Source organism: Crinia signifera, chromosome 2, assembly GCF_055691185.1.
Source record: "Crinia signifera chromosome 2, ASM5569118v1, whole genome shotgun sequence".
NCBI lineage: Eukaryota > Metazoa > Chordata > Amphibia > Anura > Myobatrachidae > Crinia > Crinia signifera.
The window spans coordinates 19,519,235-19,591,323 of record NC_139218.1 but is presented as its reverse complement, the minus strand read 5'-3'; the positions used below and the strand labels follow the sequence as shown (position 1 = coordinate 19,591,323).

Sequence of the window (72,089 nt, the reverse complement as noted above, 5' to 3'; positions counted from 1 at the left end):
GAGGGTTGTTATTTTGTTAATGTGCAGAGTAAATACTGGCTGCTTTATTTTTACACTGCAGTTTAGATTTCCTTTTTAACACCCCTCACCCAAATCTAACTCTCTGTGCAGCACGGATAGGTCCACTAAAGAAGGAGTTTGCTTTTGCAAACCAACCAGCGTGGCGAGCGGCGGCGGTACGCGTCCTCCGACCTTTTCATACCCCCACTATCCACGTCGGCGTGGAGCTGACTTTATATAGTGTGGCGAGCGCAGCGAGTGCAGCTAGCCCCGCGGAATACATGTAAAGTAGTCCGCGTCCCCTCACGGGGCTCGCTGCGCTCGCCACGCTTCGGGCTCGGTGGCTCGCCACACTATATAAAATCAACTCCACGCCGACGTGGATAGTGGGGGTATGAAAAGGTCGGAGGACGCGTACCGCCGCCGCTCGCCACTCTTCGGGTTGGCGTTGATAGTGCTGGTGGCGTTAACAATGGTTATTGGGGGCTCGCAATTTTTTATCTCACGGATCTCATGGATCTCAGGCATCTTATGGATGCATAAGATCCATGAGATTAAAAAATCGGGTCCATCGCGTTGATTGTATGCCTGAAGTACCTTAAACTTAAGGCATACAATCAATAAGACGGGCGCCGTGCTAGGAAAGCAGTACCAATTGTACTTTCCGAAATCATACACTTATTAGTTATTACTCCCATGAACCCCACACAGAGACCTGTTCTCTCTGCTGCGAATTCACACCACGTGCGAGTATCAGATGACCCTGCATGTGGGTGAGCCGTCCGTACAAAGACAGCCAACGAAGGCTGCTTGCCGCATGATTGACACCCTGCATTAGGTCGACACAAGCATTAGGCCGACATGGGGAGATCGACAGTCAAAAGGTCGACATGGAGTTTTTCACTTCTTTCTTGTCCCGAATTCCGACACCGTTGAAATGGACACTGAAACGTAGCACCACCTCCCCTTGCTTCAGGCACGGTGCCTCGCTATTTTATTCTCCACCATGCCCTAGTGAAAGACAACCTATTGACTGTTGACCTTCCCCATGTCGACTTAATGCTTGTGTTGACCTAATTACCCTGTTGACCTAAACCAGGTCAACCTTCAGTCATATCGACCTTCCTGCATGTCGACATTCAGTCATGTCGACCTTCATGCATATAGACCTAATGCTTCTAGACCTAGTGACCGCATCCCCTCGCTGGGCTCCGAAAACTTGCAGCCCAGCGAGCAGGCCCAGTGTATTCATACTGCTGCCCAGTAAATCCATTCATATATATAGATACATATCTCCACTGTGGAAAGTGACACAAGTTCCTCCCAGCAGATGGAATAAAACGTAATGTGTTCCTGGTGCAGACACTCACAGAGAGACCTATGGTATAGAAAGTGACAGTCACCAAAGACAACAGCAAGAGTCATTTATTACTGCAGTCAGTGACTTGTCTGAGCCATATAGAGAAGTGCTTCAAGGTTGAGCGTCATAAATACAGTTGCAATGACGATGATCGCATGAGTTTATTATCATTTGCAATTCATTACAGGAAAATGTATAAGGAAATATTCCAAGTTAACTGGAAGGTATGTGGTCCCTGGGTCGACAGAAGGTCAACGCATGCTTATGGTCGACGTATACATGACCGACACTCAAAAAAGTCAACACAAGTTTTTCATATGTTTATTTTTGTTTATACTAACTCGGTTCATACCTTACTATATTTATTATACGGTGCCCATGTCGGCATATGTCAACAAAGACACCAATAACAGTGTAAAACTTGTGTTGACCTTATGAGTGTTGACCATGAACATCATACCTCCCAACAGTCCCGTCCCGGTTTTCGGGGACGTTCCCGCATCCCGCCCGGCAGTGTCCCACGGGAGGGGGGGGGGGCTGGCAGTGGCGGGCAGTGTCCCGCGGCGAAGGGGAACTATTGGGAGTCCCCCTGTCGGCTGCTGACAGCATGCGCACAGCATCTATTCCTGCAGCCAGGGGGGACTGGGGGCATGGCTAGAGCCTCTGGGCCACGCCCCCACAGCGTCAAAACGGGGACGTGACCTTGTGGGAAGATGCGAGTTTAGGCCACGCCCCCTGTGTCCCTCTTCAAAGAGCCCAAAAGTTGGGAGGTATGTGAACATGTTGACCTTAAATGTGTGTCGACATTCTGTCACTGTCGACCATTTGTAGGTGTCTCGCTAGTCACTGTCGACCAATAGTGGTCTACCTAGCGACTGTCGACCTAGACATTGTCAAACCATTATCCCAGAGCCATCTGAACCATCTGAGGTACAGTAGGGTTGCCTTGAATAAGAGCCCACCGTGAACCAACCTATGTACTATCAGTATTCAAAGCCACAAATGGAGGCTTCCCAAGTTTTTGGAATTGTGGAGTAATCCTGCAGCTTGGGTGGAGGCACCATCTCTAGCCCACTATACAACCCAGAGATAAGGAAGAGCTACATTTTATTGGCATGTAATGTCAACATGATTGAAACATCAACATTCATCATGCCGACACAGATGAAAAGTCAACTTGACTAGAAATGTCCGTTGTGGTAACTACCTGGCAGGGTGGGCACAACAGCTCCAGCGGTGTCTTTTGGGTCCAGCGGTGAGGTCCTAAAGACTTCCGGCTCACCGTGTGGTGCTACTGGCAGCGAGTAAATCTCTTGTCCCTAACCCATTTTTTCTAAACCTAACCCTGGGCAGGTGTGAGGTCACATAGCCGGAATATAAGAGTTCACATGGTGGGGCATGAAAGTATAAAGGTATGTTCAATAGGGGTTATTCTGATCAACTCGGAAAGACACAATCATTCTCTAATGGACAAAACCATATGCGCTGCAGGTGGGGCTGATGTAACATGTGCAGAGAGAGTTAGATTTGGGTGGGGTGTACTTCAAACTGATATCTATATTGCAGTGTAAAATTAAAGCAGCCAGTATTTACCCTGCACAGAAACAATAAAACACCCAAATCTAACTCTCTCTGCAGTGCATATGGTTTTGTCCATTAGAGAGTGATTGTGCCTTTCCGAGTGAATCAGAATAACCCCCAATGTGTCATTGTTATATAAAGGAAGACAGTGAATAGGTGGTGAACTGTTTACTAAGCTGTGAGTTCCGCACCTTGAACCTTTTATGATTTTGCACTTGCAAGCAGTTATTTGGAGTGCCAGACCATGGAATCTGCAAAAATGGCCGCCACCTTGGAGAAGACAGATGCTAGAGGTCCTACTAGCGCATACAGCACTACCTGGAAGTGCTCAGAGCCAGGGTGTTCTGTGAGCATACTGTAGAACCCCTGGCAACACGCATGTAACCCCATGGCATTAAGAATTTAACCTCTGGTAATGAGAATGTAATCCCCTGGCAATGAGCATTTAACTCCTGGCGACAAGAATGTAACCGCATGGCAATGAGCATATAACCTCTGGCAATGAACAAGAAACCCCTGGCAATGAGCATGTAAACTCATGGCAATGAGCATGTAACCGCCTGGCAATGAGAATGTAACCCCGGGCAATGAGAATGTAACCCCGGGCAATGAGCAAGAAACCCCTGACAGGCATGTAACCCCCGGCAATGAGCAAGAAACACCTGGCAACGAGCATGTAACCCCTGGCAATGTGAATGTAACCCCTGACAATGAGCATGTAACCCGTGGCAACAAGCATATAGGACAAATAAAATATATTTAACATATGGGAGGGTGACCAAAACTTTTTTTTTGTCAGGGAGGCACATCATTTCTAGTAATGCCCTTGAACCAGGTATTAGACAAAACTATAGAAACACCTAGAAAAAAATATATTTTCCTTCTTAATACAGTGATGGACCACTGTCGGCATTGAAGCAAATCTAGAAATATGGTAATGGTTGGTCCCAGATCCAAATATCTAAGGAGGTTGGACCTTTGCGCAGCTAAGCCACACGGCAAAAAGGGGGTAGGGCCTCATGGAAAGGAGGCGTGCCATCACAAAAAGGGGCGTGGTATAACACAGTAGACCACACACCGTAATGCCCATTACACATTTTAGCAAACTCCGTAATACCCATTGCAAATAAAGCCACACGCTGTAATGCCAATTACACACGAGGCCACACACCATAATGCCCATTACACATTGTGCCACACATCATGATGCCTATAACATACTATATAACAAACCGTAATGCCCATTACATATTTGTCACATAAGTGCCGATTAACTACATGCTCATTGCTAGGGGATTCTTTCTTGATGCCAGGGGCTTCATGCTCAATGCCAAGGGGGCTTCATGCTCATTGCCAAGGGGGAATACATGCTTGTCGCTAAGAGGGAGTTGTTAAATGCTCATTGCAAAGGGGAGTGGGGATCGCTCGTTGCTAAGGGGGAATGCATGCTTGTTGCCAAGAGGGAGTGAGTTGTTTGTAGCCAAGGGGGAGTTAAATGCTTATTGCAAAAGGGGAGTGAATTTGCTCATTGCAGCGGGCGGGGGGGGGGGGGGGATTGCTCGTTGCCAAGAAGAAGGGGGATTGCTCGTTGCAATAGGGGAGTAAAATTGCTCGTTGCCAAGGGGGGAGGAGCTGCTGCTTTGCTTAGAAGTTAGACAGTGACTATATAGCCGGGCAGGCGGCCGGCGGCCGAATGGGTGGTCCGGTGCACCCCTGGACCACCCCTTAGATTCGCCGATGGTCGTGAATGGCCAACAATGAAAAACATCATGCAAAACTTGTTCCTGTTCCCGGAGTGATGTTGCCGTGGATAACATGACCGAACCCTGTTCTCCAAAACTGACCAAAGGGGCTACATTTTGGATGGCAATACCCTATAGAAGCCTATGGGCTTCTTAACGCCAGCCAACTCAACCCGCCGCAGACGCCGACCCCACTGCCTGGCCGGCATACCTCTGTCAAACTCCTCCTCCCCCTAGCAACACAGCCAGATGTCCTTCTGGCAGCAGGGGGGGAGGCGGAGGCTCCCAGGACATCTGCTTACCGGCCAGGGAGAGCCCAGGGACGTGATGGAGACCCCACACGCCACATCACAGGTATCGCAGGGGGGCCTTCGTCACCACATTGTTACTACATATGTGACCAACATTGGTGCGATGGGGGGGCGATGTATTGTTATATCCCACCCTAAGCAGCTCCCTGGCCACACTGCAGCCCAGCATACAGCAACATGTGCTGTTGCCAGGTAACGACCCCCCCTGCTGGCCACAATCATCCTCAATTCCCTCCTACTGTATCTCTAGCACTCAGATTACCCTTTCGTCCATGCTGGTGTCTAGTCTACCCGATAATGTTGAGGTTGACCGTGTCTGGGTCGACAAGCATTAGGTCGACATGAAAGATGTCGACATGAGATTTGCATGATTTTTTTTTAATACTTTTATACATGTCGACCCTCTTCATGGGTCGACCATTATTGGTCGATCTAATGAGTGTCAACCTAAATCTTGTCAAGCCTATGACCCATATCCATTTCCTTGTGATATCCCAATAGTAATACACTGGCTGCTGTGGTCACAAATGCGCCCCCCAGCTGTCCACCAACAATCTGCCCTCGCTGAATGTCCTTGGGGCCAGATTCTCTAAGCTTCAAAAGTGATAAAACAGAGAGAGATAAACAGCCAGCCAATCAGCTCCTACCTGCCATGTCACAGACTGTGTTTGAAAAATGTCAGGCAGGTGCTGATTGGCTGGCGGTTTATCACTCTCCATTTTATCACTTTTGAAGCTTAGAGAATCTGGCCCTTGATCTTAGACATGATTTACTAGCGCCTGCACAGACATAGAAACCTCCAACTGCCTCATGTGGGAACCACAAATTAACATGGCACGGGTTTGACGGTTTGGTGCTGTTTCCATAGTTTTGGCTAACCCCTGTATGTCACATACACACATATAAAATGTTGTTACCACGCTATAATATATTTACAAGCTGATTTCATAGGTATTCTCCTTTGTTACAGTACTATATATCTTATGTGAGCTGAATATCTGGCATATATGACATACACTACAAAGGTCCACAGCAACGAACAGTAGAAGCTTCCACACAGTACACACAAAAGGGAGACAGGAAACCATGCCAATTATGGATGATGAATGAAACACGCTGTGGGCCTGATTCTACATCACTCCGAAGGGGCTAATTTGGCCCCGTTCCGACACCAAAGGAAATAAGTCAGCTCAGACTGACTTTTATTTCAAAAGGCAGCGTTGACACCAAAAGATCAACATGTAAAATGTCGGTACTGACAAAAGCAAATTGTTGACATGGCAATGGTCGACAGTCAAAAAGGCTGACATGAGTTTTTCACAATTTTGAAAACAAATAACATTTCCATACTTTACAATACACGTGGGTTCCGAATGAGAACGGTAAAGTGACCGGGAGCATGGTGAGTAAACCAAGTCATACGAGGGTATGCGGTAAACTATTTGTGCATGTAGACATTTTGTTGTCAACTTTACTGTCGACCAATATATTGGGCCTAATTCAGACCTGATCGCACGGCCGCAAAATCCCTGGCCGTGTGATTATCGATAGATTGCGCAGGCATACCGCCTGTAGTACACATGCGCAAGGCAGTCCTGCAATAAAATCCTGCCACTTTGATCGCTGGCCGAAGGCAAAGTGATTGACAGGAAGCCTGCGTTTGTGGGTGGTAACTGGCAGTTTAATGGGAGTGTCAGGGGAAGTGCAGGGGTGAGCTGGAGTTTGAGGGGAGGTCGTGTGTTGACAACTCCAGCAGCGATCTGGCTGATTCTATCACAGCCCCCAAGTCCGGAGGGGTTGGGATCATTTGGTCTACAGCATTATAATCAACAGTCACTAGGTCGACATCATTAGGTCGACATGGGAAAAGGTCAGGCATGTCCAAACTATGGCCCTCCAGCTGTATGGCCCTCCAGTCCCATCATGCCTTGCCACAGTTTTACTATTAGGGAATGCTAAAAATATGGCAAGGCATCCTGGGATATGTAGTTTCACAACAGCTGGAGGGCCACAGTTTGGACAAGCCAGGTCTAGGTCGAAAGGTCATTAGTTCGACAGGTCGTTAGTGCGACATGTCATTAGTTCGACATTGTCTAGGTCGACAGTCAAAAGGTCAACATCCAGTTTTTCAGTTTTTTGACCTGAATGTCAAAAACAGTCGACATGGACACAGTTTAAAGTGCAGCGCATCCCCTCGCATCTCTCGCTGCACTCGCTATGCGTCGGGCACGGTGCCTCGCTATGCCCGGCACACTATTTTATTCTCTCACCACACCCTAGTGCAGGGTTGGCAAAACTGGCCCTCCAGATGTTGATGAACTAAACATCCCAGCATGCCTTGCATCAGTTTCAGCATGGCCACATAGCAAAACTAATGCAAAGCATCCTGGGATGTGTAGTTCATTAACATCTGGAGGGCCGGTGTTGCCCAGCCATGCCCTAGTGGATAATGTAAGTGGAGGGTGGATCCGCGCAGACTATGGTTCATATCAAGTAATTATGTTAGACTAATTTTGAAAGACCAATATTTGAAACTAATGACGAAAAATCTCCTAGTCATCAATTGGTGGTGCGCCCAAACATTCAGAGCATAGCAGAGCAAACACTGGCATTTGCGGACATTTTAATCTTTTTCTCTTTCAAGTGAGAATTTTTCTTTTCAAAGAAGAGTTAGATAGTCATCCTTCTTTTAGGTAAAGTCTTAATAAAAGTTACGTTTTAATGAATCAATACTACATTACATAATTATATACAAAGAGTGCGCCCAAAAAGCACATTTTGCTTTTTTGTGACCTGCGTCTTTGCAAGTCAATCCCCTTCTATTCATGCCCTAGTGGATGGTAGGGCATGAAATACTGCCTGTCAAACTAACGACCTGTCGAACTAATGACCTTTCGACCTAGAACCATGTCGACCTTTTCCCATGTCGACCTAGACCCAGGTCGACCTTTTCCCATGTCGACCTAATGACTGTCGACCTAATGACTGTCGACCATAATGCAGTAGACCAAATGACCGCATCCCGTCTGCACACACTGGAAAAATCATTTGCTGGTGAGAGGGTTGCGTATGGATTTGCAGCTAATTGCAGGGCTGCAATATTTTCCCAAGCCCTATCAGCCCGGCTTCCACTGCCCACGGGCGCTGGGGACAGCCCCGGGATTCAGCCCTGCACAGGTGAAGCCTGGGGGGACCTCGTTATTGGGGGCTAACCAGCCATGATGAGCATGATGCGGCTGGGGGATGTCCCCCGGCTGTGGCATGACACCGCAGGCTGTTGGAGCCCGGTACTGCTTCCAAAATACGTGGGACCCCCAGTTTTTTTGTCCCCCATATTTTTGGAACCAGGACCGGTCCAAGAGTCCAAGGCTGGTTTCAGAAATACGGGAGAACCCTACGTTTTTTGTCTCCCGTATTTTTGGAACCAGGTTCGGCTCAATGAGCCCGGGGCTGGTTATGCTCAGGAGGGGGGACCTGCGCCGTTTTTTCCCCTTTTTTTCTCAAATTCGCACATGTTCATGACAAAAAATCGCACCATATTGAATTTTTTGCCGCAATTTCGCATCTCATTAAATAGTCTAATTCCCCCCCCCCCCCCAAAAAAAAATGTGGTTTTGAAAAGGCGATAATGTGCGATTTCTGGACCTTACTAAAAATTGCATCTCATTAAATCTCACCGGCGACGTCAGCTCCGGTAGCGATCTGGCTGATTCTATCGCAGCCCCCAAGTAAGTCCTGGACTACGCACAGACTGCACCCACTGGGGAATTGCGGATTGCGGATGGATTTTCAGCTAATCGCAGGGCTGCAATATTTTCCCAAGCCCTTCTAAGCAATTCACAGGCTTGCACAGGGCGGGATTTCACTCTGGCGGGGCGGCGTTCGCTGATCACATCGATCCACAACCGAAGATGAGATGATGTATGACATACCTGTATTGGGTTAGAAGATCTGTGACTTCCAAGCTGTGGAACTACAGGCTCCAGCATTCACTCCCAGTCAAAGATACAGTAAGTATAAGATACTATGGACAGTATATCCTGTCTCTATCCAGGTGCTTTAATACAGTGAACATATATTAAATAGGAGCGAACGGCGACTAGCCGGGAGAGACCGTAAACTATAAGTCTGGGCTACCAAGGCCATGAAGTGCTCCCATTGTCTCACTGTTATCAGGATATGGGCAGGGAGGTAGCAGAAACAGTATAGGGGGGGATGGAAAGAGAGAAACAGGTAGTAGGCGCCTCCCCATGGGAGTAGACCCATATTTAAGGACAGGACAGGTATGGGGGGAGGATCAGAGAGAGCAAGAGGGCACACCGGAAGGATTGTTGTGACTCACCAGCAGCTTTAAATTTAAAAAGAAGCAATGGACCGTCCTAAGAGATCCAGAGAAGTGCCAGCGAGATTTAACGGACCGGAGCAGCAGCAGAAGAAAGCAAGGAGGGCTCCACCAGCAGGAGATCTGAGATCGGCACCAGGAGGGCAGCATCCAGCCGTGGAACGGGCCGGCCGAGAGGAGGAAAGAGGCAGAAGACAGGACTCCAGCAGCGGGCAGCAGCGCCGAAGAGATGCAGCAGCAGCCGGGACATACACACAGAGTCGGGTAGGAGCATCCCCAGGGCCGCACTCGCAGCCAGAGCGCAGCCCGTCCCCTCCTCACCAGACTCCCAGCAGCAGCGGGCACAGAGCGTTGTCAGGCACCCCCCTCCCCAGCGACACTGTCACAGCCAGTCTACGCAATCAGCAGCCAGGAATTCGGGAGGGGGCGGGGGAGGGTGCAATCACATCACTGGGTACTCAGAGCCTGCCCCTCCCACCGCCTTTCATCCCCTCCCCGACAGTTTACAGTATCAGCAATCAGCAGCACAGTCAGCTGCTCTCCTTAGTGGCCAGCCAGCAGCATTACATGGCTCCCAATTAACACAGGGCAGCTTATCACAGATAGACCAGCAGGGGTTGCAACAACCACCTGCGCACCAAGGATATTTCCCAACCGCAGCGCCCAGCGGGCGATTGCAGCCAAGCAACCCCGTCATACCAACCCAACAAGGGTACGCACAACAAATCCCAAACCCAGGTCATCAGGGCAGGCTAGCCACATTAGGTCAGCCCGCACACAACCTTCCCTACCCCCCTGGGAACCCCGCCGCAGGGTGGCCCACGCAGGGAGCCCCATCGCAGGCAGCCCCGTCGCAGGCAGCGCCTTTCGCTCCAAACCAATTCAGGGCATTTGGTTATTACACCCAGCCAAGCCACGCATCACAGCGTGCAAACCCCCCCAGGGCTGCATTACCCGCAGCCCCAGCCCAGCCATATGCCATATGGGCCAAACAATAATGCATGGCCCTTCCCCGCTGCACCAGCGCAAACAGGCGCAGAGGCACCGGTAGCACGGCCGCAAACGCCTGGCCACAGACCACCCCCTCACAGTTCAACCCCATACCCTCACGGCACCAAAACTCATCCATAGCACCCGCGCAATACGCAGGGTATCAACCCCAAGAGCAACAGGGGTTTGAGCACAGTTTTAGGCAGGCAGCCACTAACCCAGGGGCTTATCCCTCAATGCCAACCCAGTGGCACTACCCCCAACTCGGACATTCTTGGCAAACAGCACCACCACCTTCATAGCATCAAGGGACACAGCAGTCCAAAGGGCACTCAGGACAGGAAGAATTTACAACCATATTGGAGAATACGGAGAATGGGCAAGACAGCGCAGGAGCGGCCGAGAGCAGCGGTGAGTCAAATGCAGGGTCATCAGACTCTGATTCCGATACAGGAGACATTGATAGTGAGGCAGAGGCAGCCAACCCAGGACAGGCCAAACTCTTTAAAATGCTTAGAAAGATGAGGAAGAGGGAAAAGGACAGCAGGAAGAAGAGTAAAAAAAGGCCAAAGAATCAGAGAAGAAGGAATCTCTTACATGTGCCTCCACAATTATTGATAGTGGGGTGCGTAGCGCAGTGTCAAAGGACATAAAAACTGGCAAGTACCTGGACATCTTCGCCATGACAAAGGAAACGAAGAAAGCATATGAGCTGGCAGCTAACAAGGGGCCAGCAGCCGAAGCCGCGTACAAGACGTACAACAGGTGGCTAAGTGGGATGTACAAATTTGCAGCATGTTATCTAAAAACCAGGCCTGGGGAGAACATGAATGTGCTGATATATATGAACATGATACATGACATGGTGGAGAACAGCAAGGCAAACACATGGAGGGCTTATGATGAAGCCTTCCGCAAGAAGCACAGTGGCCGGAAGGTGCTTACATTGGGAGAGAAGGATGTAGAGATCTGGCTGCATGTCACACAACCCAAGGAAGAGGAACCGCCCAGTGCACAGGGAAATTGGACAGGGAGGCCTAGTTTTCAGGGGAAAACAAGTGGCAAATGCTTCGCGTACAACCGCACCCAGTGCACAAGAGGCCAGCAATGCAGGTTCATGCACGCATGCACTTAATGTGGGAAGGCTCACCCAGCGAAGGAATGCAGTGGAAGGGCAGGTGGTTTCCGTGAGCCAAAGTCAGAAGGAGATCAACGGTTTAAGTAAGGCCATTACTCCAGTGAAATTGGAAGGCATGCTAAAATGGCTGGGGTGGTACGACAATAAGGAGGACGCAGAGTTTTTAAAAATGGGTTTCAGAGATGGGTTTAAACTGCCCATTGAAGGGGAAGTCCTAGGTGCAGTAAAGGCAAAAAATGTAAAGTCCGCCAGCGAATTCCCGCACATAGTGAGAGAGAAGGTCCGCAAGGAGTTGGAAGCAGGGCGCATAGCAGGATCCTTCCCAGAACCCCCTTTTCAGCAGTTAACAGTGTCCCCCATAGGAGTGGTACCAAAAAAGGCACCTGGAAAATTCAGACTCATCCAACACATGTCTTACCCAGCAGGAAGATCAGTGAATGACGCCTTGGAAAAGCAGCAGTGCAGTGTGGATTACCAGTCGTTTGAAGACGCGCTCAGAATAGTGCGCAACTGCGGGGCGGGGGCCCAATTGGGGAAGATAGATATTAAATCCGCGTTTAGGCTCCTCCCCCTTCACCCCCATAGTCACCGATTCATGGGTCTAAAATTCGAAGGTAATTATTATGTTGACCTATGCTTACCCATGGGCTGCGCCATTTCATGCGCTTTCTTCGAAAAATTCAGCACGTTTCTGCACTGGTGCGTTGAGACGGGAACAGGGTGTAAGACAATTGCGCACTATCTGGACGATTTTCTAATGGTCCGCCAGGCGAACACCAACACAAGCGAGCAACTGATAAAATCCACGCAGGAACTTTTCCACACTTTTGGGGTTCCCATAGCGACGGAAAAGACAGAGGGACCTACGAACAAACTGTCATATCTGGGAATAGAAATAGATACCAACGACAGGCTGTGTAGATTACCAGAGGACAAGGTCGCTGGCATCAGGAGGCAGATTGGGGAGCATGCCAGACCAAAGAAGATAACCCTAAAACATCTCCAATCATTGCTGGGGTCACTGAATTTCGCATGCAGGGTTATCCCAATGGGCAGAATCTTCTGCCGTAAACTGGAAAGGGCCACAGCAGGGGTAAGAAAGCCGCACCATCTGATTAAGCTGACTACAGAAATCAGAGAAGACATGTTGATGTGGGAAACATTTCTAAGGGAATTCAATGGTATTCGCATCTGGCCAGCACCACCTGTGTCGAACAAGAGGCTGCAGCTGTACACCGACGCAGCAGGGTCTTGTGGTTTTGGAGCATATCTAGAGGGAGAATGGTGCGCATCACAGTGGCCGCAGAGCTGGGTCGGAGCAGGGCTGACCAGGAACATGCTGCTGCTAGAGCTGTTCCCGATCACAGTAGCGGTGGAGTTGTGGGGTAACAGGTTAGCCAACAAAGAAATAACCTTCTGGTGCGACAACCTGGGGGTGGTTCAGGCGGTCAACAAGCAGAGTGCCTCCTCCCCGCCAGCGATCAATCTGATCAGGCATTTGGTATTGGGTTGCCTGCGGCACAATATTAACTATCGCGCCAGGCATGTTCCGGGAGTGGATAATATTATTGCTGATGCCCTCTCAAGGGGAAAGTGGGAAGCCTTTAGGGAAGCGGCACCACATGCACAGCGGCAAGAGTTAACATGTCCACCTCATTTATGGCAGATTGTAAAAGGGATGTGAACAAGCTGGTGAATGACTCGTTATCAAGTTCAGTCCAGGAGCAGAGAAGAGGTGCAGAGGTTTAAATGCAGGTTTTAGATTTATAGGGCGAGGGAAGGTCATGGTGAGGTGGCGGGCTACGGTTCTAGGAACCTAGCGTTGGCGGAAGTACTGCGGGCCAGCCAAAGTTTGGCGCCAGGAAACGGAGGCACCCCAGAAGAGGGGGTGCAAGATCCAAGGTCTGGCGTCGAGGGGGGCAATTGGGGGGCCCCGGGCGGTTACAGGTTTCAGTTGCGAGATGGGGCCCCCCTCCCCGGGCGGCTTGAGTCAGTTATGTTGGAGGGCTGGTGAACCGCAGTGCTATCTTTGCCACCTAAGAGAGTAGGATTATATTTGTAATCTTATTCATAAATGTGACCTTTAATTCGCCATAAATAAATGACTCAGTTTGATTATTCCAGGTGAAGGGAGAAGGAAGGGGGGTTCTTAAGGGTGGGTTGCTTAGTCTGTTACGGTAAAAAGAATGGCGGGAGCATCAGACGCTCAGAGGTTTATAAGGGTGAAGAAATGAAGGTGCTGAATGTGAGAACAGGAGGCTGTGCTGGTATCTGACTTTATAATTAATGACAGAGTAATATCTGCTTTACAGACTTACCTATTGTCTATACGGCACATGCTGCGTGTGACAGACATCTCCTCCCCCTGGCAGAGCCTACAAATAATCCAATACTTTCTAGACAGTCCCTTACTTCCCTCCCTTGGTATTGCTGGGGAGAGAATTGTCTGCTGCATTTAGCTGTTTGTTTCATTTCCAGCACATCATCATTTCCACTGATTGCAAACAAAGACGTAGGAATACAGATGCCCAGCAGCAGCAGCAGCAGCAGAGGTACAAGGTACTGTAGGCAATAGTCTGCTCAGAATAATACAGGATTTGTACTGATATATGCACAATATAGCTTGTAACCTCTGTTCTTGCAGCATAAAAGGACCGTTTTACAGATGTTCTAGTACTGGTTTATATGAATAAGCCTTATATATTGTAGGATGTAAAGTAAATGTACCAGAATCCCATATGGGTAGTGTACACTGTGGACTTGTTGGGTTCTAGCAGGGAGCAGTATGTATCTGTCTATGTCCCTCTGTGAATGTGTAGCCTTGTTCTGTCGATCCCACTTTCCCTGGAAACGCATCATTCTGTTATTGGGACTGGGTACATGGGAGTCGGTGTAGCTGGCAATGCGAGAACACACGGAGAAGTGAGACAGAAGCCTGCAAAATGAAATCATATATATTCCATATTAGCTTCTGTGTCTGCATCTCATGTTCGTATCGTTTGATGGGGAAGTTAGAAGTGTTCATTTGAATTTAGTTCCCCAGTGAAGTATCCTGAGCACTGCACCCCAGGACCATGCTCAGAACACCATTCCCCAATTATAATATTCTGAGAAGTCTTCCCCAATGTAGTGTTCCAGGCACGGCTACCCAGAGGCGTAACTAGATATTCGTAGGCCCCATAGCAAAAGTTTGTAAGGGCCCCCTATTTAGCAACTGATGGTGATAAATGTATGCAAAACATATTAGTTTGACAGCAAAGATGGGCCCCCTTCAGCTCTGGGCCCCATAGCAGCTGCACCCCCTGCACCTATGGTAGTTACGCCCCTGCGGCTACCCAGTATTGTATTACAAGGGGTGTTCCCCAAGATTGTGTTCCGAGCACTGTTCCCCAATGAAGTATTGCAAGAACTGTTCCCCCGGGTTGTACTCCAGGTACTGTTCACCAGGGTAATGATCAGAGCACTGTTCTCCAGGATTGTGTTCAGTGCACCATTCCCCAATTGTAGAACTCTTCTACAATGTAGTATTTTGAGCAATGTTCCCCAGGGTAGTGATCAGAGAGCACTGTTCCCCAGTGTAGTGATCAGAGAGCACTGTTCCCCAGTGTAGTGATCAGAGAGCACTGTTCCCCAGGGTAGTGATCAGAGCACTGTTCCCCCAGGGTAGTGATCAGAGTGATGTTCCCCAGGGTAGTGATCAGAGCACTGTTCCCCCAGGGTAGTGATCAGAGTGATGTTCCCCAGGGTAGTGATCAGAGCAGTGTTCCCCCAGGGTAGTGATCAGAGCACTGTTCACAAGGGTAGTGATCAGAGCACTGTTCCCAAGGGTAGTGATCAGAGAGCACTGTTCCCCAGGGTAGTGATCAGAGCACTGTTCCCCAGGATAGTGATCAGAGCACTGTTTTCCAAAGGGTAGTGATCAGAGAGCACTGTTCCCCAGGGTAGTGATCAGAGAGCACTGTTCCCAAGTGTAGTGATCAGAGCACTGTTCCCCAGGGTAGTGATCAGAGCACTGTTCCCAAGGGTAGTGGTCAGAGTGATGTTCCCCAGGGTAGTGATCAGAGAGCACTGTTCCCAAGTGTAGTGATCAGAGCAATGTTCCCCCAGGGTAGTGATCAGAGCACTGTTCCCCAGGGTAGTGATCAGAGCACTGTTCCCAAGTGTAGTGATCAGAGCAATGTTCCCCAGTGTAGTGATCAGAGTGATGTTCCCCAGGGTAGTGATCAGAGCACTGTTCCCCAGGGTAGTGATCAGAGCACTGTTCCCAAGTGTAGTGACCAGAGAGCACTGTTCCCAAGTGTATGGATCAGAGCACTGTTCCCCAGTGTAGTGATCAGAGCAATGTTCCCCCAGGGTAGTGATCAGAGCACTGTTCCCAAGTGTAATGATCAGAGCACTGTTCCCCAGTGTAGAGATCAGCGCACTATTGTTTCCCAGGATAGGGATCAGAGCAATGTTTCCCCAGGGTAGTGATCAGAGAGCACTGTTCCCCAGGGTAGTGATCAGAGCACTGTTCCCCCAGGGTAGTGATCAGAGAGCACTGTTCCCCAGTGTAGTGATCAGAGCAATGTTCCCCCAGGGTAGTGATCAGAGCAATGTTACCCCAGGGTAGTGATCAGAGCACTGTTCCCCCAGGGTAGTGATCAGAGCACTGTTCCCCAGGGTAGTGATCATAGAGCACTGTTCTCAAGTGTAGTGATCAGAGAGCAGTGTTCCCCAGTGTAGAGATCAGAGCAGTGTTCCCCAGTGTAGTAATCAGAGCACTGTTCCCAAGTGTAGAGATCAGCACACTATTGTTTGCCAGGATAGGGTCAGAGCACTGTTCCCCAGTGTAGAGATCAGCACACTATTGTTTCCCAGGATAGTGATCAGAGCACTGTTCCCAAGTGTAATGATCAGAGCACTGTTCCCCAGTGTAGAGATCAGCACACTATTGTTTCCCAGGATAGGGATCAGAGCAATGTTTCCCCAGGGTAGTGATCAGAGAGCACTGTTCCCCAGGGTAGTGATCAGAGCACTGTTCCCCCAGGGTAGTGATCAGAGAGCACTGTTCCCCAGTGTAGTGATCAGAGCAATGTTCCCCCAGGGTAGTGATCAGAGCAATGTTCCCCCAGGGTAGTGATCAGAGCACTGTTCCCCCAGGGTAGTGATCAGAGCACTGTCCCCCAGGGTAGTGATCAGAGCACTGTTCCCCAGGGTAGTGATCATAGAGCACTGTTCCCAAGTGTAGTGATCAGAGAGCAGTGTTCCCCAGTGTAGAGATCAGAGCAGTGTTCCCCAGTGTAGTAATCAGAGCACTGTTCCCAAGTGTAGAGATCAGCACACTATTGTTTCCCAGGATAGGGATCAGAGCACTGTTCCCCAGGGTAGGGATCAGCACACTATTGTTTCCCAGGATAGGGATCAGAGCACTGTTCCCCAGTGTAGAGATCAGCACACTATTGTTTCCCAGGATAGGGATCAGAGCACTGTTCCCCAGGGTAGGGATCAGAGCACTGTTCCCCAGGGTAGTGATCAGAGCACTGTTCCCCAGGGTAGTGATCAGAGAGCACTGTTCCCCAGGGTAGTGATCAGAGAGCACTGTTCCCCCAGTGTAGTGATCAGAGAGCACTGTTCCCCCAGTGTAGTGATCAGAGCACTGTTCCCCAGTGTAGTGATCATAGAGCACTGTTCCCAAGTGTAGTGATCAGAGAGCACTGTTCCCCAGTGTAGTGATCAGAGCACTGTTCCCCAGGGTAGTGATCAGAGCACTGTTCCCCAGGGTAGTGATCAGAGAGCACTGTTCCCAAGTGTAGTGACCAGAGAGCACTGTTCCCAGTGTAGGGATTAGAGCACTGTTCCCCAGTGTAGTGATCAGAGCAATGTTCCCCCAGGGTAGTGATCAGAGAGCACTGTTCCCCCAGTGTAGTGATCAGAGCACTGTTCCCCAGGGTAGTGATCAGAGCACTGTTCCCCAGGGTAGTGATCAGAGAGCACTGTTCCCAAGTGTAGTGACCAGAGAGCACTGTTCCCAGTGTAGGGATTAGAGCACTGTTCCCCAGTGTAGTGATCAGAGCACTGTTCCCCCAGGGTAGTGATCAGAGAGCACTGTTCCCCAGTGTAGTGATCAGAGCAATGTTCCCCCAGGGTAGTGATCAGAGCAATGTTCCCCCAGGGTAGTGATCAGAGCACTGTTCCCCCAGGGTAGTGATCAGAGCACTGTTCCCCAGGGTAGTGATCAGAGCACTGTTCCCCAGGGTAGTGATCATAGAGCACTGTTCCCAAGTGTAGTGATCAGAGAGCAGTGTTCCGCAGTGTAGAGATCAGAGCACTGTTCCCCAGTGTAGTAATTAGAGCACTGTTCCCAAGTGTAGAGATCAGCACACTATTGTTTCCCAGGATAGGGATCAGAGCACTGTTCCCCAGGGTAGGGATCAGAGCACTGTTCCCCAGGGTAGTGATCAGAGCACTGTTCCCCAGGGTAGTGATCAGAGAGCACTGTTCCCCAGGGTAGTGATCAGAGAGCACTGTTCCCCAGGGTAGTGATCAGAGAGCACTGTTCCCCCAGTGTAGTGATCAGAGAGCACTGTTCTCCCAGTGTAGTGATCAGAGCACTGTTCCCCAGTGTAGTGATCATAGAGCACTGTTCCCAAGTGTAGTGATCAGAGAGCACTGTTCCCCAGTGTAGTGATCAGAGCACTGTTCCCCAGGGTAGTGATCAGAGCACTGTTCCCCAGGGTAGTGATCAGAGAGCACTGTTCCCAAGTGTAGTGACCAGAGAGCACTGTTCCCAGTGTAGGAATTAGAGCACTGTTCCCCAGTGTAGTGATCAGAGCAATGTTCCCCCAGGGTAGTGATCAGAGAGCACTGTTCCCCCAGTGTAGTGATCAGAGCACTGTTCCCCAGGGTAGTGATCAGAGCACTGTTCCCCAGTGTAGTGATCAGAGCAATGTTCCCCCAGGGTAGTGATCAGAGCAATGTGACCCCAGGGTAGTGATCAGAGTGATGTTCCCCAGTGTAGTGATCAGAGCACTGTTCCCCAGTGTAGTGATCAGAGCACTGTTCCCCAGGGTAGTGATCAGAGAGCACTGTTCCCCAGTGTAGTGATCAGAGCACTGTTCCCCAGTGTAGTGATCAGAGCACTGTTCCCCAGGGTAGTGATCAGAGAGCACTGTTACCAAGTGTAGTGACCAGAGAGCACTGTTCCCAGTGTAGTGATCAGAGCACTGTTCCCCAGTGTAGTGATCAGAGCACTGTTCCCCCAGGGTAGTGATCAGAGAGCACTGTTCCCCCAGTGTAGTGATCAGAGTGATGTTCCACAGTGTAGTGATAAGCGCACTATTGTTTCCCAGGGTAGGGATCAGAGCCGTGTTACCAAGTGTAGGGATCAGAGCACTGTTCCCAAGTGTAGGGATCAGAGCACTGTTCCACAGGGTAGTGATGAGACCACTGTTCCCAAATGTAGGGATCAGAGCACTGTTCCACAGGGTAGTGATGAGACCACTGTTCCCAAGTGTAGGGATCAGAGCACTGTTCCCAAGTGTAGGGATCAGAGCACTGTTCCCAAGTGTAGGGATCAGAGCACTGTTCCCCAGGGTATTGATCAGAGCACTGGGAACTCATTGCCGGTGGGGGTGATTACAGCAACTAGATGCATTTTTGTCCACTAAAGCCGTGTATACAGGGCAGCGATGTTTGCTAATATCGCGGGCAATATAGTCGCTGGTGACCATATTGCCAGTGATGGGAGTGTGCCCCTGCGATAAATCGCGGGGTGCGTGCTCCCGTTTTCTGCCCTGACCAGCTGATTACCTCTGGTCGCCGATGAAAAGGGGGCATTGAGCGCCCCGGGGCAATATATCGCCCCGTGTGTACGCACCTTAAGGGAATCCTATAGGATTCCCTTAGTGGCCAAAAACGTGTTCAGTTTTGATCTAAATTCATTAATTGCCCCAACTTTACTGCTCTAAGGCCCTTATTCAGATCTGATCGCAGTACAAATTTGTTTGGAAAATGGGCAAAACCATGTGCACTGCAGGTGGGGCAGATGTAACATGTATAGAGAGAGTTAGATTTGTGTGAGTTATTTTGTTTCTGTGCAGGGTAAATACTGGCTGCATTATTTTTACACTGCAATTTAGATTTCAGTTTCAGCACACCCCACCCAAATTTAACTCTCTCTGCACATGTTACATCTGCCCCACCTGCAGTGCACATGGTTTTGCCCAAACTATCTGACTTGTATCTACTATAGATATGACTTACTCAAGTCAGTAGTTACAAGTTAGATAGGTAAACTCGATGTACTAATATCTTTTTCCAGTCTTAGGGCCTTATTTTGGTTCATTCTTTCTGACAAAATCCTTCTTAGATGGACAAAACCATGTGCACTGCAGGGGGGGCAGATGTAACATGTGCAGAGAGAATTAGATTTGGGTGAGTAATTTAGTTTCTGTGCAGGGAAAATACTGACTGCTTTATTTTTACACTGCAATATAGATCTCACTTTGAAGTAAAACCACACCCAAATCTAATTCTCTCTGCACAAGTAACACCTGCCCCACCTGCAGTGCACATGGTTTTGCCCATCTAAGAAGGATTTTGTCAGAAAGAATGAACCAAAATAAGGCCCTTAATTACTATGACCCATACCCAGGCCCCATAAACAGATGACAAGGGGTATAAAAAAAATATGTAAAACTGCCATGTACAATAAAAACTTTTCTATAAAAAAAAAAAAAAGACTTTGAACATAATTTATTATTTATTTATAGGTTCTTATATAGCGCACACAGATTCCGCATCGCTTTACAGAGAATAATTATAAACAAAAACATGTACCGAATTATAGTACAAGACAGTTTAGGACAAGTACATGGTAAATATGGATAGTTGCATCAGGAGACAGGACAATGAAGCAATCATCAGGATGGCAGAGGTTTATATATTCTAAGAAAGGCACATGAGGAGAGAGGGCCCTGCTCGTGAGAGCATACATTCTAAAGTGGAGGGTTAGACAGGCAGGGGTGACACAGAAGGGGTAGACGTGGCCATAAACAGGTTAAGATGAGAGATGGTCGGGTATTATGCAGGAGGGTAGGAAGAGGTCAGCTTAGTCTTTGATATTTTAAGTCTAAAAAAGCGCTGGGTCATCCAAGAGTAGACAGCAGAGAGACAGTTGGAGATATGAGTGAGGATAGAGGGAGAGAGATCAGGAGAGGAGCGGTAGATTTCAATATTATCAGCATAGAGGTGAGAGTGGAAGTTGAGTGAGCAAATAAGCTCCCCCAGAGAGGACGTATAGAGATAGAGAAGAGGAGAGCAAGAATAAAATGTTGGGGGACACCTACTATCAATGGAAGAGCAGGGGAGGTGAAGTCATTACAGGTACAGCTGGGCATTTCCAAAACTAACAGTGCAAAATACAAGCATTAACAGTGATAATAAAAGTTGCTTGCAGATGTAAAAATGATGATATTATGGTTGAATAGCCAGATTAAGTAGCCAGGAGTAGTATGTTGTGAGAATGAATTGAACTCACGCAAAGCAGTCTTTGGTTTTCTCAGTTGTTGTTTTCTGTCCTTCTGTTACACTTCAGTGGAACGCCAGTATAACGCAGCAGTAATATTTAAATTATGGCGCACTTTAAAAATGATGCACTTCAAAACTATTATGCACACAGCCTATACGGCCCACAACCTATGTAGTGATCTTTAAATGCATGTGCACTCACCCAATCCCCAACCCCCCTACTACAATGAAACAATAATAATCTAGCTTACATAAACACCCATGCATTCCAAAATAGCATGTGACATTAAAGGCCCCCATATACTATGCGATTTTGGACCGATTTGAGCACTTGGGCCGATAAATTGCATGAAATCGGCCCAAAATCGCATGTGTTTCACATTTGATCCGATGCGCGGTCCCGTGCGCATTGGACTGGATCAGGTGGTCAGACGTGCAGCATGTACGATCAAGTCCGACCTCCTGCAGCGGGCTGGCAGTGGCGGCTCTTGAATGAGTTGCGGGGGGGGGGGGGGGGTGCCGTGAGGAAGACGTCCAGCTACGGCGGTGATCATCAGCTTTCTGGCACTGCCGCGGGCAGGCGGTGGTGGTAATCAGATCAGTGCTGGGGCGGGCGGCCGTGACCTGATCATCAGTGTCCAGTCCACTGTCCATCGCCGTAGCAGGCAGGCTGCAGCGGCATTTACAACATTAAAATAACATGTCAAATGACTGCCCGGCTAATGATTGGCTGAGATAGAGCACTCTCAGCCAATCAGTGGCCTCCCTCCGCGGCCGCTGATTGGCTGAGAGTGCTCTATCTCAGCCAATCAAAAGCCGGAGAGTCATTTGACACATTAATTTAAAGATGTAATAGCTGCCGCTGCCCGGCCGCTGCGGCGCTGGACAGTGGACAATGATGATCAGGTCACCACGCACTCCCCAGCCGGCCACTCATTTCAGAACTGCCGCCGCCTGCCCCCACTGCTCCTCACCGCCCTGCAGCTCCCCGTTGTTGTTTTTTTTACATGTAGAAAATGGCACATCAAGTCCTCAATTGTATGTGAGCCTCCCGGAGTTATTTATTATATATTTACAGTTTCTTATATAGCGCAGCAGATTCCGTTACAGTTTCTTATATAGCGCAGCAGATTCTGTTACAGAGTCTTATATAGCGCAGCAGATTCCGTTACAGTGTCTTATATAGCACAGCAGATTCCGTTACAGAGTCTTATATAGCGCAGCAGATTCCATTACAGTGTCTTATATAGCGCAGCAGATTTTGTTACAGTTTCTTATATAGCGCAGCAGATTCCATTCCGCTTTACAATAGTAGACAGTGATAAAACAAACTGGGTAACAACAGACAGATTTGGATGTAAGAGGGCCCTGCTGCAAGCTTACAATCTATAGGGATATAGGAGGGAAACACAAGGACAGGCACCAGTAATAGCATAGCAGTCCCACCAAGTTACAAGTCCAGAAGGAAAGCTATATAATACATAAGTTTGAAAAAAACTCAGGAGCCCGAGGTGTGCTCCCTACCACCAGTGCTGTGCCTAAACACGTGCAAAGGGGGCCGTGCGATCGAATGGGCTTATCTCCCGAAGGAGAAGGGCCCCGTTTTTCCCCTAACCCCTCTCAACCATAAGGCCGAAGGGGGAAAATAGGGAACGGTGGGTCCTCTTCGCCGAAGCTTAGAGAGACCCTCTTTCCTCAACCCCCGGAAGGGTTAGGACGGTGGGTCCTCCGCACCCGAAGGTTTGGAGAGACCCTCAGTGGACTTCCCTCCGCCTTGCGGCTCGGGGTCGTCCTCGGGGGGACCGCAGCTCTCCCCAAAAGGCGAGAGCTTTGGCACATTGGGGAAATGGAAGGCCCGTAAGGGTCGACCACACTACCCAAAAAAACGTGACACACTACAGAAAACAGAAAACGTGTAAAAGTGCACGAACGTGAAGAGAGGAAAAGAAATAAATAATAAAGAGGACCCCAGCCAGAAGGCCGGGGTGGGGGTGTGAAAAATTGTCCTACCCCATCCAAAAGGACAAGGTAAGGACGTGCAGCCTATCCTAGAGGGGGAAGTGCGCAGTGCAAGTGCTTACTTGTGCCAGGTGATTTGGGGATCACCCGTGCAGGTTCAGCACCCCCGAGTTTCCCCGGGGGCACAGTGCAGCCTTGGACTCCAGGCAGCCGGCCAGTCGGCGTCCGACCAAGTGTTTCTCCGCTCCACCAGTAGGCCCTTTCCGACCCCCGGCATGGGAATGGATACTCCACCGGGCTTTTTCGGTGAGTCTCCCCCGCAGAGAAATAGACCAACTGAGGAAGAAGAAACCACCTACTCAGCCCCGACGTTTCACCTCTCCCAGGGATTGAGTACTGGGCTGGGCTTTTCGCTGTCTCCCTGGCCGGGGTCCAATGTACCCCCCGGGCAGTGAGCAATCTACTCGGTCCCAGCTTTTCCCGTCTTCCTGGGAGTGGATACTAGACCGGGCTTTTCGAGTGACTCTCCCACAGAGGCAAAGACCCCTGAACAAGAGCCCCATCTCAAAGCCCGATGCTTCTCCCCTCCCTACCAGTGGAAAGAATGGTATTCCCTCCCTAGCAGGGCATCGATACTCAGCCATTCCTAGCACTCGCCCAGAACATGAGGTGATTACTAATCCTCAGCTCAGTAACAAGATGCTACGGTACTGCTTTTCTCTATTCTCTGCCAGGGGGCGGTCCAGACCCAACTGATAAGAACAGATACTACACTTGATCTTAGCCAAAAGGCAGAGAAGCTATATAATACATAAGTGCCTCAGAGGGTTATGCATGTAGTACCAAAATATGATAGGCTTGCCTGAAGAGGTGAGTTTTCAGGGAACGCTTGAAAGTTTGGAGACTAGCGGAGAGTCTTATTGTGCGTGGAAGGGCATTCCATAGGATAAGATATTCCTCCCTTCACATAGGCAACAGAGATTTGCTTTTTAACTTTAAGTTTGTCAATAACACATTTCTGATATCTAAAGCAATGTGCAGAATGATTAATTACCAAAGCATTTAAATAATTCGAGCACCTGAGGTGGAATAATCTGCAGCCCAGCCCATACCAAGTATCTACATAACTGTTGGTTACCAAAGCATTTAAATAAATCCAGCACCTGAGGTGGAATAATCTGCAGCCCAGCCCAGACCAAGTATGTACATAACTGTTGGTTACCAAATCATTTAAATACGTCCAACACATGAGGTGGAATAATCTGCTGCCCAGCCCAGACCAAGTATGTAGACTGTTACCAAAGCATTTATTTATTACCAGTTTCTTATATAGCGCACACATATTCCGCAGCGCTGTACAGAGAATATTTGAACATTCACATCAGTCCCCGCTCTAGTGGAGCTTACATACTATATTCCCTACCACATGTACATGCACACACAGACATTCTAGGGCAGTGGTTCTCAAACTCGGTCCTCAGGATCCCACGCAGTTCATGTTTTCGAGGTCACCCGACAGGTGCACTCATTACTGACTGACACATGTTAAAATATCCACAGGTGGAGCTAATTATTTCACTTGATTCTGTGAGGAGACCTGCAAAACATGCACTGTGTGGGGTGACTTTGAGAACCTGTGTTCTAGGGTTAATTTTGTTGGGAGCCAAGGAAAGCATTTAAATACGTCCAGCACCTGAGGTGGAATGATCTGCAGCCCAGCCCAGACCAAGTATGTAGACATAATTTATACTCATGGGGTTAATCTTTGTTGTTGCGGGTGATTATTTAGCGCTGTTTATCATTGCGGTTGAGAATCAACTATTTCCAGGCGGCTGTCAATAAAAAATCTCAAGGACGGCTGGGGCACACTCAGACTGCGGCGGCGATACTAGCCCAAAATGATCAGAGCTAGGGGCCAGATGTATTAAGCCTTAACAAGTGATAAAGTGGAGGGTGATAAAGTACCAGCCAATCAGCCCCCAACTGCCATGTAACTGTCTGTTTGAAGAATGACAGTTAGGAATGGATTAGCTAGTCCTCCATCAGCCACCCCTGTGTCACTTGTTATGGCTTCACAGTAGGTGACATCCGTCTCTGAGTACAGGTCTGCTTCCTGTGATAAGGAACAGTCCTCAAGTCTTTACTCCCAAAACAATGATCATTTCCGACAGCAGAGAAACCAAATGTCCAGAAACAATAAATCTACATTCTTGGCGTCACGTAGGTTTATTTATAATTGGAGATAGGACTTTAATATGGGTCCACCCTTCGCCCCACTAGAACGTAATCTCTTGCAAGCAGCTCTCCTTCTGGGGACTGTACATAATCTGGGGTTATAGTGATGTATGTTTGTAAGGTTGCCTGTTACTGACCCGTATGATCACCCGTGTACTGTAGGCGCACTATGTGAATTGAGTGAGGTGCAGTCAGGTAGGGATGGCCATCGTTGCCATTGCCATCGATGGTTGCCATCGATGGCAATTCTGCAACTGGCCATCGATAGTGCTTAACTATGCAATGGATGACCATCGATATTTTTACATATTGATGGTCATCCATTGTGTTTGATTGATTGGCCTGTGGGCCATTCAAAACACGGGGGCGGGGCTTTGCGGGTGCGGGGGGCAGAGCTATGCCATCGATGGAGGGAAACCATCTGGTTCTCCCCCATCGATGGCAAAAGTATTCGACATCGGCCATCCCTACAGTCAGGCAGCATTTCTGTGAGACACCAGAGGAGGGGAGACTCACATGCAGGCGTGCTGTGAGTAGTGGTGGCTCCTACCTTATAGTAGGAGGGGGCTGTCGCTGACCATAAAAAAACCCACCCCCGCTGCTCCGGGCCAGTCTCTGGCTCCCTGACGCCGATGTGGTGCCTGTATAGTATGGATGACAGGCACCAGTACCGGCTCATGCACAGTATCAATGTAGGTACTGCGCATGCGCAGGGCTGCCATCACAAATTCTGGGGCCCGGGACTGACAAAATGGCAGGGTCCCCATAGGGGAAAGGTGGGCGGAGCTGTGGATAATGTAGGTGGAGCTACAGTGGGAGCATAGCATGTTTGTGCTGTATGAGTTCCGCCTCTGAATTGTGCTTGTTTTGTAATATGTTCCATATACTGTATATGTAGCTGTCCGCATATAGTTAAATCATGGCTGACTCAAGTACCTAAAGCCCCAACCCCTTCTTATATACATAAATGCCTATTACCCCATCCCCCTTATACCTATTACCCCCACCCCTTATATACAGGAATATACTATCATCAAATTCCACAGAAAGATTATATAGTAGTATCTGCAGTATACACCCCTCCCCCCCACACACACTTCTTATATACTTTTAAATACATATAACACACCTTATATACACTTCCTTGAGTCTGAATGCAATATCCAGGTCTGGAGGCACATTAGATGAAGTTGTAGATGGGTGAAGCCCTGCTACTGGTTTACACACAATACCTAGCAGTGCCCGGCGGGCTTGGGGAAATGGCGCCCGGCGGCTTGGGGAAGCGCCCCCCCCACCCTGCGAACAGCCGCGGAGTGCGGTGAGCGGTAAGAGGAGGGCTTCTCACTAGCTCCTGGAAAAGCAGAGGAGGATTCAGCTGCTGCTGTCTTCAGAGAGCAACGGCGGGTCCTAGTGACCGCCGGCTCTATCTTAAAGAGACAGCAGCAGTGCTGCAAGTATAACTCCTACAACGCTGCCATCCGGGCCCCATTCCTGTTGGGGCCTGGGACTCATGTACCCCCAGACCCCCCCAATGGCGGCCCTGCGCATGCGCCTGGATCTATGGTCTGCTTCAGCCAATGGAAGCCAACGAGGCATCCCAAAGGGAGGGATCACCACCCAGTGTGACTGCCTTGGGTGACTGGCAGGTCGGACTTCAAATAGGAAGGCACTGCCAGTCACAGTCTCACGGGACGCATCTGGCTTCACTTGGGCAGAGCACATTTTTGGATTTTACCTGGGGGGTGGGGGGGTGTTGCAGTCCATAGGTAAAAACATCCACCTGTTGTGGCCCTTTTTTGGGTGCCACGATATCCGGATATCTCATAGACAATGTCTACTGCACTGTGAATGGGGGGCGTAACCATCTCATACACACGTCCCATTCTCGCCAACTGGTGCACCAAGGCGGGGCGCTTCAGGAGCAAAAATAGCCGTGTCTGTAAACCTTTAGGTGTATATCCAGCGCACCGGGAACAAAGAGAACCATGGCCCCATCTGTATCTGTCTAATCTGTCTGGTGGGAACAAGAAATCTGGTAATATATGGAAGCAAAGGGCAACCAACCATTTGCTCCAAAACACTGAAAAAAATGGTACTTGTTTCCTAGCACGGCCACAATCGCGGGCATCGTGTGCCTTAACTTTAAGGCACACGATGCCCGCGATGCCCGCGATTTCCTTTGAAAAAAGCACAACTCGGGTACATCGCGTCGGTCGTGTGCCTTAAGAAGGCACACGACGCGACTGACGCGATGCCCACGATTTCCCCATAGGCTTCAATGTTAAAATATTTTAACATTGAAGCCTATGCGCGCCCGACGCGATGCCCCCGATTTCTCCATAGGCTTCAATGTTAAAATATTTAACATTGAAGCCTATGCGATGGACCCGATTTGTCCATAGGCTTCAATGTTAAATTATTTTAACATTGAAACTGAGTCCATTTAACATGGACAAAAATGGGAAAAGGCCGAATATGGGCCATTTCTCATTGGGTATGGCCCCGGCATGTGTGTAAAAAATAATGGCCCCCCATTGTGGCCGGCACCCCCACGATTGACGCGAACCCGAAGCGTGGCGAGCGCAGCGAGCCCGAGAGGAGCGGCGGTGCGCGTCCTCCGACCTTTTCATTCCCCTACTATCCACGTCGGCGTGGAGTTGAGAATAGATTAGTGTGGCGAGCGCAGCGAGCCACCGAGCCCGAAGCATGGCGAGCGCACGCGGATACCTGTCAAGCCGGCGAGGGGCGTCCCTCGCGGCCTTGACAGGTATCCGCGTCCACTCGCGGGGCTCGCTGCGCTCGCCACGCTTCGGGCTCGGTGTCTCGCTGCGCTCGCCACACTAATCTATTCTCAACTCCACGCCGACGTGGATAGTAGGGGAATGAAAAGGTCGGAGGACGCGCACCGCCGCCCCTCGCGGGCTCGCTGCGCTCGCCACGCCTCGGGTTCGCGTCAATCGTGGGGGTGCCGGCCACAATGGGGGGCCATTATTTTTTACACACATGCCGGGGCCATACCCAATGAGAAATGGCCCATATTGGCCCTTTTCCCATTTTTTACTATGTTAAATGGACTCAGTTTCAATGTTAAAATAATTTAACATTGAAGCCTATGGACCCGATGGACCCGATTTCTCCATAGGCTTCAATGTTAAATAATTTTAACATTGAAGCCTCTGGAGAAATCGGGTACATCGCGTCGGTCGCGTCGTGTGCGTTTTGGTATGCACCCGACGCGACCGACACGATTTTTTCCGACACGACCACCACGATAGAAATCGTGGTGGCCGTGCTAGGAAACAAGTACCAAAAAAATTAACAAAACGGTTATTTGGATAAATTCGATAAAGCAAAAAACATTTATGCAATAGAGATAAAAGAATGCATCGCATGCTACGAACCACAGAAATAATCTGTAATGAAACTATAAAATTATAATCGGTATATGGAAAATAATAAGAAAAAATTTAAATCTCCCCAGCAACTCGTTTTTGTCCCTCATTGTAATGAAGGAGCTGCTTTGCGTTGTCTGTTTGTTCCTGATGTGTTATCTGATGCTCTTACGTAATTGTGGCCTTTTCGATGGTGGACTATTAATGTAGCTAGCTGTATCCACTGGATATTTTTCCACCGTGGTTAATATCTGGTAAACACTTAATTATAGCCTCCTTAGTAACTGTTGCGCTCACCAGAAGTAACCTTTACTCAGTAATTCTCCAGAGTTTTTCAACACTAATTGCAAACTTGCACAAGTATTAGTGTTGATGTGAAATCCAGCAGCAGCAATGATGTGTCCATGGGGATCGCAGCACCTGATTAATATCCTTTTATCTGCACTGTACAATTAGTCACATTTTATTCAATATGGGGCGTGTGTGGACCCAGAAAACGATAACCCAAAGGATTGTCTGGATGAAATTAACAGTTGGTACTTGAATTCTGTTTGATGGAATTAAATAATTTTATTGTAATAACATTTTTATATATATGGTGGTTCAATATCTAATCTTATCTTATCTATCTATCTATTGGTCAATAGGTCAACATAAAAACTCTCGACACAAGCAAAAGGTCAAAAAAAGACTTGTTCATACAGTAATTAAGAATGTCGACTACTAGTGACAGCGGTAATGCATGGCACGTGAAGTCATGTGAGGGTACGCATTACACTAATTTTGGGTCCATGCTGCCAGATGTCGACACAGACACCCCCAAAAGCATGAAAACCAGTGTCGACTTTTTCACGTGTCGACCGTTTCCATGTCAACCTTTTTATTTGTAAACATTTTTCAATGTCGAGGTATGTTGAACCTTTTCACGTGTTAACTTTGTTACTGTCGACCAACATTTGTCGACCTGTTGATTTTGACCTAGACACGGTCTATCTTTCAATCCACACAAGTAAATGCTGTCTGCTTTAGTTTTACAATGCAATCTTAAATTCAGTTTGAGCACACCCCACCCAAATCTAACGCTCTCTGCACGTTACATCTGCCCCACCTGCGGTGCAGCAGGGTTTTGCCCAGTTGTGTGCTTTTTTTTATTTTTTTTTGCTTTTCTAACAAACCTTAATCAGACTCTATGCTTTTATTACTTATTTGTAGTTTATTTATTTGTGAAAATTGAAAATACATATGACATGGATAGAAATCCCTGCAAAGCCCTTTTAACACTTTGAGTGCCAACATCTCTGCGTTAGATGTGCAAAATATCCGCTAAAAATACCAGCGTGGCTCACATGTGTTATATAAATTCAAAAAAAAAAAAAATGTGTAAAAAGAGATTATATTTCCTGTATAAGGTAACATTACGGGTCATTATGAGGAATAAAATTGTTTGCTTGGCATTTTTCAAATTTTGACAAATTCACTATGACACTCAAAGGGTTAAAGGAATGGTACTAATACAAAGTCATACAAATCTTTTTTTTAAATAACACGTAAATACTGGATGGCCGTAATGAACCGGGTGCTATTGTTCTGTGCCCGTCTTTTGTCCAGCGTTCATTCATTGCTTATTAGGATTGAACTGACCCCATTTGCCCTGCCAGTTCTGCCGCTTCACCAAACCAGGGTGGCACATTTCAGAAACCCTGGCAGAGAGTACCAAGCGCGGTGCAGAGCTGGACGGTGTATTGTGCTTCGGTAACAGGAAGGGATGATTACGATAATATTCCAGCTGAAATGCCTGGATAATTACATAGAAGGGTTGAGGTAAACAAACAGCTATTATTGCAATGAACAGTTATTCTACAGTTAAACTGTGATCTAATTAGGAATACCAGACCTACAGCACGTTACTTAATAAAGGCCCTATTCATTATCAGGGGCCATTTTGTGGTGGTGGTTACTAAATGGAACATTCCTCTAAGATCAGAGTTGGCTACTCTAAAAAGCTGACCGAGATCCGTCATGGACCCCTAGTTTTAGGGTGCCATGTTGGCTAGGTGCACCCCCCTCCCCTGTGAACTTGCAGAACGTTTACCACACAGTGGATCCGCCTCCTCATCTTTCTTGTCTTGCCAAGGAAGAGGAGCAGGTGGCAAACACGGAGCAGAAGGACCAAGAGGCAGCCCGTTGAAAGAGGAACTAAAATCTGTAATTTATTTCTCTTGTCACCTGCTCCGTTGTCTGTGGGGCTATTATTTGTTCCCACGTACTGGTACTGAAACCCATGACCCAACCTATGAACACACCTTAGACCAGTGCTGGGTTTACGAGCTGATCCCGGGGGTCAAACTTCCAGGGGTCGGCAACAAAATGCTGACTCCATGAAGCCACACCCCTTATGTAATGTTAATGGGGCTCCGGCAAGGCCATGCCCCTTAATGTAAAGCCACACCGCCTTTTCATGGGGTCTCTTGGCTGCGCCAGGTGTCGCCAATCCTGGTGACCAGTGGTGACTCCAGAGGAGGGGTTGCAGCACAGTTCAAAATTCAAATAGGGAAGTTTAGGATGGCAGTTGGTGGCAGTGGGTGTGGCTCCCCTATATGAATTTTGAACTGTGCTGCAGCCCCGCCTCTGCAGCCGCCAATGCTGGTGACTATGGATGCCAATCCCGGGCCATTTTTTCAATCCCGGGATTCGAGATTGAAAAAATGCCAGGGGGTAACTGAATATTTTTCTAGTATAAAAATGAGTTACTGCAGGGCTCAAGTCCTCCTCCATACATGCTCCCCGTCCACTACCCTGTGGCATACTCAGTGGCGGCGTGGCTCTGTAGTGGTGGCACCGTTGCCCATCCGCACCCAAGTGGAAGACCGGCAGCCCCTCAGGGAGGCCCTCTCTGTCTCTACAGCCCGGCATGCCCTCCTCTCGGCCCGCTCATTTCCACAAGCCACTGCCTGGATTACCCGTTTACAGTCCTCCTCTGCTCTTAAAATGGTGGGCGGGTGGATAGATGAGGCTGAAGGAAATAAGGTCCAAAGTGGAGTCCCGCAAGGTTCAATATTGGAACCCACCTTGTTTAATATACTAATGAGTATTACTACTCATAATGAGTATGATATAGGAAGTGACATAGTGAGTAAAATTACAATATTTGCGAACGACACGTAATTGAGAAAGGAAATTAACTCAGGAGAGAATATGGAAACAATACAAAGTGACAATTAAACTGGAAAGGTGGAAAATGCAGTTTAACGTTGATAAATGTAAAATAATTTATTATGGGAACAAAAATGAATTCTGCTGTAGAGAAGGACTTGGGGGTCATCAAAAATTGTGTAATAGTGCACACTGCTCAAGTGCGGCAGCAAAACGGACACTCGCATGCATTAAAAGGGGAATGGGATGCCAATGTGATAGTGCCTTTTACAAGGCATTGGTGAGACCACACTTGGACTACTGTGTTCAGTTCTGGGCACCGCACCTTAAAAAGGACAAATTAATTGGAACAGGTACAGAGAAGGGCGACTAAGCTAGTAAAAGGTCTCAAATCGCTAGAATACAAAGATAGGTTAACCAGGCTGAATATGTTTTCACTGGAGAAATGGAGGTTGAGAGGTGATATGATTAGTATGTTCAACTACAGGACTGGGAATCATATAGAACTGGGAGATGATTGGTCACTAACAGGCCTATACTTAGGACACACGGGCATGTACTGAGGCTCGTGGAAAAGAAATTCCGTACTGAATTAAGAAGAGGATTCTTCACCATTAGGCCCTTATTCAGATCTGATCGCAGTACAACTTTGTTCGGAAAATGGGCAAAACCATGTGCACTGCAGGTGGGGCAGATGTAACATGTGCAGAGAGTTAAATTTGTTTGGGGTGTGTTGAAACTGAAATCTTAATTGCAGTGTAAAAATAAAGCAGACAGTATTTACCCTGCACAGAAACAAAATAACTCACACAAATCTAACTCTCTCTGCACATGTTACATCTGCCCCACCTGCAGTGCACATGGTTTTGCCCATTTTCCAAACAAATTTGTACTGCGATCAGATCTGAATAAGGGCCTTAGAGCAGTAAAATTCTGGATCTCATTGCTAGTGGGGGCAATTAATTAATTTAAATCAAAACTGAACACATTTTTGGCCACTAAGGGAATCCTATAGGTTGAACTTGATGGACTAACGTCTTTCTTTCAACCTTAACTACTATGTTACTACTGTATGTTACTATGTATGTATGTATGTATGTATGTATGATAGGCTCAATAGTTAGTGCCACGTGTATAATACCCACTAGTGCAGGGGTCAGGAACCTTTTTGACTATGAGAGCCATGAAAGCAAAATATTCGGAAATTTTTTTCAGTGAGAGCCATATAATATATTTTAAAAGTGAATTCAACTAAATGTCAATATAAAACGCCTCTGAATTTATTCTTTTAAAATTTAAAAGAATAAATTCAGAGGCGTTTTATACTGACATTAAAAATTAAATAATGTTGTTATAATACTCACCATTAATGCGACTTCTGGTGCTGCATGGATTTGCTGATGTCTTTGTAGTCTGGTTGGTACTTGGTGAGGTTAAGCTTCATGCAAGCGTTGAGACTTTCATCCGTTAAACGTGATCGTAGATTGGACTTGATGTTTTTAAGATGTGAGAATGACTGCTCACATGCATACGTAGATCCAAACATGGTCAACACAGCATTACTCACACGCTGCAGTGTGTGGTATGTGACAGGAAGCGCGTTCCAAGTTTTGAGAATCAGCTGGTCTTCGGTTTGAAGTTTTTTCATTTCTGTCCACATGTGCTTGCTCGCCAACTCCGCTTTCTGTCGTGTGATTCTTTCCAAATCTTCATTCAGTGACTTGAACTTGTTCACCCACATGTCTGAGGCCTTCAGGTCAGCCACTTCTGCTTCAAAATCTCTGATGGAGACACCAGCAATGTAACTCAGATCGGCTGTGTTTAGTGAACACTCGGTTGGATGGGTGATGAACTTAAAAAGACTAGCGTGCTCACGAAATTCTCCAAAGCGCGCTTTGAAGGACTGTAGGAGACTGGATGTGAAGCCAGCTAGCTGGTGGAGATCCAAGTTTTGATTGGGATCACTTGCTGTGCATGCATCTTTAAACTGGCTCAGTTTTTCAAAATGTAGTAAACGACCTGTTTCAAGATCCATAATGAAGAGCTCTAGCTTGTTTTCAAAAGCAAACACAGCTTGTTGAAGGGATAACACTGTATTTCCAATGCCTTGCATTTTCACGTTGAGCTGGTTCAGATGTTCAGTCATATCTACGAGATAGTAAAACTTGAGGAGCCACTCAGTATCGGCTAGCTCAGGATGCTCGATGCCTTTCATTTGAAGGAAAGTCTGGATTTCGTTCAGGCAAGCCGCAAAACGGCTAAGCACCTTCCCTCTTGACAACCAACGCACATTGCTGTGCAAAAGCAGACCAGGATAGTTATTTCCAACTTCATCCAGCAGTGTTTTAAACTGGCGATCATTTAAGGCTCGGGCAACAATAAAGTTGATCACACGAATGACCAGCGACATCACTTCGCCAAACTGCCCGTCACACATCTGAGCACAAAGTGCCTCCTGGTGTAGAATGCAATGGAAACTTAGGATGGGTCTATTTTCATGTTCACGAAGAAGCGCCACAAATCCTTTGTTTTTCCCCACCATACACGGAGCACCATCAGTACACACTGAGAGAAGTCTATCCATAGGTAGATTTTTTTCTTGAGCAAACTCCATGAAAGACTTGAATAAATCCTCACCTCTTGTGGACCCTTTTATTGCCAGAACAGCAAGACTTTCTTCGCGCAGTGTGTCACCAACAGCATATCTTGCAATTACGCTGAACTGCGACAAATGGCTCACATCTGTCGACTCATCCAAAGCCAGGGAAAAGAACGGCGCTGCATTTATGTCCTTCACTTGCGTTTCCTCCACTTTGTTTGCCATCATGATGGTACGATCATGAACAGTTCTTGCCGACAGAGGCATGTCTTGTATCCGTTTGATTATCTTGTTTTTGTTCGGAAGATCATCAAAAAGTTCATTGGCTACATCCAGCATGAACTTTTTAGCATACTCGCCATCTGTGAATGGTTTTCCGTTCCTCACTATTGCTAAAGATCCAGCAAAGCTAGCGGAATTATAGTCACCTTGCCGGGACCATACGCGGAGTTGCTGCTGGCTAGCTTGCACCCTGCTCAGTAGCTCTTGGCACGCTTTCTTTCTGCTGTCTCCCACAGGGTATTTTGATGCAAAGGTAGCATGGCGCGTGTCGAAGTGCCGCTTTATATTTGACCGTTTCATCGATGCAATTTTGTCATTGCAAATTAGACACACCGCAGAACCTGCTCTCTCCACAAAGGCAAATTCTTCGGTCCATTCGTCCTGAAATGTACGATAGTCGTCATCTTTTTTTCTTTTCGCCATCTTGTGGGCGGCCCTGTGAGCGGTGGTAGATTATAACTGCTGAGAGTGTAGGGGGGTGGTGCTGTGGATGGTTGCCCCTACCCAGGCTTTCTTCAACCGCAGGACCTGAAGAGAAAGGGGTCTCCTCTGATTGATTAAGCCAGGCCCAAAATCTTAAATAAGAGAGGGCATATCCCAGTGTAGGTTTGAGGTGAGGCTACTCGAGTCTCCTCCTGGGCATTAGCTGCTGCAGCTACCCCCTTGAGTCTGTCTGTTGTCCCTATCTGACAGCAGCAAGGAGTCAGGAGGGGCTTGGATAAAGGGGTATACGGGAGCTCCAGTGAACTGGCTGCCTATCAGGGTCCCCGCAAGTCCCCTTCTTACCAGCACACCAACGGTCCGCAGCGCGTCAGCCACGCCACAGCAAACAAACTCCGGGTCCCCGCCGGGTTCCCCCGCGTCTCTTGGGGCCACAAGGTGGAGGTGAGGGCACAGAGAGTGCTGAGGAGAATCTTCCGGCGGTAGAACCGCCGGGCGGGAACACAGATGCCGCCGGGCTCCTCTCCTAATTGAGCTCCCGGCTTCCACCACCGGACCAGGCCACAACCTGCAAGCGCACTTAAAAGTGCACTCCGGCTCCGCGGCTCGGGTCGGTGGATTCAGGATGGTGGTAGGTGGCCTTGGGAGGTCGAGGAGGGTGGGTATCAGGGCAGGTTCAGGGCGGATAACGGTGTCCTTACGGGAGCTCCTCTCAGCCGCGTCCGGTCCGAGCGCCAGCCACGCCACGCCTCCGCCCAATTAAAATAATGGGCGAGCCATATGAAGTCATCAAAAGAGCCACACCTGGCTCGCGAGCCAGTGGTTCCCGACCCCTGCACTAGTGGGTCTAGTTCTAGAGTATAATCATACAGTATAATATACATAACAATCACGGCAGATCTAGAACACTATCATTTATTCTCCGTCTATAATTCTGTGTTCCGAGTGTTCCCGTTGCACACGCTGTGCTTTGGTTATTTCGTATGCTAAGCGTGTAGTCAGCAGCCTTCTGCTGGCAATCTCTATAGGCAGACGATCAGCATGTGAATGGGGTGTGTGGGTGAAGCGGGAAAGGCAGACGATCAGCATGTGAATGGGGTGTGTGGGTGAAGCGGGAAAGAGAACTTGCTTTCACTTCCTCTATGGTGCACATTCTGAACATGGGGACAAATGTGTTTCTTTAACATAATATGGTCCTGTTATATACAGTGGCAGAAACAAAATTATACCCCTTTTTCATCTGCAAGCCAGGTCGCACATGGGATTTTGTACCCGGCTACAACCTGTGTGCGACTAACCCATTCACACTAGAGTCCCCACCCAGCATAATGCCGGGAGGGTGCGGTCACCGGGAGGTGGGGTCGGGGAGGTGCTGGGAGATGAGAGCATCTCCCAGCGCTGGCTTTTGCACTGTAGTGAATGGGACCCGGGTCGCATCGACTCCGGTTACCCGTTTACACTACACAGTGACCCAGGTTGAACACGCATTCAACCCTGGTCGCTACCAGAAATGCCGTGTCTCACGACCTGGGTTATTTCTACAGGGAGCGTTTCCACCTGCCTAAAATTCCAGGTTTTGCGCGCTCCCGGGCAAAAACCCGGGATATTTAGGCTAGTGGAAAAGGGGTATTAGATATGGTCAAAATGATAACGTAAAGCTGCTATGATTGGTCTCATACAGGATTTTTTTTTTAATTATGTGGTATGTTTTACACCTCTAGTTAGACCCTACTGCGCTGCAGATGGGGAAGATGACACATCCACAGAGAAAGTTATTAGATAGATCGAAAGATTGACATCATATGGTCAACGGGCATCAACCGGGTCAAAAAAAGGTTGATAAAAACTTTATATGGTGTCATTTTGTATGTTTCATCACCAGTGATACCAGTTAGTGGTAATGTAGGACCTATCAGACTCGCTTCACTCACCACCCTCCAGGCAAGGTGCATTCTTACACTGCCCTGCGGCCGGCGCAGGTTACACTTCCCAATAATAGCCCACAAAAGTTTGATCAGTGAATTTTTGCCACATATGGGCAAAAAAAGGTTTTGTGGGGTCTTCAGAATTTATTCAGTAAAGCTTATGTCGGCCATATGTGTCGACCATTACTCTGTGGAACTTTTACAGCTAATGACCTGTCATCACCTTGACCCTATTATGCTATTGACCTATTGACTGTCTATCTAGACCAGGGCTGGGCAACATGCGGCACACAGGCCACATGAGGCCCACGAAGAGCTCCCAACTGGCCCGCCACTAGGTGCTGCTGTATGTGTGTCCGATGGTGGGTGTGTGTGTGCGCGGCGTAATCCTGTGTAGCCGATGCTCAGCCTGTGCATAGCAGGCGCCAGGCGTGGACCGGCACATGCGCGAAAGGCCGCAGGACTATGCCGCGTGCACACACAGCCGCCATCGGACACACTACAGCCGGAGCGCAGGTGCCGCAGAGGATGGGTGAGTCACTGTGACAGCATAGGGCTGCAATTGATGCCATTTTTTAAGGCTGGCGCGCAGGTGTTTGGAATATCTAAAGAGGGGCAGGTGTGTGGCATTACTAATAGGGGCAGGTGTGTGGCATTACTAATGTAAGGGGCAGGTGTGTGGCATTACTAATGGGGGCAGGTGTGTGGAATTACTAATGTAAGGGGCAAGTATAAGGGGCATACTACTGTGTTGCATGATGTGTAAAAGGGGTATATGGTGTGCTACAATACATTAAAAAATACACTTTTGAGTGACCACACCCCCTATTTCTGGAGTGAGGCCCTCGAATATCTGCTGGAAATATTAAGTGGCCCCCCAGCTGAAATAATCGCCCACCCCTGATCTAGACTGTGTCTGCCCTTAGACAAAAACCCATATGCCAATATTGCACCAAGATCACATAGTAAATGTGGCTCCTTAAGGGGCATACACACTCTACGATTTTTATGACCAATATCGTTCATTTTGGCCATTATGAACGATATTGGGCAAAAAATTGAAGAGTGTGTACGGGCGGGCCGACGAGCAGCGAACGACGGTGCGCGTACCCGCCGGTCGGTCATCACCCACGGCCGTCACCCATGCAAGGCAGGTCAATTTTTACCTGCTCTGCCGTCGTTCGCAGCTCGCCGGGAGGAAACGCTGCAGGATGCGCCAGGAGGACACTGCCCGCTGGAAGCCACGCCCCCTGCCCTCCGCCCTCCATCCTGCTCCATCACACCGCGCTGTCTGGACTCTGGACTGGCGCTGCTGGATGGATACACGCTGCAGGGAGAACACGCTGCAGGGAGAACACGCCGCAGGGAGAAGACTGGTAAGTATGCAGTGTCCCCACTGTCCACCAATGATTAATGCACTTTTCAACACTGCCACCAATGTACAGTATTTTTTTATAACACTGACAACCAATGTACAGTTGTTGTTTTTTTAACACTGATCACCAATGTACAGGTTTTTTTTTTAACAGTGACCACCAATGTATTTAATTAAAAAAATTATACCCCAATGACCACCAATGTATTTATATATAAAACATATACTCCACTGACCACCGATGGATAATTTAATATCAGCCCGGCACCCACTGGCAACGGGTGTCGGGGACAGCCCCAGGCTTCAACCCTGCCTGGGGTGGCCTTGTTTTTTTTGGGGGGGGGACACCTTTATTGGGGGTGTCCCCACTCTCCCAGGGACCCAGGCAGGGCTGACCAGCCAGGGTGTTAATGTGACGGCCGGGGGGAGCTTGTATAAAAAGTCTCTCCCAGGCTGTGGCATTACACCGCTGGCTGTTGGAGCCTGGTGCTGGTTCCAAAATACGGGGGACCCCTACTCTTTTTGTCCCCCGTAATTTTGGAACCAGGACCGGTCCAAGAGCCTGGTGCTGGTTGCTGAAATACAGGGAACCCCCTATTCATTTTGTCCCCTGTATTTCTGGAACCAGCACTGGCTCAAAGAGCCCGGGGCTGGTTATACGGGTGTGGATCAGTCGGTCACCAGATAGTCATTAGGTTGATATGCATTTAGGTCGCCATGTGTCTAGGTCAACATGCAGGAAGGTCGACATGAGTCTAGATCAACATGAGTCTAAGTCGACATGGGTTAGGTCAAGAGGGTCATAAGGTCCACATGGATAAGGTCGACAGGGTCATTAGGTCGACATGTGTAAGGTCGACAGTGAAAACGTCAACATGGTTTTTTTTTTTTTACCGTTATGTCAACACAGTTTATCTTTTATCAGTTTATCACAGTCAACACAGTTTATCTTTCATAAAAATCTTTCATCTTTCAAGAAAATCTGTCATCTGTCAAAAAAAATGTTTTGTAAACAACTCTGGGAAGTTCAAGGGAAATCTGTCACCAATATCTTTCATGCACACATTGTACAGTGTGTATGCACCTTTAGACAACAGTAAGAGAAACATACACAACTGTACAGTAATGTTTCTCCGGCAGCAAGGAAACTTCCAGTTTTTGCATCAGATTCTTGCGGTCTCCTTGCTATCTGTGTTTGCAGGACACGCGTGTAACACGGAGATTAGTATAACTCATGGCTTTAACAATGACCTTGCAGTTTTCTTATGTTCCCTTTGAAACACAACATGAGAACACATTTGTATGTGTTCCATCTGTTGGCGAATAAAACTTTTGTCTATGCTGACCTTTATTTACGAGCGTCTGGGCGAAGACGGGGTTGGTGACAAACGCACTGCGGCTCTGCACATGCGTAATTTCACCGTTCTTTAAGAGCCAACCTGAATTGCCCCATATGTGCAGTTCATTATGTAAGCTACACTGAAGAGCAGAGAAAAAAGCTGCAAACGCAGGTACAGCAGAATGTACTGCCCCGTCACAGGATAACACAGATAGCACAGATCCAGTTATATATCGGATTGCTTGCTGCAATAAATTCTGCCCAATACAGATGATGGCTGCAAACTAGAACATTGACTGGTCTGGTAGCATCAGATACTACTGAGCAGATGGCTGTGCACAGTCCTCATGTAAAGACTGTAATACAAACATTTACTATATTGTGTCTATCTATATTATACGCTGCGTAGGTCTCATTACATAAACACTGATTCTCGCTTCCTTTTTTAGAAGTTCTCACATAGGTCTGATGTACCTCAGTAGGCCCCATACATTACTGGGACTTCTGGCCATTCACAGCACAGGCACAGTGGAGTGAATACTGACAGCAGCAGCACTGTAAATATCACCAGGAAAATGATGCGGCGGCCATTTTGCCGGTGTTTTGTGCATGTACAGTAGTAGAGTCTGAAACCTCTAGTGCTCAGCATGGCTGGCAGAGAGGAGGGGCCTCAGACAGGGGAGGCTGCACATGGCCTTCTCCTCTCTTAAAATGCCCTCGGTGTGACCAATGGTGTGTACCATCTGTAGATGATTACAGTGGGCATCTCAGGCAATGCCTTAACAGGGTGATTGTACATCCTGTGCCAGCCCTGCCCCCTGTATTAAATGCCATCTAGTTCTCTGGGACTGTTCTGCCAGTATGATATATTGGTACCCAATGCTATGTCTTATTACTTGTCAGGAACCGCAGGAATTGCATTGTTTGTGCGCGTCATTTACCTGTTTGTTGGTGGGTTCTACGTCAGAGACTGTCTCCTGAGTGACGTCTCCTGAGTACCTTCCCTGCACTATTCAAACTCCTGACATTCCTCCGGCATCACATGACTCAGGTGGGACACAGGTGCCGCATCCTTACAGCTGCAGCTAATCAACACTGCCTGAGTGGATATATGGATATCAGCCCAGTTCCCAGGTGCCTTGAACAACTCGTCTGAATTGGTGGATTCATCCAGTGTCAGTGTCCAGATGCCTGGCTTCTGCTAGTTACCAAGCTTTTGCCAACTGCCTCCAGAGTGTCACTACTGTCTGCTGCTATCGTCTCTACATCACCTTGCAGTTGTCTGCTTGGTTCAGAGAACCCTGCACAGGTCCTGTCAGTCTCAGTGTCACAGCCACAGCTGCAGAAGTACAGCACAGTCACTGGCTTCCAAGCCGCATCGGCTCAGGCTGCACCCGTTACCAGCTCCTAAGCTGCATCTGCCCTCGGCTCTCAGGCTGCACCCATTATCAGCTCGTAATCTGCATCTGCCCTCAGCTCTCAGGCTGCACCCGTTATCAGCTCCTAAGCTGCATCTGCCCTCGGCTGTCAGGCCGCACCAGTTACCAACTCCTAAGCTGCATCTGCCCTCGGCTCTCAGGCTGCACCCGTTATCAGCTCCTAAGCTGCATCTGCCCTCGGCTCTCAGGCTGCACCCGTTATCAGCTCCTAAGCTGCATCTGCCCTCGGCTCTCAGGCCGCACCCGTTACCAGCTCCTAAGCTGCATCTGCCCTCGGCTCTCAGGCCGCACCAGTTACCAGCTCCTAAGTTGCATCCACTCTCAGGCCGCATCTGCTACCAGCTAATAAGCTGCATCTGCTCTTGGCTCTCAGGCCACAACAGTTACCAGCTCCTAAGTTGCATCCACTCTCAGGCCACATCTGCTACCAGTTTGTAAGCTGCATCTGCTGTCAGCTCATAGGCCACATCCATTACCAGCTCCTAAATTGCATCTGCTACCAGCTAATAAGCTGCATCTGCTCTTGGCTCTCAGGCCGCATCTGCCACCAGCTGCATCTGCCCCTGCCTCACTCACCGGCTCTCCGGCCACACCTCCCACCGGCTCCCAGGCTGTACCCGTCATCGGCTGTTAGGCTGCACCCATCATCGGGTCCCGGGCCACATCGCTCACCGGCTCCCAGGCCGCATCACCCACCGGCTCCCAGGCTGCATCACCCACCGAGTCCCAGGCTGTACCAGTCATCGGCTGTTAGGCTGCACCCAGGGCTGTTTCTAGACAATTTAGCTCCCAGGGCAAAGAAATAAAAATGCGCCCCCCCCCCCCCCCCCAATACATAATATGACATAGAAGAAATTGTGCGCGCGCCAAAATAGGGTGTGTGGTTTATTTTAAAAGGGGTGTGGCTTAATATAAGGGGCGTGGTCTAGCAGGAAAACAATTACCTTACATCTCACTTTTGCAACCTGCATGTCCCGACATTGGTTACCGCAGGAATTGTCATTGTCCTCCCTCACTTAAGTTGGTGGGCTGAAGGCCACACAGTGACATAAAAATATAAAGGCCCACACAGTGACCTAGACGTCTCACAGATCAAGGCCAAACAATGACAGGCTACTTAAATCATTATACACTATTTATCCATGATGCCAATTACACATTACGCCGCACACCGTGATGACAATTACACATTATGTCGCACACCGTGATGACAATTACACATTATGTCGCACACCATGATGCCCATTAGACCCCACACTGTGATGCCCGTTACACAATTTGCCTCACACCCCGCTGCCGCACAACTGATGTCATTTACTAATATGCCCCCACAGTGCCAGATATGCCCCCACAGTGCCATACATATATGCCCCCCACAGTGGCAGATATGCCCCCACAGTGCAACACATATATGCCTCCACAGTGACAGCTATGCCGCACAGTGCCACACACATGCCCCCACAGTGCCAAATATGCCCCCCCGTGCCACAGATATGCCCCCCCGTGCCACAGATATGCCCCTACAGTGCCACACATACGCCCCTACAGTGCCACATATATGCCCCCACAGTGCCACATATATGCCCCCACAGTGCCACACATATGCCCCCACAGTGCCACACATATGCCCCCACAGTGCCACATATGCCCCAAAGTGCTAGAAGCAGCACAACTCACTGTCTGGATCTCCCCCTCCAGTCCCCCGTCGCTGCCATCGTTGTTGCTATTTTCCTGGGGAGGGGAGCGGAGCGCATTGCGCGCCTCTCCTTCACTGTGTGTACCTGAGTCGTCAGCCATTCATACCTCGCGGGCTGGCTCCTGATTGGCTGACAGCCCAGTGAGCGAGGGTAAGGAGAGACGCGTGATGCGCTCCCCTCCCCTGGGAAATCAGCTGGGCGTTTGAGCCTGTGGCTGCCGGGGAGAGGGGGAAGAAGGAAGGCGGCGGCATTGGGGGGAGCTGCCGGGCGCCCCGGCTGTTAACAGAGGCGGACAAGCTGTGCGGCGCCCTGGGCTGCTGCACGGCTTGTCCGCCTCTAGAAACGGCCCTGGCTGCACCCATCATCGCTCACCGGCTCCCAGGCCGCATCACCCACCGGCTCCCAGGCTGTACCCGTCATCGGCTGTTAGGCTGCACCCATCATTGGGTTCCAGGCCACATCGCTCACCGGCTCCCAGGCCGCATTGCCCCCAGGCCGCGTCTGGACTATAAGGGAGAAATTTACTAAGAATATGAATATGACTCAGTTGTATTAATATTCTTAATATGACTGACAACGGTCGTATTTTTGCCGAAATCCGAATTGTAAATAGGGCAGATTTACTAATCTGCTGTATTTACTGATTTGTATTTGGCCAATGGCGTAGGCGAGCATATTCCGTTGTATTCATATTTATCGGCTGTATATATGGTTTTTCTAACACTGCGACGGATAACCCATTCTAAAGAGGGTGAACCCGGTCTATGACCTTTACAGTATTAGTCAAGGAAGTTGATCTACCTCAATAAATTGATTTGATTTTATGAATTTGTCATTATTTTTGCCATACCCCTGATGAAGTCGCTAGATGAAATGCGTTGGATACTTTTATGAATAAATGGATTTAATGCAAAATGCATCCTGCGTTTTGTTTGAATAAATGCTGACATCGGACAGATGAAGAAATATTCTTATTGTGATATTACTGCTGGAGAATAATTAATATTTTCAACAGATTGTTCTAGCTGCTATTGTTTCAGTTATAATCTATCTCACTTTTATATTTATCTTGCGGGCGCTAAAGCACCATGTACCCACGGTCGAAAATACAGTTATCACATAAAGGTTATTAATGTCAGGACATTGTATTGATATGTTTGGGGGGCTCTGGGACATTTTATTAATCACCACTGTTGTTTTATTGCATTTTACTATCGATTAAATACTATTTGTAATAAGAATTGTATTTTAGTACATCCTTCTCTACTGAATTATTTAGTTGCTGGCGAGGATGGCAGTTTAAAGTCCTATTTATAAAAATATTAGATTTCAAATATCTAATTATAGTCAGGCTTGAGTTGAGCGACTTCCTAATACTGGTATATAAATTAACACAATGAAATGCTTAGAAACTATGGGGCTGATTCAGGAGCGTTTGGTCGGCCCCAAATTTGGCTCCCATTGTGGGAGTTTCCCGGTATTTCCCATAAAAATGCTGGGTGTTGCCCTGCTAACGCAGGCGTGGCGATGCCTAATCGGGGGCGGACGCAGATGATGATGATATGGTGTCAGCACCAGCCACGTATTTGGAGTACAGCAGCCATCTGAAAAGTAAGTATTGACGTAGTCTTTCCAAACTTTGATAAATCTCCCCCCCATTGTACCATTCATATAAGGGAAATCACTGTGTCAAAAATACACCCCACGCCCGACGGTCGGGATACCGGTGTGCACAGTACCGACGGCAGCATCCCAACTACCATCAGAAGACCGGTGCCGGAAACCCAACATTAATGAGAATGCCGGCGCTGGAACTCTACCGTAAGTATGCCAGCACGGCTCAGGGTTAGCCAGGGGAAAGGTGGGGTTAGGTTTGGGCACTATGGGGGATATAGGGTTAGGCTGCGCAGGGGTGTGTGTGTGTGTGTGGGATAGGCGCTTCGCTTTGGTATCATCGTTACACCTTGGTTTCCGTTTGCACGTTCATGTTATTATGTATAATAACAGTCTCCTTACTTACAGCTGCATTTCTAACTTTATCATAATTGTATTATTTTTAGGGATAAGATGAACACATCCGGCCAAGAAACGAAGGTTTCACACTTAAGAACTATAGAATCACACACATCTTCCCTCTGATTTTACCCTATGAGGATTAGGAGGTAGGAATGATATTATTACTGTACGAAACAAATCAGATGGTACGTATTGGTGTTCATCTTTTGGGAATTATGATTAATTATTTATACTCTATATATCTAGCCTCAGTATATTCCATTGCGTTTTACCATTGGGAACAGTCATAAAAGGTAAGAGAGCCAGGGGTGGACTTAGGGGTCAGGGCACCCCAAGGCTCTTGAGTACCCCCCCCCCCCCCCTCCCCAATTTAATTTGGCCATTTGATACAAAGAACAAGTCATGAGCTATTTAATTTAATTTTTAATTATGTATTAAAAATACACCCGTTCGCACTCCGATGAAGGGGTGTTCTGTACAGTAGAGTGAACCGGGTTATTTCAGATGGACCAAAATAAAACAACTATATAAGTGCCACGCCTACCCTCCCCCAGCAGGTGGCACTTTTAGGCATGCCATGGTTCAATGGAGGGGGCATGGCCACCGGGTGAGGTAGGCCTCCGGCATTGGAGGGAGAGGCCATGCCCTCATGAGATGAAACATAATTTGTGCATCATTGGCAGAGAGGGGACAGGCTGCAGCTGTCTCTCTCCTCAACTCAGCGCAGTGCACTGAGCAGTGTATGCTGAGCTGGGGAGAGAGGCTGTGCTGCGGCGGCATCCTTTCCTCCCTCTCCCCACTGCCCAGCTCCCTGCAGCTCCCTCCCTCTCGATGCCAATGCTCATGTACCTAAAGAGACTCTATAGGGAAATAGACTTTTGATACATGAGATTTATAATTTAACATTTGCGGAATAAACATATTTTTATTTGGGGGGGGGGGTACTTGCAAATATTAGGGATCCTTAAAAAATGTACTATGGAGGGATCGCAATAAAAATCTCTGTTATCTGCCACAATCCCTCCAATGGCTTCTTGGGGGGGGGGGGGGGGGTTGTCATGATGGTCATGCAGGTATTGTTTGCACCAAGGTTTGGAATCAGGAAGTAATGTGATAGCTTTACGCAATTACACTATGGGTGGAATATCCTACCGCCCGAGTTCAGCGGCAGTGAGGGATGCCGGCCGAACTCAGACAGTTTTTAAAAGGGGCAATCACAAGTGATTGCCCCTTTAAAAAACGCCTGAGTTCGGACAAATGCCGCCAAACTCGGGCGGCATTACATTCTGCTCATGGTGTCAACCCATTGACTGTTGACTTAGACCACGTGTGGCCAAACGGTTTCTACCAACAGTCCTACGTGTGACAATTATGTCCCTATGCGCTACATATAGAAATTGCTTAATTGGCTGTATGATCTAGTCACACAGGTATTTTGGCAACAAACCTCATCAATAATAATACTACAAATCATTACTACATATTATTATCATCTTTTAGTTATATGGTGCCACAAACATCATAAAGATACAATGAGTAAATATGTACAAGGTGAACAATACATGCAGCTACACACAGGTGTGTTGGAAATGATGTGTGTGCAGGTGTTGATATTACAGAGTTACACACTTGTGGATGACTCAAGCTATAATCACCAGAGTTACTTAGGTGGCGTTGGTTTATTGATAAATAGTGGGTACAGAATGTGAGGATATGGGTTCCTCAATCATTCAGACACCGAGCAGATGAAAACAAAATAACGGTTTATTTTCCACAGCACACACAAATAGATAATAAACAGGAACAAGAGGCAAATGTAGCATAGAAACGATATCCAGGTAGCAGTCCAAACAGACAGTCCTTGTAGCGTCACAGTTCCAAACCAATTCCACAGAGAAAAACTATCGCTTATCCACAAAGCAGCGATAGCAGATTAGTCCTCCCAATTCCACAGGGATCCCCACCGCAACCCAATCACATATACCACACAGTCGTGATAGTGCAGGAAACCTGTATAAGTACACACAGCACCGGATGCTCCACACAGGAGTATAGTTGGGCCCACCCAGGGCAGATGATGCGTTCCACAAGATACCTAGGCAGAGTATTCCCTCTTAGCCCAGGACAGTGACCAACATGAGGAGCTGGCCTGTGCAAGTGATTTTAAGACCTTCCAAATACCCACGGTGCCTGAAACATTAGTGGGGCTTCCTAATTTCCTGATTGGTGGGTTAAAGCATCCGGTCTACCCCTCCTTCCTCCCAGCTGTCAATATCCTGCTGTGTCAGGTTCAGCAATGTCTGTTAGAGTTCAGGAAGGCACAAATAAGTGCAAATAGAAGGAACAATCACAAGGTAATTGGGTTATGTCCTGATTACCCCCTGTGGAGATTGCCTTTTGGTGAAAATATACACTTTTCCCCTGGATACTTCCTGTGTGACCATATAAGGGTAACAGCATATGATCTACATCCTAATACTATAGCTGGGGTCCTGGGAATACACACACACACACACACATGGGAATAGAGACATAGGGTACAGATGGACTAAAAAGTACATTAATCACTACACATAATAAAATACCGTAATTACAGTTTTACTCTAAGTCTGATATCCTGACATTTCTTCTCCTACTTTTTAGTCCCTGTACCCAGTTGTTCAGGAACCATTAACAACCTGGAGCAGTGGGATGCAGAGCAGCGAATCTTGGGTATGGATGCACCGCCTGAGTCCCACAGAGTGACATCATAACAAACCCATCTTGTAAAAGGCGGCTGGTTTAGAGAACCAGCAAGGGCAGTGGGGCAGATTTATTAAGCTTGGAGAAGAGATAAACTGGAGATAAAGCGGAGAAAAGGTAAAAGGAGATAAAGCACCAGCCAATCATCTCCCAACTGTCTTTTTCAAACACAGCTGATTGGCTGTGCTTTATCTCCAGTTTATCTCTTCTCCAAGCTTAATAAATCTGCCCCAATATTACAATATAAGTTATCCATTTTAACTAACAGGGGATTTAGCAATCCAAAAGAAAAAAAAATATGGTGCAGCACTGTGTTGAATAGTATATAAATTTATTAAAAATAACAATTTTATGGCCAACAATAGACAGACAAGATTTACAACATATATAAAAACTTGGTTAGTCCATTCCCATCTCAACTAACTGGTTTTTAGTGATTCATTAGATGCATGCAGGAAAAATTAAATACTCTGTTAATCAATAGCTTAGGTTGTTAGGAATCAAGAGTCAATACTTGATGTGCACATGCAAGATTTGAGTTAGAGTATACTTATGTTAGTCTCCAGTCTTGAGGCTGGGATGGGGCATTCCTTAGGGCAGGGGTGGCCAAACCTGTCCTCAAGATCTACCAACGGTGCATGTTTTCCAGGCAACCTGTGGATCTATAGTAGGAATGAATGCAGCATGTTTGAAAAATGTGACAGTTAGTATTGACTGCAGCTGTGCAGCAGCTAGGAGATGTGGAAAATGTGGACCGTTGGTAGATCTCGAGGACCGGTTTGGCCACCCCTGCCTTAGGGCTTTAAAGATACCACAATGTTGTCTCCGACCGTTGGTGCAATTTCTCTTACACGGTCATATCCAAGAACAATCGGTTGGTGTCTGTATTGTCGCCAAATGGTGTCCCCTCTGACCTCTCTACGCGTTTCTCCGCCTCGGTAAACGTATCAGTGGCTTCCTCAGGAGTGGTGTATTCACAGTCAGTGACTTCCACCTTTTTATGGCGGATTTTTGGTCGTCTGCGCATGCGCCTGCGTTGCGGGTCAAGCCTCGGTTTCAATTACTGCACCTTGGTGCTGTGTAGTTTCCAGCTGTAACATCGCGGCAGCTGCCGCTAGCGTGGCATGCCTCTCTTCCACCCGGCTTCATTACAGTCCTGCCGGTTGCCATTTGTTTGTATTCCACTGCACAATCGTCTCAAGTGGGTGTGTTGTCCATTTTGTTTATGTGGAAATACAAAGCACAGACGTATTACAATTTGAATCACCAATCAGTCATATCATGATGGGGAATATAACATATAACACGTAACACATAACATATATTAAAAGGCATGATAGGTTAGACGTTATTAACAACTTTTTCATACATAATAGAGCGAGATATAGCTGTTATCAATACATTTTAATTCAATAAGCATCTTATGAAAATTGTTTTACCACCATGGAGCTTATCTATATAAATTACTTCCTCCGGCCACATGTAGATAAATTTATATGTTTACAAAATAATAGCCATATCGATGTTTTTAAAGGAGTACATATTTTCTTATATCTCAGGATTAGTTTTCCATATATATAAAATATATCGGCTGACAATTACACACAATAAAAATTGCATTTTTCCATAATATGCAAAAATCAAATGTAGAGACTATACATTTAAATAATCCTAAAAACTAAAATAAGGGAGCAATCACCTATACATGGTCTAAATGGACATTCATATTCTAATTTAGCAATCCCCCTACATCAGCTGTTGAGTCCCCCCCCCCCCCTCCCCCCCTTCTGCAACATTGTTAACTTTTACACCGGGCACACCTATTGGGTTTACTAATACCTTTGCCTCTGGCACAATGGGGCAGGGAGTACTTTCCACCTCCCATTCTTGCACAAGGAACAGCTGCCAAAAGGCAGGCCAATGTCGGGGCTCTGGCACTTCCACCACCCTGTTCAGTCCTGCCTCCATCAAAGCCAGATTAGGGGCATGGCAAATTTCAGTACAGCATGTGGTCTCAATGCCCATGGCTGAGGAGGGACCCTCCATCAGGAACAATTCAGCTGGGGGGCTGCAGGGGAGTCATCAGCACAGGCTGGTCCTGTGCCAGTGCTCCCCCCTCAAAAGCCAGTATCTCACCTGCAGCTCCTTCTGCGCACTCCTCCTCCTCCTGGATAACCTCCTTCCCCAGCCAAATATGCTGGGCAGCCTGGAGTAAGACGTCATCTGTGACTGGTATGCTTGTGGCCTGTAAGTGGGAGAATACTCCTCTAACCATGGTGATCTCCTCTTGGACACAGTCCTCATCAATCCCCTGGCAGCAGGTTACTAGTTCTTCATCTTCTACCTCAGCAAAAGGAAAGCTGTATTGCAGCTCCTCCTGGGATGCCTGGCTAATGGGCCCCACTTCCTTCACTTTGGGGCTAGCCTCCCCCAGTGTAGAACACTGAGCAGCTTCTTCCCTAGGCTGTGGGAGAAGCTGTTGCAGAGGGTGCCTTTCATCACCCACCCTGCAACACTGGTCCTGCCATGCTAGGGTATGCAGCAGCCCGTGATCAATTGCCTCTTCCTCTGCCACAATGAAGCACTCCTCCAGACACTCCTCCAGACACTCCACACACTCAGTTCCCACACACTCAGCCGTGCATCAAATTTGAGTATCCATGTCCAATAATCAGTAAATGACCAGGGTCCCCCTGATCTTGGAGGATCCGCTGGATGATTTCCCTGCGAGTGCAGGATTGGACGAATATACCTCGCAGCTGACATTCTGCTATCATCTCCTCCATACTCATTTCTTCAAGGGCAGCAAAGGGTCCCCCCTGACAATGACCCTTCTCTCGTGGTAACAGATAATTCTGTGGCGGACCCCTCGGTTGTCTGCCTGGATTGCAGTAGCCCCATTCTGGACCTTTCCTCTGGCTCTATCTGGGACATCAAATTATTCTGGACTTGTCCTTCAGCCTCAGAACATTGGCCTCTTTGTAGCATTTGGGTAACTGTAGCAATCACTTCCTCTGTAAATTCTACAAACTCTGGCTCTCCCAGCAGATTCCACGAGGTGGCCTCATCTTTACAGTGCAGGAATGCATCCCCCAGGTAACACAACTTGTCCTGTATGCTGGATACTCTCCACCCGCTGATCATCTGCTGAGCTTCTTCCCAGTACTCCCAGATATACTGCATCTTTGTAACAATAAATAACAGATCTGGCATCCCAGCCTTCTGATACACTGAAGAACCTCCATCCCCGCGCTCCACTGCCCTAGGGGTCTTGAGGCATAGATTTTCTTTTCTTAGAAACATTTTACCTTTCACAGAACTGACACCTGCTCACTTGCTGGGCTCACCTTACTGCAGTTTCCATTTCCTTACATATGGTCTGATACTGTTTTCTGTTGTGACTTCACGCTTTCTGAGCTCGATGGTTGGTGTCTGAATGATCCCACTGTCGCTGCCGCCAAATGTGAGGATACGGGTTCCCCAATCATTCAGACACCGAGCAGATGAAACCAAAATAACAGTTTATTTTCCACAGCACACACAAATAGATAATAAACAGGAACAAGAGGCAAATGTAGCATAGAAATGATATCCAGGTAGCAGTCCAAACAGGCAGTACTTGTAGCGTCACAGTTCCAAACCAATTCCACAGAGCAACACTATTGCTTATCCACACAGCAGCGATGGGAGATTAGTCCTCCCAATTCCACAGGGATCCCCACCGCAACCCTATCACATATTTCACACAGCTGTGATAGTGCAGGAAACCTGTATAAAGTCCACAAAGCACCGGACACTCCACACATTAGTATAGTTGGGCCCACCCAGGGCAGATGATGCGTTCCACAAGATACCTAGGCAAAGTATTCCCTCTTAGCCCAGGACAGTGACCAACATGAGCAGCTGGCCTGTGCAAGTGATTTTAAGACCTTCCAAATTCCCACAGTGCCTGAAACATCAGTGGGGTTTCTCAATTTCCTGATTGGTGGCAGAGGCTGGCTCCATCTGTAAACAAAGGTTCAAAAAAGTTAGTTCCTCAGTCTTACTGTATTTCATTATGAAAGTAAAAATATATTACTAAGATGTATTAAACTGTAAGTAGATCAGGGCAGGGGTGCCCTCTCCTGGGGAAGATGGGCACCTCCAAATGCACCGCAGCCAGAAAAACAGCACACCAGTCCAGGGTTTCCCTGCAGTCTAGCTGTGGCTATTTTATTGTGCAATGTGCGAACTACCTCCGGGTGGTAGAAGCTAATGTCCCTACAGGTGTATAATATTTTTATTATTATTTATAAGGGTTTCGCAGCGTCGTACAAAGGAACAGTACGGGGAGACAAAACTTACATAAATAAGAGAAATAGATTACAGGTAAGATGAATGCCACAGTTCCATACACATTACAACTTAAAAGTAAGTAGTGAGGACTTGATCAACGTAATATTAGGGGCTGGTGGCCAAAGATGGACACTGAGCGTCTGAGTATGGGAGAGCTGTGAGTGAAATGTGAAGAGAACAGGGCTTATACGACAGGAGGGAAGAGAGCCCTGCTCTGAAGATCTTACAATCTAGTAGGAAGGAGCAACAGACAGATTACATGAGGTGCAAGTAGGTAGGAGGTGGGTTAGGGATGGCCATCGTTGCCATAGCAATAGATGGTTGCCATCGATGGCAATTCTGCAACTGGCCATCGATAGTCCTTAACTGTGCAATGGATGACTATTGATATTTTTACAAATCGATTCTCATCTATTGTATTTGATTGATTGACCTGTGGGCCAATCAAACACAGGGGGTGGGGCTTCACGGGTGTCGGGGGCGGAGCTATACTCAGTGTCCCGACACTTTGAAAAAAAAAACACAAAACATTGTTTTGCTATTCCAGTGATGGAGGGAAACCATCTGGTTCTCCCCCATCGATGGCAAAAGTATTTGACATCGGCCATGAACCATCGATGATTTCGAATCATCGATGGACAATGGCCATCCCTAAGGTGGGTTGATGGCAGGATGTAGGCAGGCAGAGAGTAGACGGGACTTACAGTTAGTAAATCAGAGTATCTCATCACAGGCCTTGTTTCCCCAGGTAGTGAGACCCCGAGCCGAGCCCTGACTCAGCTTTATCAGCATCTTACAGGTGCAGCCACTAATTAGCCGCTCCCAGACTGAAAGCCTTAAGGCGCAAAATGGGCCCTGTGAATTAAGCCAGGGGCGTAACTATAGCACCGCAGCCCCTGCCACCACGGGGGGGGGGGGGCGCTGTGCATGTGGGGGTGCTGGGGGCTGCGGTGCTATAGTTTAACCCCCCCTCAATCCCCCGCAGACTTACCTATCGCGCTGGTCCCGGCGGCTCCGTTCTTCTGCTGAGGACCACCACAAAATGACCGCCCCCATATAGCACACAGTTCTCTGAAACTGTCTGCTGTATGGGGGCGGCCATTTTCTGGTGGTCCTCAGCAGAAGAACGGAGCCTCCGGGACCAGAGCGCGATAGGTAAGGCTGGGGGGGTTTGCATGGGCGGCGGGGTAGGGTTGCTCGGCGGGGCGGCGGGGTAGGGGTGCTCGGCGGGGCGGCGGCGGGGGGGGGGCGCCCCCCCTAACGGCAGGGGGGCGCCCAAAACGTAGCTACGCCACTGAATTAAGCCCTCCCTTCTCTCACACTTCCACACCCTCAGGACCCATTTCTGTCTCTTATCAAGTCTTTTAAGCATTTCCATAGGCCAGAAACCTGTGACAAACATTTATTTAACCAACGCCTCCATCACAAAACATATAGAAGAACAATTTTATCAAAATTCTATTATGTCATAGTAAAACAACAAGCAAATATTACAATACTAGCAGTAATAGTTACAATGTTGACTTCAAGCTTATGTTCTAAAAGTTATTTATTCATGAGGTAAACTCTCAATTGGCATCTCGGATGCGATGGGATGTGGTAACTTTGCCCAAATTCACCATGCAACACATCGCTAAATTTCTCAAATATTGCATGTGGGGACAGAGCTTTCGAGACAGCATCTATCCCTGTGAAACCTCTCCAGCCATTTCTCAGGGTATTTTTCACAGTATATGACAGCCCATGTGCCATTGGCTAGCCCCGTGTATCAGGGTGGTGTGCAGCAACAACATACCCACCTGCTTTATTCTTTCCTAAGTGGTGTCCTGGTAAATTAAGGGTAGAGTATTAAGAATAGATGAGAATACTGTAGGCAAAGTACGTTTCCAACATAATACACTAGTTAATAGCCTGTAAAAATTACAGCTTCTGCGATGTACTTTCACCTTGAGCTGTGACAGTTTTTACTTTCACTTTGTGCTTTGACCGTTTTTACTTTCACTTTGAGCCGTGACAGTTTTTAGCCCACAAATTCTCCACCCCACCCCCCCAGTCAATATCTGCTCCTACCTGCAGTCTCTGTCTTCACAGCTCTCTCTCCATATCTTGCAAGTTTGAAACCTATCAGTGTCCCTGCAAAAATTGCTTTCACTTTCTGGAAGTGGAGGCATTTCCCAAGAGAACCAATCAGTTTCTGTCATTTATCTAGCACCCCGTATTTATCTAGCACCCGACATAATCTGATTGGCTGCTTTGAGCTTCCACTTGCTTGAAGCTTCTTTATGTAGGTCACCTATCATGTATTTTAGAGATGACACATTATTATCTTATCATTACATGCTGAAAAAAATGACTGACGTCTATTTTATTTTTCAGATGGCTCGGAGGAAGGTGATCTTTCTCGCCGCCCTGGTCTTTTCTTCTCTGGGCATGTTCTTCATCGCATTCCACAGTTTTCATATGTGCTACCATTGTTTCAGCAAGGTTTACAGTTATGTTCCTTATAATAATGACAATAAGAGAATGTTCCTGAAAGTACCTGATGTGAACTGCCGACAATCTCCACCATTCTTGGTCCTGCTAGTGACCACCACCCATCGTCAAAATGTTGTTCGGATGGCCATTCGGGAAACATGGGGGAAGGAACGTTGGATCAAAGGTAAGCAAGTGGTAACCTATTTCCTTCTGGGAGCAAGTGCTAACCAAAGTGGGAACATGGAGGACACATTGACTAGGGAAAGCATTGCCTACAATGACATTATTCAAAGAGACTTCATAGACACATATTACAACTTGACCCTTAAAACTCTAATGGGCATTGACTGGATTACTCACTATTGCCCCGAGGCCAGCTACGTTATGAAGACAGACTCAGACATGTTTGTCAACACATTTTATCTTGTGGAGCTGCTTTTGCAGAAAAATCAAACGTCCAATTTCTTCACTGGAGTCCTAAAGATGAAAGATGGTCCCGTACGAAGCACGATCAGCAAGTGGTACATAAGTAAACAAGAGTATGGGCAGGATAAATACCCCCCGTTTTGTTCAGGTACAGGCTACGTTTTCTCTGTGGACGTTGCCCTAAAGATCAACAATATTTCGAAGAGTGTAGACTTTTTCAAGCTCGAGGATGTTTATATTGGCATGTGCCTGGACAAATTAAAGATTACCTTGCAAGAACTTCACAGCAAGCCGACATTTTTTGCTTGGAAACCTCCATTTTCGATCTGTAGGTACCGCCATATTGTTACGTCGCATATGGTGCAACCCAAGGAAATTCTGCTGTACTGGGATGCTCTAAAGAACTCTCGTGATGAGCCATGTTGAGAAACAAATTAAGCGTAGTCCCCGGTGGAATGTTATTTCTCGGCAGGCTGCCTGAGGCAGATAGGACAGATCCTTCTACTTGGCTGTATTGTGCCTTTGTTCTCGACCACTTGCTGCGTTTAAGTGATGCCGCCATATTGTGTAACCCAGGAGGAAATGAATTTTGCCAATACAATACCGGTCTGGCGAGTGTCAAAAATGTGGCATAACTTTTGGAAACTTTTTACACCTTTATTGGTCAGGTGGTGGCAGTTTCTATGACCTACTGTAAATCCCACCCTTTTTATGCACTGACTTTTAGATACTAATTTATGGTATTTTTCTGTTTTGTTTTTTAAACACAACGTGTCTGTGCCTCAGTTCTGTCAGGAGCTGACAGGGAGATTTTGGAGCATAATGTTCCACCAAAATTCTTTGGTTAGTTTGCTAACACCATTTACAACCTAATTATACTTGAAGTCACTTAGCTTGAACAAAACAAGTACGTTACCAGTGTATGCCTCCCAACCATTCCGATTTAAGCGGGGTAGTCTCTATATGAAGGCTCTATCCCACTGTCATGAACGGGACTGCATGGCCATGACCAGCACAGAACCAGTGCATGCTGCTCAGAAAGGGTGTTAGGAAATGGGCAAGAGTAGAATAACCTCAGACACGCCCCTCCTTGATGTGGTCATTGCCCAATGAGCTTACTATCTGTTGGGGAGGGGGGGGGGGGGATTGTGACATATTAGGCCACACCCTGATCCATCGATGCCACTCCCATTTCCTTGAGGAAACACCTTTTTAAGAGGCCACACACCTCTTTTAGATAAATATTAGGACTCAGTTGGAAGAAATGAATGTATGAATTGCTAAAAGGACAATCCTACAGGCCAGTTAATTATCCTGTATATAGTACAGCACTTTATGGAGTATATTCAAATGACTAAAACCCAGATTGTGGCAGAAGTAAATCACTGCGGCACATATGGTAGCCCTAATCTCACAGAGGGCCAGATGTACTAAGCCTCAAAAGTGATAAAATGGAGAGTGATAAACAACCAACCAATCAGCTCCTGCCTGACATTTTTCGAACACAGTCTGTGACATGGCAGGTAGGAACTGATTGGTTGGCTGTTTATCACTCTCCATTTTGTCACTTTTGAAGCTTGATACATCTGGCCCAGAATGTAGTTTGCAGGCCCATCGGTCTGCGTGCAAAAAAAAATCTTCGAATCCATTTTTCAATAAAAAAAGAAAATGATTTTACAGAATGTAAAATACAGTAGATTATGAGATGAAATGCTATGTTATATTAAACATGGCTCTATGGAAAGTTTACACTAACATTATTAACCCCTCCATGTTATATGTGTTATATCAGATATTGTTCTGGAACTGATGCTGCAAAAATAAAATGCCAAATTCTGTAGATCCTTTGTTTGCCTCCTGTGACTTGGAATCGCTGTGCGTACATGTACACTGTAACCCTAATCAGCCCAGTCAGCAGCACTTTACAGCCACATTGGATTATTTGTTGTGCCTATGTATCCCTCTACCTTATGTATCCCTCCACCTTTTGTACAGTATTCCTTTAGTTTATGTATGTATCACTATATTTTATGTATCCCTCCAGTTTATGTATTCCTCCACCTTATGTTTTACTCAATTTATGTATCACTACAGATTATGTATCCCTCCACTTTATGTATCACTACAGATTATCATAATCTGTAGTGATACATAAAGTGGAGGGATACATAATCTGATTATGTATCCCTCCACTTTATGTCTTGCTACAGTTTATGTATTATTCCACTATATGTATTACTACAGCTTCAGTATCCCTCCACCTTATGTATTCCTCCACGTTATGTATCGCTACAGTTTATGTATCACTACAATTTATGAATCCCTCCACATTATGTATCACTACAGCTATTGTATCCCTCCACTTTACAGATGGAGCGGGTCCCATTTTTGGCCGGCGCTCGCCAGATCCCTTGCACTGGCGAGCGCCGGCGATAGAGACTGGGACGTGTGTGCGTCTCACACGCACGCGCGTCCCAGTTTCCTGTCGACGGGGGACGGGAACCCTGTCCGTCTCTGCTTCAGGGAGACGGACAGAGTTAGGGGTGGTGGGGGGGTGCGGCAAGGCGGTGGGGACCCGGGGCGACCGTCGGCGAGGCGGCGGGGACCCGGGGGGAGCCCCGTTGTAAGGGGACGCAGCGGCTGGCGGGGGATGGCGGCTGGAGAATCTTCCCAAAGCTGGGACCCACTCCATCTGTATGTATCACTACAGTTTATATATGACCACCACCTTATGGATCCCTACATCTTATGTATCCCTCCACATTATGGCCCATATTCAATGCTACGGTGAGCGCACAGCATTTTGGATTCTGCGGCGGAGAGGAGACAGGGCAGGCAGGGAGGTGCGGGGAGCACTGCGCTGGTCCCGCTCCATGCATATGTAATGAGCGGGACCAAGCACAGTGAATATTAATGAGCAGGTGCCCGCCCCCCTGCTTACATCATGTAAAAAAAATTCTAAATACATTTATGTGCTTCATGTTTTTAACTAAAAATAGTAAGACCCATCATAGAATAAAAAAAAAAAAAAAGATTTTCTGACTCCCCAAAAATAAATAGAAAACCTTTATTTTAAAAGAACACATTACAGTTGACCTAAAAAGATGTTGAATGCAAAACGGTGAAACTCACGGTGAAAGCAGTTCTCCATTCTAGCATTGAATACACTCTCGGCGAATTAGAGTCAAAACCCCATTGAAATACACCAGCGAAATTGCAGCGACTATGAAACTGAGAATTGGCCGGCATTTATTGTTCGCTTTCGGCAAACAGTGAACATTGAATACAGTGAGTATAATTTTCGATAAAAAGATTCACCGTTTCGCTGAAAAAAGGCCCAGTTCACCGAAAAAAGCGGTGAATCAAGAGCATTGAATACTGGTCTTTGTATCACTACAGTTTATGTATTACTCCACCATATGTATCACTACATCTTTTGCATTAATCTAAATTATGTATCACTACAGCTTATGCATCCTTCCACAACCATAATGTATCACTGCAGCTCATGTATCCTTCCACAACCATAATGTATCACTGCAGCTCATGTATCCTTCCACAACCATAATGTATCACTGCAGCTCATGTATCCTTCCACAATCATTATGTATCACTGCAGCTCATGTATCCTTCCACAACCATAATGTATCACTGCAGCTCACGTATCCTTCCACAACCATTATGTATCACTGCAGCTCACGTATCCTTCCACAACCATTATGTATCACTGCAGCTCACGTATCCTTCCACAACCATTATGTATCACTGCAGCTCATGTATCCTTCCACAATCATTATGTATCACAGCAGCTCATGTATCCTTCCACAATCATTATGTATCACAGCAGCTCATGTATCCTTCCACAACCATTATGTATCACTGCAGCTCATGTATCCTTCCACAACCCTTATGTATCACAGCAGCTCATGTATCCTTCCACAATCATTATGTATCACAGCAGCTCATGTATCCTTCCACAACCATTATGTATCACTGCAGCTCACGTATCCTTCCACAACCATTATGTATCACTGCAGCTCATGTATCCTTCCACAACCATTATGTATCACTGCAGCTCATGTATCCTTCCACAACCATTATGTATCACAGCAGCTCATGTATCCTTCCACAATCATTATGTATCACTGCAGCTCATGTATCCTTCCACAATCATTATGTATCACTGCAGCTCATGTATCCTTCCACAATCATTATGTATCACTGCAGCTCATGTATCCTTCCACAACCATTATGTATCACTGCAGCTCATGTATCCTTCCACAACCATTATGTATCACAGCAGCTCATGTATCCTTCCACAATCATTATGTATCACTGCAGCTCATGTATCCTTCCACAACCATTATGTATCACAGCAGCTCATGTATACTTCCACAATCATTATGTATCACAGCAGCTCATGTATCCTTCCACAACCATTATGTATCACTGCATCTCATGTATCCTTCCACAACCATTATGTATCACTGCAGCTCATGTATCCTTCCACAACCATTATGTATCACTGCAGCTCATGTATCCTTCCACAATCATTATGTATCACAGCAGCTCATGTATCCTTCCACAACCATTATGTATCACTGCAGCTCATGTATCCTTCCACAACCATTATGTATCACTGCAGCTCATGTATCCTTCCACAACCATTATGTATCACTGCAGCTCATGTATCCTTCCACAATCATTATGTATCACTGCAGCTCATGTATCCTTCCACAACCATTATGTACATAGGCGTGCGCAGCACAGTTTATTAGGGGGTGCACCACCTATTGTGCATGTCTATCAACACCCACTGGGTGCGTCTAACACCACCAATCAGGCGTGTCTACCATCTTCAAAAATCTCTCAGCCACAACATAATCTCCGGCCTATTTCACTCAGTATTTAAACTTCTTATTACTCTCTGTAACAGTTCATGTAAATAAAGTCAAAAACATATATGGATGACGCAGGTATGTAGTGATATGACAATGGTCTAGTACAATTAACAATGCAAAACACACATAATTGAATGATGGGCTCTTCTTTTAATAGCATACAGAGTACTTGTGTACTATCATGGCGCCCATCGCATCGCAGACCATAAGCCATGCGATGGTAGAATGGGTCATTCATTCAATACATGGCAGGCTTGTTTCGTGTTGGCATAAAAGAGATTACTGACAGTTCCAGGGCGCAGGCAAGATTCTCTTTTCCCTTGTTCTCAATTTACCCAAAAAAGAGAAAGAGAAAAAAAAGCACACTAGTGTAATACACTTTGATAAACTGATAAAGTACACTGTTTTCCAGGATATTGGAATTGACTGGACTCGTACCCTTCAAGGTGGTCTACTTTTTTAGGGTAGACAGTAAACGCTTCCTCCAGGGGCAGTAACGTCACCGTGTGGGTATAGATACATCCAGTGAGCACATATGGAAAAAAGACTGGTATGGTGTAATACCGTTTTTTTATTCATAAAATAACATCATAAAAGATCAAGGGTAAATTTCGTGTTGGCCTGTCACTTGTTCCCCTGACTTAATGATGGTCTCCTCTGCTGTGGTGTCTGCATGCACCGATGGTTTTGTAGGTGGCACCACAGTTAATATAATATCTCACTCTCCCACCAAATTGTCTGTGACAACAGGAGCTGCTGGATGAAGATATAGGGGGTTATTTTGGTTCACTCTTTCAAGCAAATTCCTTCTTAGAAGGACAAAACCATATGCACTGCAGGGGGGGGGGGCAGATGTAACATGTGCATAGAGAATAAGATTTGGGTGAGTTATTTTGTTTCTGTGCAGGGAAAATACTGCTTTATTTTTACACTGCAATATAGATATCACTTTGAAGTAAAACCTCGACCAAATCTAAATTTTCTGCACATGTTACATCTGCCCCACCTGCAGTGCACATGGTTTTGTCCTTCTAAGAAGGAATTTGTCAGAAAGAGTGAACCAAAATGACCCCCATAGTCCCTGAAAGAGTCAAAGTCTAAATGTGTCAGTTAAATAATACATTTACCCCATCATAGTATTAGAGTGCTGAATGACCCTCCGACAGTTGGGACTTCGACAGTGATTAGACCAACATCGGAATCAAGACTGTTAAAAGCCTGACAGTCAGGAGACCGGCTTACAGGAGCTATTCTCTCACGTGTGGGTCGAGGAAGAATAGAAACTGTGGCGAGTGCAGCCCTCATACCACACCCATGTATTAAGCCTGGAGAAGTGATAAAGTGAAAGGTGATAATGCACCAGCCAATCAGCTCCTAGCTGCATTTTTCAAACCCAGCCTTAAGTTGACAGTTAGAAGCTGATTGGATGATGCGTTATCACCTTCCACTTTATCACCACTTTATTACGTCACCGGGCTTAATACATCTGCCCCAACGTACAAAGTGTTTTATGTACAGGTTTCTTTACATTTTACAATTGGTGATTGTGGCACTATTGTTTCCTGACAACAAATTATAGACGAATCTCGGGACCTTATTCAGGTTGGAACCGGCGGCTGCGTGTGAGGACGGACCGGTCCGAACGGATCGCTCACTCTTTCGGTGAGCGCGAGTCCACCCATAGAACATCCGCACAGGGACGGTGAGATAAGCCGACAAAGGGGAGTGGTGTGCATATGAGTGTACGCTACTGTGCTCGGACGAATCACATCCTATTCGCTCGGGGACTGGGCGTGTTTCTCCGATCGTAAGAGGAAGCGTATGTCCGAGCACGGTGGCGTACGCTTCTCCAATAAATGCCCATGCAAATATTCCCTTTGAAGTTACCTTCTAACAATTAAGCAATTATCCTAAGTGTTTGATTTTTTTTATTGCTTTATATGACCTCACTTGTCTCCCTTAATTAAACTACAATTGAACCCTCATGACATATATATTTCTTGTGTTCTAATGTGAATCTTTCATCACTATCAATGTGTCCACCAACTTTTATTTTAAATACAAAAAAAAATATATATATATATATATATATATATATATATATATATATATAACGTAGAGTGCAATGCTGCACACCCCTTGGTTACAGCCTTGAAGTGCTAGACCACATAAATGTAATTAGGTAGACTTAGAATCAGAGGCAAGCACATTCTGTTTCATCGAATGAAAAAAAGTCTTTTATATTTCAAATAAGTGGACAGTCCATTACATCAAAGAAGTGCAGTCTGTTACAGCAGAATCCATAATGCAAGTATTCACAAGTATACCATAGTCGACAGCAGCACAGGATGGACGTCCATAGGTAGATTATTCATGCTCGACGGCCGTTTCGGTTGTCTGTCACCGTCGTCAGGAGCATGAATAAACAGGCCCCAGGATCAGATATATATGGCACAGACAATTAAGTGAAACCGGACACACCTGCTCACCTGTCCAACCAGCGACATACTCTCCTCCATTCAATGCACAGACCCAGGTGCACGTGGATGACATCATGCAGGAGCCGGGTAACGCCGGTCACCACGTGTGTCTCCAAGGCAAACAACTGAGACGCAGATAGCCGGCGTCATCACAAGCAGCCGGAAGCTAGCTGGGGGTGTGACCCCAGGCGGCGTCCGCTGTCATAGTAACAACTAAACGGCATCTTATGACGCAGCTAGTGCAAGCGCTGTAGATACGGTGGAAACCTGAATAAATCAGGAACCACCAATCCAGCATTGCTAAAACACTGCCGCTCAATGAAATCACAGGTTATCATAACTGGTTACCGATTTTCATCGGATCGCCAGTGACCACCTAGCGAAAAGTCAAAAAATTGGAGAGGCATAGAGTATACAGTCAACTGGTGTGGGCGGGAGGCGTGTCCATTACATGTCATCACAATACTCCAATGTCAAAATTTAACCATACATATCAAAATATGAAATATATTGGACCATCACACAAATATAGATACATAAAGAGCAGAAAAGTAATACAGAAAAATAAACATATTCAAAAAACGAACAAATCATAAATAACTATGAAATGAATGATCTTCATTTAGTCCTTTAGGGGAGACACAGTCCAACTGGTGGATCCAGTAACATTCCCTTTGTAGTAGGAGGTTTCCACGATCTCCTCCCCTTCTCAAGGGTGGGACATGGTCAATGGGTAAAAATCGAAAATCCTTCATTGTATGCTTTAAATTGAAAAAATGTCTGGCCACAGGGGGGGTATTGGCATCCATTGTGACAAGAGCCTTTTTTATAGAGGAGCGGTGCATTGTAATCCTCTCTTTAAGCGTCCGTATAGTTTTCCCTATGTATATAAGCTTACAAGAACAAATAATTGCATACACAACATATCGAGAATCACAATCTAGATGGTGTCTAATTGGATATGATATTGCTGTAATAGGATTTTGTAAAGCATTGGTAACAATCACAAATTGGCAGTTGACACATTTAGCGCATTTAAAGCTGCCATTTTTTGGAGACAACCAATTTTGGTGCTTTATAGGTAACAGGTCTGATTTAGCTACTATATCTTTCACATTCCTACTCCTCTTGTAACTAAACATAGGAGTGTTTTGACAGAATGGACCCATAACACTATCTGACTGCAAAATGTGCCAATGCTTAAGTACAGTTTCTCGTATTCTAGTGGATGCTGTCGAGTAGGTACTCACAAAAGTCATTCTATTTGAATCTTGCTTTCTGACAGTTGCTGACAGGGACTGCTCTTGGGGAAGAACCATGCAACGTTGTATGGCTTCACAAATTTCTTGCTGAGGGTATCCCCTCTCAAGAAATTTGTCACCCATCTCCAGTAATGCAGCAGACAGTTCATCATTATCAGATGTTACCCTTCTAACCCTCAAGAGCTGCGAAAAAGGCAAACCACGTTTGAGGGGAGTCGGATGAAAACTGTCTGAGGCCAATAACGTGTTTTTATCTGTCGGTTTCCTAAATATTCTAGTCACAAATGTGCCATCAGTAATACCCACATTAACGTCCAAAAAGCTGATTTGCGACTCACTGTATGACATAGTGAATCTTATTGGGGTGGGCAAAGCATTGAGCAAATCAACAAAGTCTGTCAAGAGTTTGGCTCCACCAGTCCACACCATGAACAGGTCGTCTATGTAACGAACGTAAAATGTTATAAAAGATGAAAAAATGGAATTTGACATAATGTACTGATTTTCGTACATATGCATGTACAAATTGGCATAGGCTGGGGCCATATTGGACCCCATAGCCGTGCCTTGGAGCTGCAAATAAAAAGCATTTTCAAACAGAAAATAATTCTTAGTAAGCACGACCTCCATTAATAACAAAAGAAAATTTACATTCGGACCTGCATAGTGCGGACTGGCGGACACCAAACTCCTGACAGCATCTAATCCCTTCTTGTGTACAATGTTTGTGTACAAACTTGAGACGTCCAGGGTCACAAGTAGTGCGTTTGGGGGTACAGTTCCTAATTTTTTTAATTTAAGAATGAAATCTGTGGTGTCACGTAGATAGTATGCAGTGTTCTGGACTACTGGCTGTAGCCAGAAATCTATGAACTGTGACAACGGTTGACAGATTGATCCACAAGAGGAAACAATCGGTCGACCGGGGGGTTTGACCATGGTCTTGTGGATTTTGGGTAAGATGTAAAGGATCGGGGTACGTGGATGTGTCTGAGTCAAAAACTCAGCTGTTTTTTCATCAAGCCAATTATTACCCAATCCTAATGAAATGATGGAATCAATTTCTTTTTTATATTTGTAGGTGGGGTCATATATATATATATATATATTTGGGACTTGTGTATTATCAGGGCGCCCATTATGTAGTTTACGTAGTTGTGTATTCAGAATACCAATACAGCACTATCCTGGCTACGTAAACTACGTAAGTGGCTCTGGAGCCCTAAAAATACACAATGTTTAATATCCCCACTATCCACATCATACCCCCAGTATCCACGTCGACGTGGAGTTGATTTTAAAAAGTGTGGCGAGCCACCAAGCCCGAAGCGTGGTGAGCGCAGAGAGCCCTGCGAGGGGATGCTGATACGAGTCCCCATCACGGGGCTTGCTGCGCTCGCCACACTTTATAAAATCAACTCCATGCTGACATGGATACTGGGGGTATGACGTGGATAGTGGGGTAAGATGGCTGGCCTATACTTACCCACCACCGGCCCGGGCACCATGTCGATTCCCGCTGACTCACGCTGGGATCCACGGTGACTCCCCGGCAGTCGCATTCAGTCCCCCTGCTCCAGCACTCGCCATGGACGCTGTACGCAATTAGCGTAGTGCCGCTGGGGGAGCAGGGAAACCATGTGGTGCGCCGCCAGCGGCACTATGCTGAATTACGTACAGCATCCGCTGCAAGTGCCGGAGGAGGGGGACTGAACACTGATGGTGGGGAGTGACCGTCGCTGCCTCCGGGGAGTAACCGCCGCTGCCGCTGGGGAGTCATTGGGGATCGCCGCCCGGAGGAGGGTAAGTATAAACCACAACGAAAAACAGAAAAACAGGAATGTCCTGTTTACATGGGTGCACCTATAGTATTAAAATTCAAACTTTTATTAGGTATATAATTAAGAAAAAATACTGCGAAATGTTTAAAATTGACAAGAAGAAATGGACAAACAACGATTAAAGTAGGAAAAGGACAATTATTAAAATGAAGGTGGCAGACAGGTTGCTCTCCCTGATTTCACTTATGTGGGGAGGAATGTCCTGTTTACATGGGTGCACCTATAGTATTAAAATTCAAAAGTGTGTGTGGACGTTGTGGGTGTTTTTCACAGTAAATGTTTAAAGTAATGCTGTCCACCCAAGAGGTAACGGCACTGTCACTGCTTAGTATCGGTGGACCAGGCACATGGCTGTTTACCCTATTACCCAGATAATAACTGGGACAAGTTAGTGGGTTGCACTATATGAAGTGTCTGGTTATTAAATGAACTTTAAATTCTATGAGGCTAATATATCTCCACTGCGAGCCCGCATGTGGAGGATAGTACTAATAGCCTATAAGTGGCCGGCTTACAGTCGTTTCCCGTTCTTGTCTTATTAGGATCTATCAGGCTATTGCATTGTGGTATTCAACGCAATGCTCTGAGATCACTAATGATAGACAGGAGCGTGTATACGCCGGTTCTCACTAGCAGTTACTAGTAATGGTGCTCAGCCATCCGTACGTCATCCGTGCCTGTAATCTGAGCTCAGTGGCTGGGCACTTCAGAGGTCGGGTTTGGCTGTTGCTAGTACCGTATTTTTACGGACCATAAGACGCACCTGACCATAAGACGCACCTAGTTTTTGGGGAGGAAAACAGGGTGAAAAAATATTCTGAACCACAGTGCCCAGGTGCAGTCACTGCCACCCAATGCCCTGGCATAGCACTATAAAATAATAGTGGACAGTGGTTTTACAGCAAGTGTGGTATTATACATAGATTCATGAGATGAGAAGCCCCTACAATAACCACATGCAGCAACTGTGTGGCTTCTGCTGCAGCTCCTCCTATACACACAGTGTCTGCGGAGGCCTGGAGGCCCTACCCCAGCCAGCTCATATGCCAACAGGCTGCTCAATGAACTAAAAGCAGTGACACCGGTGCCCGGTCCTTCAGTGTACGCCTGACTGGCGACATGTAAACAACACGCACATCCATGTACATACACGTGTTATAATTTATAAGCCCAGAACTTGAGAGACTAATATTTAATAACATCAGGAAATAAAGAAGTTAGTACAGCCTGACTTACTTGTTGGTATTGTTGCTGGCAGACAGGCTGTACTTACAGAAAACAGGAGAGAGAGCCTGCACATTCTTCTCCTCTCTCTCCCCAAGCAGCACCATACGCTGGCTCCGCTGCATGCAGCAGCCTGCATGCACAGCCAATCACTGTGCTGCAGGCTGGTGCAAGAGGCTCTATTGGACTGCTGAGCTGTCGCTCAGCTGTCCTACCTATTGTGCTTCTATATACAGCACCGGTGGCTGTCAGGGTAGCGCGCAGCCAGGAGCTCATTACCGCAGATTGGGGGGTGGGGGGCATAGGGAGGGTGATCATGGAGCCCCGCTACTTCCACTGCTCCTCCGTCCCCCGTGCTGACCCGGCACTCGCTTCCAGCTTATACGGCAGGATGGGGGGTGCTGGCGCAGCGCCCGGGCGGCACTAGCAGAGGTGGACAAGCCGTGCAGTCCTGTGGTGGCAGGTGTGGCTACGCGGCTTGTCTGCCTCTGGAAACGGCCCTGGCCCCACTTCCTGGCACTGACAACGTCTACTGTAACCTGAGAGACGCTCACGGCAGCCACCTATCAGGTAAACGGACTCCAGTACTGCATTTCCTACCAGCTCTCTGCCAGCTTCCTGTTGGCTGCATATATCTGGCCAGGCACTCGGACTAGGTCTTATTTGCTCCAGCTGTCCACATTCGGTCCATAAGACGCACATAGTTTTTTTCCCACATTTTGTGGGAGAAAAAGTGCGTCTTATGGTCCGAAAAATACGGTACCTCTTGTACTCCACTACCCTCACAAGGGCTGTGAAATAACGTCAAAGGCTCACACATATAATCAAAATAACATCCTAGTAATAAAAATAATAAATAGTGATGAGGAGAGCTAGCTCTGTCTGCGCACCGCTAGCCGACACGCAACTCCCAGAACAGCTTTTTCAAGGCCTTGATATAATATATAATATATTCAATATTTCGTCCAGACAACTCAGTGAAGTAGAGTCAAAATTACTACAAAAAGGATTGAAATTTTCCCCTTCCACAGACGCCAATATTTTCACACTATTCATTGAACTTAATCGCTATATCCGCACTCTATGCAGGCAGAGATATTTTTTCTCACAGAAATCCCTAAAAGATTATGACCCAGGATCCCCAATCCTGCTAGATAGTGGCGATCAAACTTCCTTGGACATATTGGCAGAACTGTGGACTGAAAGTAATGATTCTCCCAAAAAAATCTTTGATATAGACAAATCTAAATTGAAAAACAAATCTGATTTTTTTCCGATAAAGGCCAAAGGAATGAGCATTGAGTCTTTTTATAAGACCACTCTCGATGACTTTAAACAACTCTGCTCCTCTGATGGGCATAAATCCGGATACAAATGCCGAGATAATCTTACAAAGTGGGAGAAGAGAGCCCTTGTCGGCCTCACTGGAGACACTTCCATTGTCTTCAGGGAGGCCGACAAGGGAGGAGGAATTGTCATACAGGATCGAGCATGTTATGTGGACGAGGCACTCCGCCAACTGTCCAATTTGTCTTTCTATACAAAATTAACTACTAATCCGACACAATCATACATTTTAGAGCTGAAGGCACTCCTTGAACCAGCCACTTTGGACTGTGTCATCACTAAAGATGAATATTACTTTTTATTTAATCCTCACCCTTTGGTTCCCATTTTTTATCACCTCCCCAAGATTCACAAGCACCTCACTTCCCCACCTGGTCATCCTATTATTTCTGGTGTCCAATCACTTACCTCCAACCTCTCACAATTTGTTGACTCCCATTTACAATCACACGTTACCACCCTCAGATCACACATCCGTGATTCAACCCACTTTTTAAATTTAATAAAAAATGTTGTCTGGAAGGAGACTTATCATTTCTTAACTCTTGATGTAGAGAGTCTCTATTCAAATATACCACATGAATTAGGTATCAAAACCATCTCTAAAAGATTAAAAGAGGATGGTGCTCCAAGTTATGCCAACCTCTATATGGGGGAGGTTGAGGACCAACTTATTTGGGGGTCCTCCTTTGGGGCGAATCTGGTCCTCTATGGCCGTTATATAGATGATTTATTCTTTATTTGGGATGGGGATATCACGTCTATCACTTCATTTGTTGCTCACTTAAATTCTAATTCTTTCAATCTTAAGTTCACTCACGATTATCACCCATATACCATTAATTTTCTTGATCTCACTTTGAGGAGTGCTGACGGCTCTATTCAGACCAGTAACTACCAAAAACCAGTGAATACAAATTCTTATCTGAATTTTAAGAGTGCCCACTATCCCCCTTGGGTGAAAAATATCCCCAAGGGACAGATGTTACGACTTAGACGTAATTGCTCTGATTTAAAAACCTTTGATAACCAAGCTAAGGATCTCATTACCGCATTCCAACACTGTGGATATCCCTCTCAATTAGTTCAAGATGCATACAAATCGAGTAGAGAGAGAGATAGAGATGCTTTACTGTGTGGCGGACGTCCCACAGATTCTTCTTCAACTAGAGAGAGTCGTATTTCTTTTATCTCTACTTTCAACAGAGACTATCAAGAAATACAAAAAATTATTAAAAAAAATCACTCAATATTAAAACAAGATCCCTTATTAAAAGAGATACTACCACCCCAGCCCTCTTTCATATTTAGAAAAAATAAATCATTAAAAAACTTACTAGCTCCAAGTTGTTTAAAATGTCCAAAGATACCATCTCAAATATCCACTCCATCACTGGACTGGCTCCCAACAAAACCATTGGGTTGTTACAAATGCGGTAGCAGCCAATGTATTACCTGTGATTTTATTACCAATAAATTAACTACAATAAATACACCTACTGAAAAAATTTAAATAAAGGGGTTTATCAACTGTAATACTACTTTTGTTATTTACCTCCTCACCTGTACCTGCAATTTGAAATATGTGGGCAGGACCACTCGGCCTCTAAGGACTAGGTTCCTTGAACACCGCCGCAATATCATTAAAGGGTCCTTACTTCATAGTGTTTCAAGGCATTTTGCCGAACACCATGAAAACAACCCCAAACAGCTAAAACTAACAGGACTGGAGCATGTGCCACCCACTAAAAGGGGTGGTGACAGGTTCCGCACCCTATGTAAACAAGAAATATTTTGGACCTTTAAAATGGATTGCCTTTTCCCCAGGGGTCTAAACGAGGCAATGGAACATTGTCTTTTGATTCCCCCTTCTTTTCTGTTTTTCTCTTTTCTGTTTTTTTTTTTTTTTTTTCTCTCCCTGAAAAATTATCCATTTGATTTGGTTTATGTCCCAACATCCCATTGAAATAATACATGTCATCTATATTCAAATTGATAATAATAAAAATTGTGGGTCATACTATAAAAAGCTTCTCTTCTTGTTATATTGAGATAAAATACCTGATATATTTCTCTTAAATATATAAATGTATTGCTTTATAAAAGGTTCATCTTTTGCTATATATAAATTTGACACAAGCTAATACACACTGTCTCTTTAAGACCTCGTATCACTTACTTTATTTTTAAAGTTGTTAAAAAAGTTATAAAAGTTTAAATACTCTATAGTATCACAAATATGTGAGCTATCTGATATCTATTTACCTGATTTTATGCTTATGTATGTTCTATTATGGATTTTGAATACAAACCCTTGGGATATGTACAAGATACTGCGATCACGTGACCTCTGGAACGCACAATGCGCTCCACACACCTATGTAATCATTGGTCACGTGACCGTGTACATATTGGTCCATTGTTAGGACCGTGATGCATGTATAAACAGACGCTTCAGCTTGTGACACGTGTCCGCTCTCTTAAGCTGCTATGATTGGGCAGCAATCTGTCTCTCATCCTACTACACACACCTCACTTCCGAGACGATAGCGGAAGTGATCCGACCTGGTCTTGCTATGGAACGCATGTGCGCTCCAACCACGAATTAACATACACATACACGACTATTGCCGAGTCCCGCTTTCACTTCCGGGGTGGAAGCGGAAGTGATCCGGCTCGGCCTCTATTTGGAACGCATATGCGCTCCATTCACGTAAGAGCTCTAATGATAACATTTACAAAAAGTTAATTCCTAGCAGATCGCAATTCACTACCCAGTCATCTCCATCATATGGAAGCATGGTAGGACCGGGTTGACTGCATGGACATATGTCCATTTATACATCCTTCATCTCATTCCGATCACGTGACCAATTCCAGTCATGTGACCGGAGTTAATAACTAAATTAAATGTTTATACGTATTTACTGCGAATTTTTGTCTCATATTGATTATTTATATTTATTATTAAGATATATGTCTGCCTCCTTATCCTTATACTTATGTTTTGTATGGTATTTGAATTAGAATCAATAATTGAACCTCACAGGTGCAATGATTCCCTCATTAAGAATGGTATATATACCTGATCTAGGTTCATAGCCCCCCACACCTTTGATAAAGCTGCAGGACGCAGTGAAACGCGTTAGATGATTGCCCCCCCACCTCTGGACACAGCTGTGACAATCTGTCAGATTTGGATACTATCTCCACTCATCATTCCATTTGGACATTCGTTTTTGGCGGACACCGTGCATGATAAATTACTGGTCAACACCATCTACACCAGTATGGACTGCTACTAAGCACGGAAGCCACATCCCTATCCCATTGCTGGAACTCCTATCTGGGTGAAATCGCTTCAGACAATCTCCGGTGATCTGAGATATTTACATCAGTCTCTCACCCAAATAAAAGGTCTGATTTACATCAAGCGACTACCTCCAGCGGCATCCAACATAGCCGCAAACATCGTGAGGATCCCCAGTATTATCCACATCCAAAGGATCCACAACCCATTGCTGGTAACGTGCACTTACCTGTTTTCTCCAAAAGTGTCGACACAGCACATTCTCTTGTGTCCATTGAGGCGGGACATTTCCTCATTATTTTGATTTTTATATTCATTCCAGTTTACTTTTATCCCCCCCCCCTTTCATCCATTATACCATTATCATATTGTTTTTATCCATTTAATTATTTGTCTATTGTATTTACATGTATTTTAAGAAACAGTAAAATTGTTATACCTTTCCAATTATTGGTATTATTTCATTGATTTAAGCGCTGCTTGACTCACCTAGTGTGAGTCCCCCCCCTTTTTTTGTAGATCTAGATACAAGTCAAGGATTTAGATATTGGAGACTTCACCCCTCCTGGCTGACCCAGTTGGGTGATGTTGAGGAATTCGGGGCCCAGTTGGATGGGTTTTTTGGGAATAATATCAACTCGACTAAATCTACTTGTGTTTGGGATACTTTCAAGGCGTATTTGAGAGGGTTGCTAATTAAGAAGATCTCGATAATGAAATCTAAATATCGTGAAAAAGATCTTAGGTTAGAGTCCGAAATGAGAGAGCAAGAGCAGAAATACCTCCTTGATAGGGCAGAGTTAACAAGGATACAGTGGTTGGAAGCTCAACAAAAGTGGGTTGAGCACCTTCAAGTCATAACAGAATATCGGTTATTAAAGCAGTCACACCACATCTATATGAATAGTGATAGATCCGGT

At 46.6% G+C, this 72,089-nt stretch overlaps 2 protein-coding genes and 1 pseudogene across 10 annotated transcripts; 1 reads left to right on the top strand and 2 right to left on the bottom strand.

Annotated features, from left to right (window-relative positions):
- Positions 1-13,862: 13,862 nt before the first annotated feature.
- B3GALT5 (beta-1,3-galactosyltransferase 5) lies at positions 13,863-56,255 on the top strand. Of its 9 annotated transcripts, none has more exons than XM_083171677.1 (4): positions 13,869-14,023; positions 29,208-29,468; positions 44,871-45,011; positions 54,280-56,255. In XM_083171677.1, exons 3-4 carry the CDS (start codon positions 44,979-44,981, stop codon positions 55,228-55,230), a joined length of 984 nt encoding a protein of 327 aa, XP_083027803.1. In that variant the 5' UTR covers positions 13,869-14,023; positions 29,208-29,468; positions 44,871-44,978; the 3' UTR covers positions 55,231-56,255. The 9 variants fall into 9 exon arrangements, with proteins under 9 accessions (XP_083027808.1, XP_083027802.1, XP_083027807.1 ...); XM_083171679.1 differs by having other exon boundaries at positions 13,872-14,016; XM_083171682.1 differs by lacking the exon at positions 29,208-29,468 and having other exon boundaries at positions 13,863-14,016; positions 44,871-44,972.
- LOC146060883 (U2 spliceosomal RNA) lies at positions 23,598-23,737 on the bottom strand (annotated as a pseudogene).
- LOC146059447 (general transcription factor II-I repeat domain-containing protein 2A-like) lies at positions 29,827-34,410 on the bottom strand. The gene is made up of 2 exons (XM_083171674.1): positions 33,078-34,410; positions 29,827-30,355 (listed from the first exon to the last, which is right to left on the bottom strand). Exon 1 carries the CDS (start codon positions 34,325-34,327, stop codon positions 33,080-33,082), a length of 1,248 nt encoding a protein of 415 aa, XP_083027800.1. The 5' UTR covers positions 34,328-34,410; the 3' UTR covers positions 29,827-30,355; positions 33,078-33,079.
- Positions 56,256-72,089: the final 15,834 nt, after the last annotated feature.

What these genes read in the sequence shown, in the direction of transcription:
- LOC146059447 (XM_083171674.1), bottom strand. Translation starts at nt 34,327, where the DNA reads ATGGAGTTTGCTCAAGAAAAAAATCTACCTATGGATAGACTTCTCTCA.
- B3GALT5 (XM_083171676.1), top strand. Translation starts at nt 44,979, where the DNA reads ATGATATTATTACTGTACGAAACAAATCAGATG. An exon ending in TGTACGAAACAAATCAGATG is followed by an intron (nt 45,012 to 54,279) that starts GTACGTATTGGT and finishes TTTATTTTTCAG; the next exon opens with ATGGCTCGGAGGAAGGTGAT.